The following is a 72,089-nucleotide window of genomic DNA, read 5'->3' on the forward strand; positions in this document are numbered from 1 at the left end:
TTACAGCTATAAACTTATATTTAAAAAAGAAATATCTTATAGGAAGTGGCTGTGGCTCAATCAGATGAGCTCCCATCTACCATATGGGAGGCCCTTCGTTTGCGTCCTGAGGCCTCCTTGTGAAGGCAGGCTCACCCACAGGCGCCGCAGAGCGCCACTCGGCCTGCAGAGAGCTGACGCAGCAAGGTGACACAACCAAAAAAAAAAAAAAAAAGAAGACAGTGAGAACACAGAAGAGCCCACAACGAATGGACACAGAGAGCAGACAGCAAACAAGCCGCAAGGAGGGGAGGGGAAATAAATAAATAGAGACACAGAAGAACATACAGTGAATGGACACAGAGAGCAGACAGCACACACACACACACAAAGGCAGCAAAGGGGGGAGATAATTTTTTTTAAAATATCTTAAATCAACAATCTAACTTTCCATTTTAAGAAACTATAAAAAAGGAGCAAGAAAAACCTAAAGCAACCAGAGCTAAGGATATAATAAAGAGAAAGAAAAAAAAAACAGGAAAAAATATTAATAGAAAACAATAGCAAGAATAAATGAAACCAAAAGTTGGTTCTTTGGAAAGATCAAGAGAATTGATCAACTGTTAGGAAGACTGATCAAAATTTAAAAAGAAAGTGAGAAAAAACTCTAATAAATAAGGAATGAAGAGGGGGAACATCATTACAGACTTTACAAAAATAAAAAGGATATAAGGGAATACTGTGAGCACCCGTCAAAAATCAGATACATTAGATGTACGGTACGTCAAAAATCGGATACATTAGATGAAATGGACAAATTCCTAGGGGGAAAAATCCACTAAACCTAATTCCAGAAGAAACAGAAAATCTGAATAAACCTATAACAAGTAAAGAGATTGAAACAGTAATTTTAAAACTTCCTACAAATAAAAGGCTTTTCTGGTGAATACTGCCAAACATTTGAAGAATAATTAAGAGTAATCTTTCACAAATTCTTCTAAAAATGCAAGAGGAGGGAACATTTCCCAACTGATTTAGAGGTAAGTATTATTCTGATGTTAAACCAAGACAAAACTGTACACACAAAAAAAGAAACTATAAACCAATATCTCTGATGAACTGGGACACAAAAATTACCAAGAAAATACTAGCAAACTGAATAAATCAACATGTTAAAAAATCATAAACATGACTCAGATTTTTCCCAGGAATGAAAGGTTTAACATCCAAAAATTAATCGGTGTAATATACAATATTAATTGAAAAAAGGATAAAATCACAATCATCTCAGTAGACACTGAAAAAGGAGGGAAAAGTACCCTTTCATGATTAAAAACACCCAATAAACTAGGAAAAGAAGAGAACTTCTTTAACCCAATATAGAGAATCTACAAAAAACCCACTGCTATCATCATAAATAATGGTGAAAGACTGAAATGTTTTCCCCCTAAATAAGGAACAAGACAAAGATGCCCACTTTCACCATTTCAGCATTGTACTGGAGGTTCCAGCCAGAGCAATTAGATGAGAAAAATAAGAGGCATTCAGGTTGGACAGGAAGAAGTTAAAACTACTTTATTTTCAGAGAAAGTGATTTTGTATATAGAAAATTCTAAGGAATCCACTAAGCAATTATAACTAATAAATGAGTTTAGAAAAGTTGCAGGTTATAAAACCATTATAAAAATTAATTTTATTTCTACACACCAGCAATGAATAATCCAAAAATTAAATTTAAAAAAATTCATTTATGATAGCATTGAAAGAAAATGGGAAGAAATTTAAAAAGTACAAAACTACTACACTGAAAACTATAAAACACTGTCAAAAGAAATTAAAAATCTGAATTAATAGAAAGACGTATCATTTTGGATTAGAATACCCAATATTGTTGAGACAGCAAAGCTCCCCAAACTGATCTAGATAGTCAATGCAATCCTTTCAAAATCCTAGTCAGCTTTAGTGGGAAAACTGACAGGCTGATTCATATGGAAATGCAAGAAACTCAAAACAGACCAAAAAAAAAAAAAAAAATTCTTGGAAAAGAAGACCAAACGTGAAAAGGACTCATGTATTAGTCAGTCAAGAGGGTGCTGATGCAAAGTACCAGAAATCTGCTGGGGTTTTAGAAAGGTTATGTATTTGGGGTAGACGCTTACAGTCACAAGACCATAAAGCGTAAGTTACCTTCCTCACCAGTCTGTTGCCACATGTTGGAGCAAGATGGCTGTGAGTCTCTGTGAGGGTTCAGCCTTCCTCTTCCTCCTAAGGCTCCATGGTCCCAACTCCTTCTTTTCTCAGCTGTGGGTTAGCATTAGGCTGTCTCTCTCCCTGGGGTTAATTTCTTTCCAGGCTCAGCTACTCTGCTCTCTTCACAAGCATACTATGAGGCTCATTCTCTTCCTAGGGCCTCTGCCATGCCCAATATAGTCTTCTCTTTCCTCATGTATCTGCTTCTTTGTGTATTTACTTCCAGGGGCTCCAGCCTCAAAATTCAAACTCTCTCTTCTGCCATGTCCATTTCTCTTGGGTGGGGACTCAACGTCCTACTGATGTGGCCAAATGAAAACCCCAACCTTAATTTAATCAAGTAAAAGTGAAACCTCTGAATTTAATATAATCTAATAAACCCAGAGGAACAGACCAGTTTACAAACATAATCAATATCTATTTTTAGAATTCATAAACAATATCATCAAACTGCTACAACTCACATTTCCAAATTTCAATAATTACTACAAAACTACAGTAATCAAGGCAGTGTGGTACGGCACATAAGCCATAAATTAAGGAATGTGGGCAGCCACTAGAATCTGGAGAAGGCAAGGAAAAGGAATCTCCCATAGAGCCTCAAGAAAGGACTGTAGCCCTGCCAACACCTTCATTTTAGCCAGTAAGATTCTTCTCAGACTCTTGACTTATAGAGCTAGGAGATAATAAATGTGTCATTTTAAGCCACAACATTTGTGGCAATTTGTTATCATGGCAATAGAAAACTATCCAATCCCTATCAAAATCCCAGTGGTCATTTTTACAGAAATCGACAGCCAATCCTGAAATTTATATGGAAATGCAAGATATCTCAAATAGAACATCTTGTAAAAGACCAAACCTAGAAGACTCACACTTTCTAATTTCAATAATTACTACAAAGATACAATTATCAAGAGAGTGTGGTAATGGCATATAGACTACTAAGCAATGGAATAGAATTGAGAGTCCAGAAATGAATTCTTACATTCGTGATCAACTGATTTATACGAAGGGTGCTAAGACAATTTAATGTGAAAAGAATTATTTTTTCAACAAGTGGTGTTGGGAACAACTGGATTTACAGATGCAAAAGAATGAAATTGGACCTCACGCCTTACACACAAAAAAATTCAAAATGGATCATAGACCAAACCAGAAAAGTAAACTATTAAACTCTCAGCAGGAAACATAGTGGCAAATATTTGTGACCTTGCATTTAAAAAGTACGACACCAAAAATATGAATATAAGAAAAAACTGGACTTTATCAAAATTAAAAACTTTTGTGCTATAAATGATGCCATTAAGAAAATGAAAGGATAATCCACAGAATTGGAAAAAATTTTTGCAAATCACATATCTAATAAGGGAATCATAACCTAAATACATTAAGAATGCTTATAATACAATAATAAACAATTCAATTTTAAGTGTAAAAATGATTTTAATAGACTTTTCTCCAAAGTAGATAAGTAGCCAAAAAGCATATGAAAAGATGCTCAACATCATTAGTCATCTGGGAAATGCAAATCAAAATCACAAGATACCATTTTATACCCAATAAAATGACTATAATGAAAATGACAGACAGTAGATGTGTTGGTAAGAATGTGGAGAAACTGGAACCCTCATACATGGCTGGTGGGAATGTCAAATGGTGTAGCCACTTTGGGGAATAGTGTGTCAGTTCCCCAAAAGGTTGAATATATATATAACTACTATGATTCAGCAATACCATTCCTAGGTATACAAACTAAGAGAAATGAAAACATACATCCACACGAAAACTTGTACACAAATGTTCAAAGCAGCCTTATAGCCTCAAAAAGTACAAACAACCCAAATGTCCATTAACTGATGGACTAATATGGTGTATTGATATAACAATATTATTCAGTCATTAAAAGGAATAAAATAATGATACATGCTACATGAACGAATCTTAAAAACACTGCCCTAAGTGAAAGAAGCCAGTTACAAAAGACCAACTATTTTATTTATATGAAATATACAGAATAGGTAAATCTATAGAGACAGAAATTAGATTAATGATTGATTAGGACTGGGTTAGGGGTGGGAGTGATTGCTAATGGTATGGAGTTTATCTTTGAGATTAAAAAATGTTCTAAAATTGGATTGTGGAGATAGCTTCACAACTCTGTGCATATACTAAAAATCACTTATTTGGACAATTTAAACAGGTGAATTTTATGGCATGTGAATTTATACATCAAGTTTTTTTTTTTAAATAAAAAGAAACCAGATAGATGACTTGGGAAATTCTCAGATGGCAAAAAATGTTAAAATTAAGAGGCTGCAGTGGAAAGCAAGGTATAGAAAATAATCCAAGGATGTGGCTATAGCTTTTACAAAAACTTCAGAAAACTTCAGATTATTCAGTCACTAGTGATTAAGGTTATACCTCAAAGATCTTCTCAATTAAATTTAGGGATCCTAGGAAGGTTAGAGTATTGTCCCCCAGCCATCTCAGCAGGAGGCCAAGACAGAAGAGAGATTATCTCAAAAAAGATCTGTGCATATGGCTTTTGTCTAATGAGGTGAGGTGAACCCCTATGAAGTCCACACTAGGCCCACAAGGTTCTTGAGCAAATTATATCAGCAAAAACACTGCCAATACCCCAGTTTGAATTCAAAGAGAAAAGGGGATTAAAAAATGAAAGGAGGTTGTTAGACACCCAAAAATTCCACTAGCAGCAAGCAGGCTGATAAAACTACTCAGCTGCAACACACACTACCTTTCACGAAAAAGGAAGAATGCCTCAGAGGGTGGAACCAAGAACCAAGAGGGCAAAAACTGACTGCTAGAAAGGATCATTCCCAAATCCTGAAACCTAATTAAGGAATTAGTTGGGGTTTGCCATGCAGGATTTCAAAACTGTATTAAACCAGTAACTCCTATTTACATTCAATCCCCACCAGTATCTCTTGAACCAAAATGTTTGTAACTGTTATTCTATGCTTGCCTTATCATACGTAAGGATGTTGGGGCCAGATAATTTGTCTCCACTTTCACAGACGAGATGAATTATGCCTAGGAGCTTATTTTAATGGATTATAGCTGGCTCCTCAACCACACATTGAGGTACCTGAAATGAGATATTGGATTCGAACTGATTCTGTAAAGGGACAAGAGCCACAGAAACCTTGGGAGGGGTGAATGTATTTATGCATTTGAGAAGGACATGAATCTTTAGGGAACAAAATGTGGTCTGTAGTAGGAATAATTCTAAGAGGGCATCTCAAGATTAAATTTCTACTGTACACACACCTTCTTCTAGTTATTCAATCAAATATTTACCTAGTATTCCTACTGTTGAAGGAATTTTGCATATGTAACTAAAGCTTGAAATCAGCTAACTCTAAGATAGGGAGATTTTCCAGTTAGGCATTGCCTGATCACAAAAGTCCTTTAAATTCAGAAAGGTAGTCAGAGATGTGAAACACAAGAAAGGTATAATGTACTACTGCTGACTTGGAGATGGAAAGGAGGCATGTGAGAAGGGATGTGGGTGGCCTGTAGGAGCTGAGAAAAACAGTGAACAGTCAGCAAGAAAACAGGACCTTCAATGGTAATGAACTGAATTTGGCTAACATGAATGAACTTGAAAGCAGATTCTTCCCCAGCGCCTCCAGGCAACAATTCAGTCTAGTCAACAACTTGATTTCAGCCTTGGAGACCGTGAGCAGAGAATCTAGTCATGCCTTGCCTGGACTTCTGGCCCATGGAAACAGGAAGATAAATTTATGCAGTGATAGGAAACTAATACAACATCCTACTCTCCACTTGGCTTTTTTGTTTAATAAAGACCATTGCAATTATAACATATTCTCATTATTTCCATAGGGAACAGTCCCTATTGTGTACAATGCTTTATTCAAATTGCCTAACAATGACCATTTCAGTTGTCAGACTATATACAGCCAAACCTGCTCCAAAGGAACTGAGTCATCTTTTTGAAAGACAAAAGTTTTCAATTGTAACATAGACCAGTTATCAATCTTTTCCTTTATAAATGATTTACCTCACTCCTTATCCTATGGTCTTGAAAATATTCTATATAGTCTTCTAAATTTTTTGTTTTGTCTTTCACATTTAAATCTACAATCTGGAATTGATTTTTTGTATGGTGTGTGAAAAAGTCAAGTTTTCATTTTTTGTTCTACCCATATGAATAATTAACTGAACCAGAAACTTTAATCAAAAAGACCACTTTTCTCTCACTGCTCTGCAGTGCCACCATTGTCATAAATCAAATGCCTACAGTTAATTGTATATTTTGGGATTATCTTGTACCACTGGTCTATATGATTACTCATGTGCAATACCACATTCTCTTAATTACTATAGCTTTATAGAAAGTCTTAGACTGGTAAATTCCCCAAATTTGTTCTTCAAAGTTTCTTGGTTAATTCTTTCCCATTAGCACTTCTATATATATATTTAGAATCAAATTGTAAGATTTCAAGTTTATTGGGCTCTTTATATGGAATACACTGAAAACTGTGAGGAACTGAACTTAATTTTATTGAGAAATGTTGAAGGATATGACTATCATATATGCTAAATACCCTTTCAGAAACAACCATATGATATACAGGTAAAGAGAACAGAGCATCAAAGTAAGTTGATAAAGAATTATAGGGGAAAAAAGGACATCAGAGTAAGCTCAATGAAATTATCAATGTAAATTGAATGACTGTTTACTTAAAGTGGGATGATGAATAACAACTATAGCTTTAATTCCATATAAATAGAACTGAAACTCCATTACAACTTTGTGACCAGATGTTAGCTACACTCATGCAACAGGGTAATTTTTTCCCTCAGTAATAAAATCAGCTAAATGTATTTATGAATTGGCTTCTTTTGGATTTCATACCATGTTGCTGGTATGTAGAACTTTTAATATTAAAATAGTAAAAAGTAACTGAACTCCTTTATTTCTACATACTCTCTATATTTCTTTCTTTATACACAACTGTATTATTTGAAAATGTTTTAATTTTTCCTTTCTAATTCTTAGTCTTGCTTTTAAAATTTTTTGCCTCAATGCTCTACTTCCTCTAGTAAAACGTTGAATGTAAGTAATGAACTGTTAAACCAGCAAGTACAACATTTAAAGCAGATTTTCATCTACGTTTCTACACATTATATCGAGTTTCCCTGGGAGCCTTGACGTGGAAGGCAGAATGGGAGGGTGATGAAAAGGGAAAAACTATGAATCTTTGCTAGACTTACAAAATTTCCATGCTGTGGCTACACAGGACTCCCTCTTCACAAAATTTCTGTATTCTTTACATGATCCCTTATCCTTCTCATGCCCTCCCAAGAGCCATTGTGGCCTTTTCGTTAGGAACCCTCAGAGTAGCTAGACCCATAAGATGTGCTTTTAGGCCTTCTTTCCTAGGTCTGAAAGGCCAATTATATTTGTCAGTGTTCCCAGCCCACTGTTCCCAATGACACCAAGAATTTGCCCATGCTGGTTGCCCCAGCAAACCTTCCTTGCAGAACTTCCCTTCACACAGAGGTGCCCTGACTTTTCAAAGTAGATAGTCATGGAGGAAGGGGATGAGGAGAGCAGGAATCAAGCAGGAACTATGTAGAGATACCATGTTTACCCACACAGACTTCCCCAACCTTGCCAAGCATGCTCTCCTGCAAGGCATCTCCAGCAGAGGTGCTCACCTGAAGCTGTTAATGGAGGAAGAGGGAGACCCACAGGTAGAAGAGCAAGAGATATTTTAGGGACATCAGGTTCTCAAATCTATGGCAGGCATAAATTCTAACCCCAAGATTTTCCTCTCCAAGCATCCTTGGTTCTCAGGAAAAACAGTTGGGGCGGTAGGGCAGATGGCAGAGGGCAGGCAGGAGGTAAAAAGATATGAAACATGGTCTTTATGTGTAATTACCACATGTTGTATAAGTATGTAAAATAAAATAAACAAAATCTACAGTAACAGAAAAGAATAAGGCCACCAGGATCAAAGACAGTAAAATGGATCAGTCGTAGTGATAGGCAATCAAAAGCAGCGTATCTGGAGTGCTAAGCAAGTTCAGATGTGACTTTTCCATATTAGTCTTAGCATGCTGTTGCAGGATAGAAAGGAACGATAAAAAGGACTGTTATCAAAAACGTGTTCTATATTGTATTTTTATTTACAGATAAGAAAAAAACGGGTGAAGTAAGCTGCTGAAATCACACAACCTGTGTAGATGAACAGATTAAAACCCAAGACGATATGGCTTCAGTACCAAAGTCTTCCCACCATAACAAGTTCCCAGAGAGACACGGTAAAGGGGAGACCTGGTCAATTTCAATATCTGGGGTCCTTATAGAGAACTTACATACTTGAGATGGGAAAATAAATGAAGATTCTTTATTAAACCTGATCAATCCATTTTTCCATCTTTTTATAAGATTTTTATATATATCTTTAGGGGCAATGCTCAAGTCCCCTTCACAGAATGCCAGTTCTAAGAACTGACTTTTATTCAAAATTTCTTCATATCCTTTATAGTGAATTATTGTATGGCCATAATTTTGCTAGGCTTAATTAAGCAATTTCACCATATCTGATTTCTGCTATGTGGTATAATAAGGAATATGTAAGTTGACAATATTATATATATATATAATTTGTTCTACTGGAGTACTGACATTTAGTTCATAATTATTAAAGCTTGACATACCATGAAAAAATGTCCTGTTTATACAATTAAGTATATTGTATCACCTTTGCTGAAAAAGTTCATTATCACATTAGAAACATGACTTGATTTATAAAATTTTATCAACTCATTTTCCCCCAAACTTGTCAAATTCATCCAGTTTCTAATATTTATTAAGGCTTGAGCTAATACTGAAGGCGTTTCTAGGTCCAGTTTATTCCTACAGTTTCTGTACTGAATGAATTCTCTGGTGTACAGTGAATTGTGACTTCTGGATGAAGGCTTTCCCACATACACCACATCGATAGGGCTTTTCCCCAGTATGAATTCTCCGATGAACAACAAGGTCTGACTTCTGGGAAAAGGCCTTTCCACATTCACCACATATGTAAGGTTTCTCGCCTGTATGAATTCGCAGATGTCCTGGGAGATGGGACTTCTGAGAAAAGGCTTTCCCACATTCAGTACATATAAAAGGCTTTTCTCCTGTGTGAATTCTCTGATGTCCAATGAGATGTGACTTCTGACAGAAGGCTTTTCCACATTCACTGCATTTATAAGGTTTCTCTCCAGTATGTGTTCTCCGATGTATTCTGACCTGTGATTTCCGGAAGAAGGTCTTACCACATTCAGTACATTCATAGGGTTTCTCCCCAGTATGAACTAACTGATGTGTAATGAGTTCTGTCTTCCTGCTGAAGGCTTGCTCACATTGAGCACATTTGTAGGGCTTCTCCCCAGTGTGAATTCTTTTATGTATAACAAGGTGGGACTTCTCACAGAAGGCTCTCCCACATTCAGTACACTCAAATGGCTTCTCTCCAGTATGAGCTCTATGATGTATAATAAGCTGTGACTTCTGGGAGAAGGCCTTCCCACATTCTCTACATTCATAAGGCTTCTCTCCAGTGTGAATTCTTCGATGGATAATGAGGGGTGATCTCTGGGAAAAAGCTTTCCCACATTCACTACATTCATATGGTTTTTCCCCAGTATGAACTCTCTGGTGTATAATAAGGGATGATTTCTGAGAGAAGGCTTTCCCACATTCAGAACATTCATAAGGTTTCTCCCCAGTATGAATTCTCTGATGTACAATGAGGTGAAACTTTTCACTGAAGGCTTTTCCACATGCACCACAATCATAGGGTTTCTCTCCAGTATGAATTCTTTGATGTACAATGAGCTTTGAATTCTTAGCAAAGGCTTTTCCACATGTAATACATACACAGGTTTTCTTCCTAGTTCCAACATTCTCATACTGAGTAAGAGAGTGTTTATTGCTGAGAATGCTTCCACACTGATTTTCTTCACAGGGCATTACTTCACTGTGAATTTTTTGAAGTATGGAATTGGACACACTGTAGCTAGAAGATTTTCTACACCCAAAACTCTCATTAGAATTTTTTCTTGAATTGCTTTTATTACAACTAGGTAGATCCATTTTAGGTTTCAAGTTCTTTTCAAATGCACCACATTTATGGAATTTTTCTTTTGAAGTATCTGGGTCTATGCATTCTTGAAATGTTTTTCCAAATACATTGTATTTATGGCCTGACTCCGTAGTGACTGCTTTGTTGTTGATGACAGTGACTTGCCTGGAAAGTCTGTCCTGGTTTTCTTGATATCTCTGCAGCTGGCCATCACTTTGACAGACTTTTAAAATGGAATACAATGAACCATCCTTTGTGACTCCTTTCAGTATCTTATTTTGGAAGGAGAGAGTCCCCAAGACACATGATAGGGGGTTGTCAAGGTTACTCTTCCTGTCTAAAAGAAGGAAAGATAAAATCAAACAGTCATAAAGATCAGTTAACAGAGCAATGAACAAGTGGAATCAATGGATGATCCAAAGTCGTCAATGAATTCAGAAAACAGCAATGAAGACAGGCCATCTCAGAAGATAGTATCGCTTACAGGATGATCAAGTAAATAGACAAGGATGTTAAAGAGAAATAGTCATGTAAAAACTAGACCTGAAGGAGACAGAAAAGTGATGGTGTTCTTATCACTCTAATATTGGATTATTCTTCTAGGATCTTCTCATTTCCCCTATGTTTGAATAGAAACTGTTCTCACCTTCAGAATTCATTTATCTTATAAATTATTTGCTATACATACCTAAGTACAATTATCCTGCCACCACTATCCAAAGAAACAAGGTCACTTCTGTACTCAAAATACTTTTAACTCTCCTCAGTGTACTTTCCTAATTAACAACCCACAAAATAACAGAAAAATCCAAGGTCTTGCTGAATAACACAAAAGTGTTCATATACTCTCTCCCTAACACAGCTTGCCTACACTCTCCTCTTTGGACTAATCAATACTTAATATAATCTTTCAGAGCAGCTTTGCCACATCTCTTTAGATTCTTGTTTTCTCTGAACTTATAAAACAGTAATTGTATTTGATGTTTAATTTTGTAACCCTTGTATCTAGGTATATTATCTTCTAAAATACATTATTTTAAGAGGGCATTCGTCCTCTTATACCTTTAAGTCCCTTTCATAAAAGACATTAAAGATAAGATGTTGAGAAGAAATATCTTTCTCTGAAAGGCTCGAATTATTTAATTAATTACTTATTGACCGTCTACCAAATGCTCAGCACAAGAGCAAAGAAGAGTAAGAGATTTCAGTATGGGCAGAAACATAAGCCTCAGGCACCAAACAATCAAAAACAAAACAAACAGAATATTTCACTTCTCTTGTCTCCCACCTGTCTTGTTTTCACCTGGGTAGATCCAATTTGATATGTCTTTCTTTATGACCCAGGGATCTTCTCCTTGTTCCAACTTGGAGATGACATCTGGTTTGGAAACTGGATACCCTATTAAATAGAAATCACAAAGGAATTGGAAGTGACTGCATTGAAGGAAAAAGAGCAGGTGCAGTTTCACGAGGTCCACATGAAGGAGTCCAGTTGCCCCTCAGAAAAGTAATGATCTCCATTTGGGAAGGGAGGGAGGGCACAAACGTCATTTTATATATACATATGTATGTATATGTATATATCTCAGGAAACTACCTAACCACAGCAACTAATAAGGGAAAGGTGTTTGACTGGATGACTTTGAGTTAGACAGGGTGACAGTTTGAATTTGGTGACTCCAAAAGAAGATTATGTTTTTAACTATTCCATTCCTGTATGAGACTCTTTGATTACATTAGATTGAGTTAAGGGACCTTAATTAGATCCCTTGATTAGATTTTGAATGGACTATATCAGTGAGTCATGAAGTCAGGTTGGGACTCTGCCCTCTTACTATTGCCTTATATAAATGGAGACACAGAGAGAAAGAAGACAGAAAAAAGGGAGTTCTGCCATTTTGACCCAGACATGTCAATAAGAGGACTCAAGGATGGCTAGCAACAAACCTAAGGCACAAAGCCCCTAAGAGGCTGGGTCCATGGAGTAGCTGAAGGCTGAAGAGCAGAACCATATACTTGATTGCTCACAGCTGGGCTCAGGGAGAAAGCAAAGCAGCCAAGGCTGAGAGAGGGGGCCTCGAAAGAGACAAGCCATATGTCTGATTGCCCACAGCTGAGTTCCTGGAGACAGTAAGCCTTGAGGGGAAGGCAGAGATCTTGGCAGAGATGGCTGCCATCTCCCCTCACCATGTGGCAGGACACCATGATCATTAGTAGCTGACTTCAGTGAGAAAGCATTTCTGATGGTTCAATAATATGAACCAAGACATTCAATAATTTGGTCTGATTTGAACATGTTTGCAGACTTGAAACTGTAAGCTTTTACCCCTAATAAATATCCAATTATAAAAGCCAACCCATTTCTGGTATTTTGAATCAGCAGCCTTTGGCAAACTACGATGGGGAAATCATCCTTACCCACTGACACCAGGTGGCTGTAGTTTTCCAACATCACATCCCTATACAAGGTCCTCTGAGCATGATTCAGTTGCTGCCACTCCTCCCGGGTGAAATCCACAGCCACATCCTTGAACGACACTAACCCCTGTAACGGTACATTCCCATTCAATCTAAACCAATCACTCTTACCATTTCTATTACAGTATGCAAAACTATAATACCTAATTTTGCCTCATAATTTGGGGGAGAAACAATAAAAAAAAATCCTATCTTTAGCAAGAAGATCCAGATAGATGAGGGCAATATAAGAGGTAAACCATAAAGAGCCTACCTAAATACAAATGGGAATTCATAACTGATAAAAGCAGCATTCAAATAATTGAAATGAAGATAGATTATTCAACATATAATGTTGAAACAACCGGATAATCAATAAGGAAAGAATAATGTTGAAGGCATTCTTACTCCTTGGAAAACAGAATAAATTCTGACAGAGCAAAAATTTAAACTCTGAAAAAATATCCAAAACCATAAAAGTAATAAAACAAAACATGGGAAGATTTTTACTTATAATTAGCATGAAAAAGGCCTTTTGTAAAGCATAACATTTTAAAAAAAGAGAGAAGCCACATTTAGAGAATCAAAGAATACCAGTCTTCGGGACGACTAGTCTAATCCCCTCATTATATAGGAAAAAAATTAAGCTTCCCCCATATCTAATAGCTCTTCTATATGCTAGCAATATCTAGTTATAAAATATAATAAAATAATCAAAATAATAACATAAATAAAAATACCAAGGGATAAACTTAACAAGAAATGTTCAGGAAACATTCATAAAGAAAATGACAACAAATTACTGAGGAAGCTTTAAAATAAAGGACTTAGGTAAGTGTAGAGCCATAAAATATATCTTGGGGGGGAATTAACTATTTTAATTATGTCACTATTATGTGCATTATAGTTGTGCTATAATAGTGGAATTTGAGTGATTTGCAGTATTTTAAATAATGTTTCTGGTTTCCCCCCTAAATATCCCATTATTATCAAATACTGATTTCAGAATTAATACAAATTAAATACTGTTTCAAATATCAACATCCCTCTGCTTAAAAACCTCCTTTGGTTCCCTTATTGCATTCAAATTCAGCCTTCTTTTAGTCATCTCAATCTCAAACTTTCTCTCATCCCACACCAAGTTCCATATTCACTCACACCAATCAAGCTGCCAAGCACGCTGTGCTCATAACAACCCTATTAATATTCCCATATTACTTATGAAAAAACTGAGAATGACAGTGGTTGAGTAAACACAGTTACTTCATATATGGTAACAATATGTGGTTAATTCTCAAATTTAAAAGCAAGTATTCTGACTTTATAGCCTGGATTCTTCACCACACTCCAAACTGCCTCCTTGATATTTTATCTTCAATATGACTCCTAGTCAAAGTTTCCATGAAATAGTTTCCACTTAATTTTCCTCAGTTCTCATCCTTCCTAACATCACTCTGTCCATTCTACTTTTGAAAATGTTTTTTCCTCTCCACACCTTACTCCCTCACCGTTCAATAATCTTTTAAGCCTATTCCTGACTTCCTTGTAAAGACGGCTGCTCCCTCTGCTCTAACAGTACTCTGTGCTCCCATCTATTATACATCCTATCTGTGTCAATGTTGGTTTTCACAACTATTTAAGCCCATTTTACTCTGCAGTTCTTGCAGAAAAGAACCGTGCCTAAATTTTCCTGAGATGTTCAATAGCTAGCCAGTGCATATGATATATATTGGGAATTGAAGAATTGTTTGCTCAGTTGGGGCTCCTCCCCAGCATTAGGAAAGGGGAGGAAAGGCCTTAAAAAGGCCTACTGCAGGACCCCACATGCGTCTCTTACCCTGTAGCATGCCTGTACCTGTGTGTGGGTGTGTGTTATCTCTTTTCTTGTTCCTTAATAAACTCTTTACTCCCTTCCAAAAAAAAAAGAATATGCTGAAAATGAAAAACATAAGAAAAAGGAAAAGTAAAATTCATGCTTAGTTAAAAATAGTTCTGTGCATTCATCAATTCTGTTCTTTTGATTGGAAGATAACAAGTATGGTAACAAGTGTGGAATATAGAAGAAATTCATTTTGATAGGTAAATTAATAGATGTAATTCTGATATTCTACTTTGCTTTAATTACTGCCACTCAAATGCTCCAATATAATCAATATGCATAAATTTTGTTAATTCTGAGAAAAATACAATGCACCATCAGTGGGAAATTATACTTTTGTCATATAAAAACAGTTTTACAGCTTGGGTGACTAGAGGTGAATGGAAGGGGAGTAGGTGTTGGAAGGAAGAGGGAAGAAGAGTGTATATAAGGAATTCATTTTTAGATGTATGTTCCTGAAGGAACAGGCCTTAATTAGTTAATTAATCATGGTAGTTGGATGTACTGGGCTAATAAGTCTTCAATCAGCCTGCAGGTACTTTTTCACTCTCTAAAGTAGCACTGTCAAATAAAGCTAGCCAGGTACATAATTTAAAAATTTTAAAAGTTACATTCGAAAAGATATTTTTAACAATAGATATTTATCTCAATACATCCAAAATAATATCACTTCAACATGTAATCAATCTTTAAAAAATTTAATGAGATTTTTGTTATCAAATCATCAAATTCTTATATGTACTTTACACCTACAACACATCTCAATTCAGACTAGCCAATTTTAAGTACTGTCATATCTGTCTTTGCAAAGGAACAAAACTGTTATACTCTTTATGTATATTAAATCTACATAACGACTCTTAACATAAAAGTTGATTTCAAGATTTGACAATGATAATGGTGAAGATGTACTGACATTAACTAACAGTTAATGCTTAAATATAGTACAAACCATGACCTAATTGGGTTCTAAATGTGGTTTTTTGGTTTTGTTTTTTTAATTTATTATTTCATTTTTTTTTTAAAGATACATAGATCACACAAAATGTTACATTAAAAAATATAAAAGGTTCCCAAATACCCCACTCCCCAAACCCTCCACTTCTCCCACATAGACAACTTCTTTCATTAGTGTGGTACACTGACTGCATTTGATGAGTACATTTTAACTCATTTAATTTTCACAACAACCTACAAGGATTATAATCTCCAATTTATAGATGAAGAAACAATCCCAAGTAACTGATCCCAAAGAAGTATTATGTATCTGTTAAGCTAATAAAGGAGAACTCTATCAACTAATATGGGAAGATATTCAACTTGTATCCAAAAATATTTATGTTGGCCAATTTCTAGTGAAGTAAAAATTTAAGTTGTAGAAAAAAATGTTCACCACATTATTATTTTACCAAAAGAAAAGCACCTGAAATTATGAGACACGCACACATTTGAACTTTCACATATACGCAGTTTATTGGAGTTATGCTCATATCAAAAAAGATGTGGAAGTTTGAAACAAATGATTAACACTGATTATCCCAGGAGGAGGGGGGTTTAAGTTAAAAGGCCTTTTGGTTTATCTTTTCACATTGTGTTAAATGTTTATACCATATATAGAAAAAAAAATAACAGACTTTTAAAAATGGAAGAGCAGAGAAGGAACAGGTCTTGAGTGGCAGTGATCCTACAAACTCTGAAAGCACAGGCAAGGACATGGAGCATGAGGACTCCTCTTCAAAGCTTTGCCAGAGAATAATAACTTAACAGTTGTTGAGTAAAGGGTTAATTCAGCAGGTATAGAGTGCTCACACCATGTACTTTCCAAAGGACTGTCTTCAGTAGGGCTGACCCTTGACTGGCACCTGGGAGATAATCTCTGAGCACTTAGAATATCTTGTTTTTTGTAAACCTTGGGCCTTGCGCCACACCAGATCCTTTATGCCAACTATGTGATTTATAGTGAACACCTGTTTTTGTTCACCTGGGACCTAGGTCAATGCTCTATCATTTTGATTTCTAGTGGCTGGAGAGAGAGTAGATAAGGTCAATTATGTAGGCACTACATACCTAAGTGACTTTATTCCCAACACACACTCTGGACATCAAGGTTCAGGTAAACCTCCCTGGTTGGCAGCACTGTGTGTGTGTTACTGCACATCATTCCCGGAGAATGAAATGCTATCCACAAGACTCTACTAGCAAAGGACAACAGGAAGCTTGTTCCTGGTTTCTCCTACACTCTGCTCTACGTGGCAGGGATTTGAAGCTATATGTACCCCAGAAAAACAGGTTCTTAAACATAATCCATTCCTGTGGGTGTAAACCCATTGTAGGTAGGACCTACTGATGAGGCTATTTCAGTTAAGGTGTGACCCACCTCATTCAGGATGGGTCTTAATCTTATTACTGGAGTTCTTAATGGAATGAATACAGAGAAAGAGAAAGCAATAAGCTAAAATTGAACCCAGAACAGAAGGGAGAGACCAGGAGATGCCACTCTGCGCCCTGCCATGTTGCAGAGGAACCAAGGATCACTAGCAGCCAGTCTCTGGGAAGAAATCATTGCCTTGACAGTACCTTGATTTGGAAATTTTCACATCCTCACAACTGTAAGCTAGTAAATTCCCATTGCTTAAGCCAAGCCACTTAATGGTATTTGCTGGAGCAGTCTAAGAAACTGAAATAGGTCATATAGTTTGCCAGCTCCTGATCTAAAAGATAATGTTCAAAGAGTTTGACCCTGACACTGTGATAGCTTCTTTCTAAAAGAGATATTTTAAGACAAAACTACAACAAATCTGTTGCATTTACCACAGGAGTATTGATGAGAATACTATACACTCTATTACCTATAGAACCCCCCCGAAAAGGCAATTTCTCTTAGGTCCTACATAGCAAGAAATATTTCCTTCTAATGGGAAATTCATCTGCTTTATCTTGGTGGAGAATCTAATCATGTAACTGATGATGTCTTCTAGGAAAGTAAGAAAAAGAAAAATGTGTACATCAATTTAATAACTTGGTTTCAGACCAGATTATCCACATATTACCTAGCAACTCTTTCCAGGGTTTGATCTTTATTCTCCTTACATTTTTTCCCTAATCTTAATTTCTATCTATCTGTATTATTCCATTTGATTGTATGAAAAAGCAAGGGGGTAGGGGAATAAAAAAATAAGTAACTCACCTGAAACTTGGTCATTTTTGGCTTCTCTTGTAAAATGGCAGATGCCTGAAAAAGCAACACTGGTGATGAGAATGAAGTTTTCACAAACAGACGGAGATCACAGCTTCCACATTCACCACGCTAGAAAAAACCACCACCAGAAGTCAGGTGGATAAAGGGCTACCCTGTGGGAGAAGGTCATTTTGGCCTTACAAAAGGGTCAGCAAATACCATGTGAAGAAGACATCAACCTTTAGCCCTTTAGCGACTATTAATAAGATCATATGGAGGGTTTTTAATTGGATATAAAGATATGTTACCTATTGATTACTGTATTACTATATTGTTCCCCTTTGAACCAGTAATCCTATTTATACAACTTTATCATAAGGCAATAATCATGGAGATTTATATATATATAAAATACTCAACTGCAAATGGAATAGTTCCCTGGCAACAAGAATGGGAATGACCAACTGGAAAACAGGAAGGCATTCCCATATTCCCCAGAAAGAATGAATTCCAATAATCACCCAAGAGCTCTCGTATTTTTCCCTAAGTAAATTCTCCTGCCAAATCAGTATTCATAGAGTAAAATGTTGATTTTAAGATGCTTTTTGTTTAAAATTTTATTGCCGATTTTCAATAGTTCAGTTGTCTGAATATAAAAATAGTGATAGGTTGGAACCACTGATAAAAGAGAATAGACCAAAACGTAGGAAGGTACTTACCTAGTATATTCTTCTTAGTCCCAGAATGGGTTATGCAGATAGGGCGGAACTGGTTCAAAGTAAGTGGGGACTCCCATGACAGGGAGACTGTTTCATATGGGGTGACTCAGGTTTTATCAAAGCATCCCTGGAAGGAAACAATCAAGAGAAATAGTCAAGTTCATCTCTGGACATTCAGCAAGTGCTCAATAAGTGTTTCTTTAATAAAATACAAAATCATTTCAATAAACTTAGAAGGCAGCAAGACCAAAATCATACTGTTCAAAAGTATTCTATGGTTTTATTTGGTCCCGTTTTAAAATGATGTACATTTCTGGGGAGACATGAGATTAAGGAGGTGATTGATGTGGGGGCAATGGTGGATTGAGAAAAGACCCGATAAGGGGCTTGATCTTTAAGAACTCAACGGCTACCTTTCATTTGTGGAAATGTTAAGGTATTTAAGGCCTTGTAAATTAGGGCTGACCATCATCAGGCGCTGGCCCCATTCTGACCCCTCCAAATCTCTGAATCCCCATGCCCAGCAATCTCACAACCCAGAGAACTTCCCATCAAATCATGAGCACACAACACCCCCATTATTTCCGCAATAGCCTTCCCTAGTCAATGATTTTCAAAGAACCCCTAAATCACTGAACCATCATGCCCACCCCTCAGTCCACATACACGCCATTTCTGACCCCAAAGACACCACTATTGATTCGTTATTCCCCAATTACTAATTACATAGCTAACCCCATCTCTTATCTCCAAATAAACCCAGCATTAATCCCAAAGACCTCCCTTACCAAGTGACTTCCTAAGCCTCTCATCACTGACCCTAAGGTTCCCCAACCCCCAATACCAATCCCAGACTCACCCGTCACTCACCACACACATCCTCCTTCTGTCTCCGCGGCTTCGTTACCAGATTCCGAAACGTCCATCGTCAGATTAAACTGAAAAGGGAATCACTCCACTTTAGTGAATTCATCCGCTTCCTGTTGGTGACCAAAGCGCGCTGCTCCCGAGCCTGCGCTGTTTCGTACCCGGCCGTTTTGCCCATTCCGCATCCGTCAGCGGCTTTGTTCAGGGGGCAATATGGCTGCTCCTACCTACTGTTTCTTATGGGAGCCGCCATTTTGAGAGTCCGGTCAATTCCGTACAAGCGGAGGAATTGGATTTATTCCGAGATTCATTAGAGGAAAAGGAAGAGGAAGATGTGCTAAAGGTATATTAGCACACAAGCAAGTAAATTGCAGATATTTACAGACAGCTTTTGCGGGAATGTGGGGGAAGAAGTTCGAGTAATACCGTTCTCTACTGAAAAACAGCAGTTGGTGATAGAGGAAGAATTTGGAATGGTACAGTCTCATAAGCAATTCTGCTCGTTAAGAGGTAAGCGTATTTGTAATGGTACAGTCCCGGGTTGGGAGATTCCCGGGCTGAGGGGTGAAAACGTGGAATGGTACAGTCCTCTCCCGGGCGATTACCCCTTGGGATACAGAGGTAAATGAAGTGAAAGAGTTGGGGTAGCGGGGAAAGGGAATAAATAATACGTATTAATTATGCTAATAATGATTATAAGGAACCCTCCTAAAGGAGATTGCATTTGCACCAATAAATTGCAAACATAATAAAATGAAAAAAACCTTAGCAAACTAGGAAGGGGAATTTCCTCTATTTAATAAAAACCATCCGAAAAAACGTATAGCAAACATACTTAAGGGTGAAAGTGAATGTTTTCCTTCTCAGATTGGGAACAAGGCAAGGATGGTCACTCTCACTCTTCTAATTCAATTTACTATTGGAAATTCAATCTAATTATTAACAAAAGAAAACAAAATAAGAATAGAAATGAGAAAGGAAAAAATAAAACTCCCTATTTAAAAACGACATGATTGTCTATAGAAAAGCCAAAGGAACTTACCAAACCCCCAAACAAAACAAAACAAAAAATCCCTCCTAGAACTAATAAGTGGGTTTAGCAAGGTCACAAGTACAAAACCAACCACACACAAAAAAATTTATCACATTTCTATATACTAATAATAAACATGTCGTAGCTTAAAAAAAAAACTGCCATTTACAGTTACTTCAAAGAAAATGAAAAACTTAGTTATAAACTCAACAAAACGTACAGGATCTTTAGGAAGAAAATTACAAAATGCTGCTGAAAGAACTCAAAGACCTGAACAAGTGGAAAGACATCCAAATTTTTTTATTGTTTTAAGGTCACTTGACCACTGCCAACTCTGTACATGTTCAGTTTTGCTTCATTTTGCTAAAATTTTAGGGATTACTTATTTTAATTGCTTTGTTACTATGTAAAATATTTAGTTCCAAAGGCAATTATACAAAACAAAGGTACATTCAGAGCCCTAATTTAAATTCCTGTCCTTTTCAGTTTGTTCCATCACCTCACAGAAAAAAAACAAATTTATTAATATTTTGGGATTTTTCATTTGTAAATAAAATATGTACTTTTTTTCCACAGAGCCCTCCTTTCTTAGATAGAAGATAGCATATCATACCCCTCTTCTGCATCTTGCTTGTTTTTTTTTTTTTAAACAGTCCTGGAGATTAATGCATAGGAGTATATAGGGTAATTCCTTATTCCTTTTTATAGTTGCATGGTCCCCACTGTGCAGATGTACAATTGTATTCAATAAGTTCCCTCTCAAAGATTACTTGGTTTTTTCCTGCTTTTTTTGCTGTTATAGTGAACAGATGCATACATCTCAATATTTTTCCCACCATATCTATAGAGTCCTTAAAAATATAGAAATTGCATATATAATTTTGCCAAATATAGCCAAATCCACTCCAGATAAATAAGTTAATCACATTTTTTATAAATAGATTTTAATCTTTATATAACCCAATTTCTTACTCCTTTCCCTGTGATTAATACTCAACATTTTCCCATAACCCAAAGGTCATGAAGTCTCCTTTATATTTATGTAGAAACTATGCCCTTTTGCCTTTAACACTTATATCTACATTCAACTTGGAATTCATTCTGAGTATGGTGTATAATAAGGTAGTTTTTACTTTTTCCTCATAGTGATAATCAGTTGAACTAGCACTACTTATTGAAAAGGCCATCTTTCACTACTGCTTTGCAGTATCACTTTTTTTGTCATAAATTAAATGTCCATAAATAATGGTTAGTTCTGAAACTCTGTTTTCATTGGTCTATTTTATTAATTCTTGTATCAATACCACATTGCTAAATCACCATAACTTCATAGGAATTCTTATTTGAGATATTTCTAACATTGTTCAAGTGTCTTAACTATTCTTGCCTTTTAGCACCTTCAAATATATTTTAGGATCAACTTTTTAGTTTAAAAGAAACATGGACTGCATTAAAAATATAGAGTAATTTTAGGAAAATTGGCATCTTTACCATAATCTTCCAATCTGTGAACATTATATATCCCTCTATTTATCTTTAATTTTTAATAATGTTTTCTATTTTTCCATATAGAGGGCTTTCATAATTGTGATTGGATATATTTCTAGGTACTTGGTATTTTTCAAGCCATGGTAATTGCTATCTTTAAGATTTTAATTTTGTGTCTGTTGCTAGTGTATAGGAACTTTTGTTTTTTTTTAAATACTGAACTTATATACAGCAATCTTGTTAAACCCTGTAGCAATTGGATAAAATTACAAATTTCAGAAATAGGTATTGGATTGTGTTTGTAAACTGGTCTGTACCTGGGCATGATTAAATCATGATTAGGGCTTTGTTTGGACCACAGCAGTAGGGTATTGAGTCCCCGCCCCTTGGTGGACTCACAGATAAAAGACATGGCAAAGGACAGAGTTGGAAATTTTGATTTTGGAGTTTTGATTTGGCGTTTGATGCTGGAGTCTTGAGCTGGAGCCCTGGGAAGTAAGCACAGAGAGGAAAAAGAAGCCCTGGGGAGAAAGGACCTGAGCCAGGAGAAAAACACAGAGGAACAGAGACAGCTTGTTAGACACAGCAGAAGCCCCAAGGAGAGAGACAGAGCTGTTAGCCTGATAGTCCACAGCTGACCTTGTGAAGAGAGGCAAAGCCTAGAGAGCCTTATAGTCTACAGCTGACCTTGTGGAGAAAACAGAGGACCTGAGCCCAGAGAGAAGCAGACCTGGGAAGAGAGGAACCCTGGAAGCCTGAACCCTGGCAGATGTCGGCAGCCATCTTGCTCTACCACATGGAAATACTTTGGTAAGGGAAGTAACTTATGCTTCGTGGCCTGGTATCTGTAAACTCCTACCCCAAATAAACACTCTTAATAAAAACCAACCAATTTCTGGTACTTTGCGTCAGTACCCTTTGGCTGACTAATACAGAACCCTCTTATTTCTAATAATCAGTACATTTTTATTTTAAATTCAGACGATTTTATCTGCAAATAATGTCCATTTTGAATGTTTTCCAAGCACTGTACAAATTACTTTTTCTTCCTGATTTCTCTGACTAGATCCTCTAATACAATGTTGAATAAAAAATGACAAAGGCAGACATTGCCTTTATTCCAGATGTCAAAGGGAAAGCTTTCTATACTTTACCAGTAAGTGTTTAAGTTTTGCTGTAGAATATAGCAATATAGCATGTATATATATACATGTGTGTATGCATGATCAGACTAACGAGGTTCCCTAGAGACCATAAAAGAGCAAAACAGAAGCAGATGGATGTGAGAAGATAGAAACTCTAAGTCAGTTATCCTTCCATAACTCCCATAACTGTCACTGTGTATAAAATTCCTTTCTAAAAATTTCTATTATGTCCCCAGTAAAGCCCTTGACCTTCTAATCCTTCAATGTGGGTTAGGTGGGCTGTTTTCCATCAAAGCATATAATTCCACAGGCATGCCTGCAGGTTTTATTTACCGAGTCTAAATGGCCAATTATATCTGATAGGACATCAGTGCCTTTAGCTCACTGTTCTTGATGATACAAAGAATTTGCCCACACATTCTTTAGAAGTGTGCACTCTCCTATGCAGACATTTTTATGCAGAGGGACTCTCACTTCTCAGAGTAGACAGACAGTGGGCTCTACAGGAGGAAGGTCAAGTGGGCAGGAAATGTGGAGGAATCAGAAACTTTATGCCCAAACACCATATTTAGCCACACAAATCACTACATCCCTGCCAGGTGTGACCCCTGCCCATCAGGGGTAATCTGAAGATTCTCATGGAAACAGAGTTGGGCTCACAGCAAAGACAAGAGTAATATTTCAGAGACAGAAGGTGAGATTTTTATACCTAGATATCATACTTGCTCATGCAGGTTATCCCATGTATGACTTCCCTTATCTCTTAGCATTTTTCTCTGAGGGCCAGTCATTTCTCAGGGGAAACAGTTGAAGCTGCAGCAAGGGGTAAAACAGGAGCTGGGAAGGCATTATAGAGGGTCTTTATTTGTAAACAAAATTTATAAAATAAATAAATAGTAATTGAAGCCACCCTCACAAAGAATGAATTAGGTGGCCAGATATACGGAAATGAAATGGACAGGGGAGGATAGGAAAGCCTCTGGGCAATCAAAAACAGAGTGTCGAACATAAATCAAGTTAAAATGTGGATTTTACATATTGGTATTAACAGCCTGTTATAGGAGAATAGAAAGTAAAGGGGACAAATACCAGTAAGAATATGTTCTATGCCAGTGTTTCAGATACAAGTGAGGAAACAGACACCAAGGGCTGAAATGGACTTGTCTGAAGCCACACAACCTGTGAGGAGTGGATCAGGATTAAAACCCAAGACCATCTGGCCTAGAAATGAAGTCTTTCCACCACACCAAGCCCTTAGTGGGGCAAGGTTAAGAGGGAGAAATGAGCAAGAACTGTCAATCCTAGGATCCTGAGTCTATCCAGAGAAACAGGTCAATTTATATGCCTGAAATGGAAAAACACATGAAAATCACTTTATTAAATCTGACTAACTCATCTTTCCATCTTTCTATAAGAATTTTACCTATATCCTTAGAGGTGAAGGTAAAGTCTCTTCCCCAGAGTATAGTTTCTTGATCATAGCAATTTTGACTCAAGCTTTCATCATGTCCTCCATAGGAAAGTATTGCATGGCCATAATTATGGTCCTAACATTATTTTACCATGTCTGATTTTTATTGTGTGGTATAATCAGGACCATGTAACTTCAAAGGAGATTATATATATAATTTGTGCCACTGTTATGCAAACCATTCAGTTCATAATTTAAAGTTTTACATGCTATAGTAAAAATGCCCATCAATTATATAATTAAGACTTTTCTATTATTTGTGATAAAAAGTTAAGTACTATACTAGGAACATATGACTTGCAAAATTTTATTAATATAGATGTAGCCCAAAACTCATCAGAAATGGGGTTTGTGCTATTCATTAAAGCTTGAGCTAATACTGAAGGCTTTTATATGTTCAGTTCATTCTTTCAGTTTCACCACTGTATGAATTCTCTGGTGTACAGTAAGTTGTGACTTCTGGATGAAGGCTTTCCCACATACACCACATCGATAGGGCTTTTCCCCAGTATGAATTCTCTGATGAACTACAAGGTCTGACTTCTGGGAAAAGGCCTTTCCACATTCACCACATATGTAAGGTTTCTCGCCTGTATGAATTCGCAGATGTCCTGGGAGATGGGACTTCTGAGAAAAGGCTTTCCCACATTCGGTACATATAAAAGGCTTTTCTCCTGTGTGAATTCTCTGATGTCCAATGAGATGTGACTGCTGACAGAAGGCTTTTCCACATTCACTGCATTTGTAAGGTTTCTCTCCAGTATGTGTTCTCTGATGTATAATGAGCTGTGACTTCCGGAAGAAGGTCTTACCACATTCAGTACATTCATAGGGTTTCTCCCCAGTATGAATCATTTGATGTATAATGAGTTCTGACTTCCTGCTGAAGGCTTCTCCACATTGAGCACATTTGTAGGGTTTCTCCCCAGTGTGAATTCTTTTATGTATAATGAGATGAGACTTCTCACAAAAGGCTTTCCCACATTCGGTGCACTCAAATGGCTTCTCTCCAGTATGAGCTCTATGATGTATAATAAGCTGTGACTTCTGGGAGAAGGCCTTCCCACATTCTCTACATTCATATGGTTTTTCCCCAGTGTGAATTCTTTGATGGATAATAAGGGGTGATTTCTGGGAAAAAGCTTTCCCACATTTACTACATTCATATGGTTTTTCCCCAGTATGAACTCTCTGGTGTATAATAAGGGATGATTTCTGAGAGAAGGCTTTCCCACATTCAGAACATTCATAAGGTTTCTCCCCAGTATGAATTCTCTGGTGTACTATTAGATGTGACTTTTCACCGAAGGTTCTTCCACACGCACCACAATCATAGGGTTTCTCTCCAGTATGAATTCTTTGATGTATAATGAATTGTGACTTCTTAGGAAAGCATTTTCCACATTCAACACACATGCAGGTCTTCTCTCCAATTTCAATATTCATGTATTGAATAAGAGATTGTTTACTGCTGAGAATGTTTCCACAATGATGACCTTCAGAGTGTTTCACTCCATTATGAATCTTCACATGCTTAGGATGGGAAGAACTGCAGCCAGATGTTCTCCCACATCCAAGATTTTCATCCGTATTTTTTGTTGTATAATTCCTATTACAACTAAATAGGCTTATATTAGGTTTCAAGCTGTTTTCAAGTGAATCATAATTATACAGTCTTTGTCTTGAAGTATCTGTGCCTGGGCACTCATGAAATATTTTTCCAAATGCATTATATGTATGGCCTGACTCCTCAGTAAATGTTTTGTTCTTGATGGCTGTGACTTGCCTGAAATGTCTATTTTGGATTTCCTGATCTCTCTCCAGCTGGTCATCACCTTGCCAGACTTTTAAAATGGAGTGCAATGAGTGATCCATTGAGACACTTTCCAGTATTTCCTTATGGAAGAAACCATATTCAAAAATACCCAGCTGATGGGTGTCAAGTCTACTTTCTCTGTCTGAAAGAATAAACAGATAAAATCAAAATGATATAAAGAAGATTAGTATAAGACAGAAGAGGTAGAACAAATGGATGATCCAAAGTGATCTATGAGTAGACAATTGAAAATAGGTCCGGTCATTTAGAAGCGCATGAAAACATGCAAGTTTATCAGTGAATAAATATATAAAGATGGACTTTACTTGCAATAATGGTTGCATCAGGTAGTCATGGAATTCCCCTCAGAAAACAAGTATAAAATAGAATAAAAGTGTTAAAAACAGTAAATTTGGGGCACTGGAAAATGACTAAAGGCAGGCCATGTGTTGAAAAGTGTTTATTCATCAAAAACTGCTGCTTTGTGGGATAAATATGGGGAGTTTGTAGGCTTTTCCTGGCCTTTCCCACCCAGCCATGTGGCATTAACATTCAGAGATGGTAAACTTGGTTTGAGTCTGGTGGTAGAGCAACTAGAAATTTAACAGGGAGAATTTGGAAGCAAGAGAGTCCTCAATGAGTTGACATAATAAACTTGCCACACATCCCCACCTGCCTGTTAAAATATATGAACAAGTAGACCCCAGAGAGCCCAGCAATGATCAAAAGCTTGGGGAGACTTGTGAATTTGCTATAATTTTGAAGCATTCCAATCCACACACAAGTTAGGCAGGAAAGTGTGGAAGACTTACTGGCTTTTAGATACCTAGTATAACCTCTGTGCAAATCACTAGCTCACCTGTAAATTTTTCATTTACAGGAGATGCCTTTAGGGAGCCAGACTTAAAAAACAAAGCAAAAACAAGTTAAACAAAACAAAAAACACTGAACATAGACATTAGACATGGCATACTCCAGGGAGTACAAATGCCATAATGTGAGTCCATGCAAATTTATTGCCCCTAAAACAAACATTCAGCACTCTGGAATCCAGAGATGCTATATCATATTGTCTAAAATGTTCTGTTTTCAATAATTATTTGACATGCAAGGAACAGAAAAACATGACCAATACTTAGGAGCAACATCAGTTAATAGAAACTGACTCCAAGTGGTTTCGGATATTGGATTTAGCAAAGATTTTTAAGAAGCTATTATAAACTGATTAAAATAAAGGAAAATATGCTAAGGAATATGTGAGCAGATAGACAATTTTAACAGAGAAGGACATTATATAAATTAATTAATTTGACCTATAAAAAGGTAGGTAGAACAACAAGAGTACAGTGTGAACATGGGGAAGCAAAAGAAAGCAAGGAAGTATACAACAATGAAGCAAATGCTTAGTCTCAGAGAGGAGAGGCTTCAAGAAAAGGATAGATTAAAATCTAAAAATAAAGAAAAGAAAAATCCCAGCTCACTCAAGAAAAGTGCCCCCAAACCCCTCCTGTTTATTCTTCCAATGTATTACACAGCTGGGCCCACCTTACCACATCCTGGTTAATACTGACTTTATCAACTTTTCCACTAAAGCCAAACTGGATTTAGTGCAGTCAATGATGAACTGTTTGTATGCCAAGTATATCCCTTGTATAATTGACTGTGTCATGGCTGAAATGGGACAGAAGTACTGAGCGGCTCTAAGGATTGCCAAGGATCCAAAATTTTAATAATTACAATGCACACAGAAAGGAACCTATGCAGATGACTGCTTAGTACAGAGAATAACTCAGCACAAATGTAAAATTGTGGCTATGGCTGTTTGGGACCCTAAGTGAAGAATCTGAAAGTTCTCTGGAGTTCCTATCATGTACATTTCTAACCATAGGTACAATATCAAGCAGATGCCAGATGATTATGGAGCCCCTCGGTTCTAGTCCTTGCAAGACAGAGATTCTCTGCCTTCCTTCTACTGACTTTCTCTATTACTAGTTCATTAAATATGCTCTATTTTGAGCTGATTGAATGTCATTAAATGGACTCACTTTTTGATACTGTTTTGAAAATGATATTTTGCATCACTTAAAAATTTGTTGCATTTTTTTTATAAATCAGAAGCTTGAATGATTGCTCAGATCATTAGATGATCTTTGTTTTATATTTGTTTATTCAACAAATATTTATTAAACTCATACAAAGTGCTTAATAAGATATGGTCCTGCCTTCAAGACTCAGTATTATGGTGGGGAAGAGGAACATATAAATGAATAAATACAGTAAAATAGTGTACTCAGGTAAAAGTATGGAAAGGTAGGATCCATGGATACATAAAAATGGAAGGAATGAGTTCTTTCTACTTTGGATGGGAGAAAAGAAAGACTAGAGGTGGTGGTTTTTTACTTAATCTTTAAAATAATGAGTTGGTACTATGTTGAAGTGTTCTGTATGGGGCTGGTATTATTTTTACAACTGTTCTGTAAGTTTAAAATTATTTCAAAATAATATTTTTTTAAAAAGGCAGATAGAGGGAATTTGGGATGTAATAGAGCTATTCTGATTGTGGTGGTGGTTACATTAGTCTCAATTTGTCTAAATTTATAGAAAGAGTGAACTTTATTTTATGTAAATTTAAAAATAAATTTAAAAAATAATAACCAAATGGAAATTCTAAAGCTGAAATAAAAAATTGGCCAGATGGGCTCATAAGCAGCTTTGAGAAGGCCTAGGACAAAAATCAGTGACCATGAATATTTATGATAAGAAAGTATCCAATTCAAAGGACAAAGAGAAAAAAGATTTAAGAAAAATAAACAGAATTTCAGAGATCTGTGGAATAATATTAAGCATTGCAGCACGTATAATTGGAGTGCCAGAAGAGGGAGAAAAAGGGGCAGAAAAAATATTTGAAGAAATAATGTCTGAACAATTACCAAATTTGGAGAAAAACATTAATTTATAGATGCAGGAACTAAATGAACCACAAATAGGATACATAGACACCTAAACACATCATACCCAAACTGCTGAAAAATAAAGACAGAGAAAATTGTGAAAGTAGCAAGCAAAATAACCATCATGAATGGAAAACTAATAGGAGTGTTACTTGACTTCTTGACAAAGAAAAAGAAAGCCATGAAACACTGGAATGACATATTCAAAGTGCTAAAATAAAGCAATCTGTGAACCAAGAATTCCATATTCAATGAAACTTTCCTATTAAAATGACAAAATAAAGACATTTCCAGATAAACAAAAATATGTTGCTTGCAATGTGTTCCATAAGAAATACTACAGAAACTCTTTCTGACTGAAAAACAATGACACCAAATGATAACTCAAATCCATAGGACACCAGAAATAAATATATGTGGGTTAATACAAAGCATTTTGTGTATGTGCTTTTTTCTTTTCTAATTTTTTAAAAAGACTTTTTAAAGCAAAATTACAACATTATTATCAAATTTATGACAAAAGTGTAACATTTCCAACCTCAAAAGAGCAAAACAACACAGGATGAGTGTTGGTGGAAGGGAGACAAAGCTATGTTGGTGAAAAGTTTCTATATTTTTCCAGAAAAAAAAAACACTATTAACTTCAAGTATGTGTGAAAATTAAAGATCATACTGCAATCCCTAGAGCAACTCCCCCACTCACACACATACAAAGAACTACAGCTAAAAATTCAATAGAAGAATTAACATGGCATACTAAAAATATTCTTTAAATATAAAAGAAGGCAGTAAAAGAAGAACAAAGACAAAAAAAAGAGATTAGAGAAATAGAAAACAAATACCACAATAGCAAACCTAATCAAAACAATTCAATAATTAGATTGAAAGAAAATCACTTTATATTACAAGACACAAATAGTTTGAAAGTATACATATGCCATGCAAATAGTAAGCATAAGAAAGCTGGAACAGGGAGGAAGCAGGTGAACACTGGGGATTGGTGGATACATAGTTGAAGCTACAATGTTTGGAAAGCTCTTTTGGCAATATGACAGGTGAGGGTTGCTTGTTTGGAGTGTTGGATGGTGGGTGGGGATTTGGAACAGGGCGCACCTGGGGCAGGCTTCTAGGGAGTGCGTGAGTGTTCATCTTGCCATTGTGTGTTATTTCAGTGGGTGGAGACCCACATAATGAGCAGCAAGGTGGATCCTGGACTCCCATTCTGGGAGGCCCACTATGTTTTCAAGTAGAGGGGCAGGAGTCTCTCAAGAGCATGGGTAGTGCGTGTGTCAAATCCTCAGTGTTGTTGCAAGTAACTATGAATTTTTTTCCTTCAAGGAGTGAAGCCTGGTGGTCACCATGGGTCCCAAGGGGAGGGGGAGGGAGGAATAGAACAGAAAGAACAGGAAGCATTTTGGGGGAGATGAAAGTGTTCTACATGATCTTGCTATGATGGATACAGGCCATGCTGAAAAGCATCAAAGTTTGTAAGTGTATGGTCCAGAATGTTAACCATAATGTAAACCATTGACCATGGTTGGTAGCAATGTTTCAATATTTGTACAGCATTTGTAACAAATGTACCATCCACATATACAATGTTATTAATAGGGGAAGGGGAGAAAAGGGGGAGTATGTTGGATATATGGGGGTCCCCCCTATTCAGTATGTGACTTTTCTGTAACCTAAAACTCCTTTGAGGACAAAATGAAGATAAAAAAAGACACTGGGGGAATAAATGGAAGACAATGTCACTGTACATGTAGGACAACAGATCTTATAGTGATGAAAGCAAAAAAGTCAAAAAATTTTAAATATTTTTTTCATTTTTATATTTTTGTATTTTATTTCTTATTTCTAAAACTATCATTATTATTCATTTTCTTATTAATCTTATTTGGCCATTTTGTTGGCTTCATTTTAAATACGTTTTGGATCACAGAAGGTTACAACTGTGGCAAGTGCCAGTGATGGGGGGATACATGGGCGGAAGCTTACCTGGGCATGTATTTAGGGCATATAAATGTGTTCAGATGTTCATGGGGCAATGCCACAGTGGGTGGAGATTCACACAATAACCAAAGGAATATGAAATTTCCATCCTGAGGAGCTCTGCCACATTCTCTAATAGATCAGCAAGAATCCCCCGAGTATAGGGGTAATGATTAGTGAAGGAGAATGATCCACTGATGGGCCTATGATATTGAAGACTGTACTTATGAACCTTTACTTTCGAAATTGAAAGTTAGCCTAGTACTTTAGGGTGCCTAAGAGCTGCCTCCTGGGACCCTCCTTGTTGCTCAAATGTGGACTCTCTCTAAGCCAAACTCAGCATATAAATACACTGCCTTCCCCTCTGCATGGGACATGACTCCTGTGACAAGCCTCCCTGGTTCCAAGGGATTACTACCAAGCACCAACTAGCAATCCAACTGGAAAAAGACCTTAGCTAAAAGGGGGGAAAGGTAAAGACAAATGAGTTTATATAGCTAAGAAACTTCAAAGTGAGTCAGGAGGTTCCAGAGGTTACACACTTATGCACATCTTAGAAAGATCTCTTTGACTGCCAAAGTAAATACTACCCCAAATAGTAGCGGGGCTCCTGAGGGCTTTGAAGACATCCAGGCACTATTGTCAGGGCAGATAGCTCAGGAGTTTGGTTCCTTGCCAGTGGGCCCTACTTCGGAATTTATGCTTACCAGAGTGACAGAGCTAGACTCAGTTATGGTTTCCCTACACATGGCTCTTTTGTCCTTCTATTTGAACTTATAATTAGTACTAGAGTTGGTAGGTGTACGTCCAAGAGACTTAAATCTTTGGGCTGTCCATGTGCCAGCTGGACCCTGAATCTCATTGGAGTTGTAACACCTACTCTCCAACTCATTGATCTCACCCAGGACCACTAACATGGAGGTGATGATGCACAACTGCCATACCAAGGAACCGAGAAGAGTCTACAACTGCAAGCAAGAGGGTCCCATTGATTGGCCCTATCAGATCACAGCCCCTTGTCAATTAGAGGTGGAGAGGACATTACCATCCAAGAATCCTCAGGATTGGGGAATGAACTGTGGACTAAAGTAGACTTACTGGTATCCTACTATAGACTTATTGTGATTCTAGCAATGGGAAGAAATTATATCAATGATGTAGAAGCAGTGGCCATTGGAGGTTCTGAGGGCAGGGACAGGGAAAAATGGGTGTAATATGGGCACATTTCTGAGACTTGGGAATTGTCCTGAATGACAGTGCAATGACAGATACAGGCCATTATAAATCTTGCCATAACCTACAGAATTGTGTGAGAGAGAGTGTAAACTACAATGTAAACTTTAATCCACACTTAGTGGCAGTGCTCCAAAATGTGTTCATCAATTAAAATGAATGTACCTCACTAATGAAGGATGTTGTTAATGTGGGACTATGAGGAAGGTATGGATAGTGGGGCATATGGGACTCCCCTATATTTTTTTGTGTGACTTTCGTATAATCTAAGTATCTTTAGGGGAAAAAAAAGTCAATTGAAAGAAAGCTAGAGAGTATGCTAGGGACTGAATGACACAGGGAACCTGGGAGTGGATGAGGATTGTGGTTAGTAGTACAAATACAAGATTGTTCTTCTACGAACTAGAACAAATGTATATCACTATTACAAGGTGGTAGAGTATGGAGATGCAAGGGAAAATACAATTAATGTGATTTATGGACTATACTTAATAGCAATGTTGTAATTTTTTTGCATCAATATCAAAGAAGGTACTGTGTTAATAGTGGGGGTATGGAAAAAATATACCAACCGTATGGTCTATAGACCATACGGTTGTTATATTTTCAGTGGTAATGGCCTGATGATGTTCTATCATAATCTGTAACAAATGTTGCACAACAATGTAATGTGTTGATGTTGTATGGGAATTCTGCACATTGTGCAAGACTGATATATAAGTTCACAACTTCTCTAATAAATATATGTATTTTTTAAAAAGCTGGAATGCCTAGATTAATATCAGACAAAATAGACTTCAAGACAACAAAGATTATTAGAAACAAAGAGGGAGGGGTTGCCCTTATGCACACCTCAGCAGAGTCCCAGAGACAGATAAAGTAGATACAACCCCGGGTATTGGTTCTTCTGAGGGCTACAGAGACCCACAGGTTTTATGGTCATGGCAGATGGAGTTCAGTGCCATGTCAGTTGGCCCTTCTTTGGAATTTGTGTTTCTGTGTGATGGAGCTGGACTCAGATGTGATCTTTTTTTCACAAGCCTTTCCTGTTACTTTACCAGAATTGTAGTTGGTGCTAGAGTTTAATATATACCCAGGGGATCTGAATCTCTGGACTGACCATATGATAGCCAGGCCCTGAGCCTCAACAATCTTCAGCTCCTACACTCTGGTTTATTGGACTTACTCCACTCAGCTAACATGGAGTTGAAGAAGGTCAATCACCACACCATGGAACCTAGAGTGCCTACAACTGAAAGCAGGAGGATTGCAGTCAGCATCCATGTGGAATCTAAGCCCCCTCTTGATATAGAAGTGGAGTGGACACAACCAATCCAAGGTCCACAGGATGGAGGAATAGAATATGGATTAGAGTGGACTTAACTGATATTCTATTCATGAAAAATTGTGATTAGTAATCGAAGAAAATGTGGCATTGGTGTGGAGAAAGTAGCCATGGTGGCTGCTGGGTGTGGGGAATGGGAGGAAGAGATGAGATGTGGAGATGTTTTCGGGACTTGGAGTTGTCCTGGATGGTGCTGCAGGGACAATTACCGGACATTGTATGTCCTCCCATGGCCCACTGGATGGAACGTGGGAGAGCATGGGCTATGATGTGGACCATTGACCATGAGGTGCAGCGATGCTCAGAGATGTGTTCACCAAGTGCAATGAATGTCTCATGATGATGGAGAATTTTGCTATGGGGGGAGGAGTGGGATGGGGGGGTGGGGGGTATATGGGGACCTCATATTTTTTTAATGTAATATTAAAAAAATAAATAAAGACAAAAAAAAACAGAAAATTTTCCAAACTGCAAAGGATCAAAAAAGCAAGAACATATAACAATTATAAGTGTATATGCACCTAATGAGCTCCACATCACATGAAATCAAGACTGACAAAAATAGAGGGAGCGGGTGTAGCTCAGTGGTTGAGTACCTGCTTCCCATGTACAAGGTCCTGAGTTCAATCCCCTGTACCGCCTTAAAAAAAAACTGACAAAATAGGAGGAAAAATAGACAAATTAACAAATGTAACTGTAGATTTCAACACTCCTCTCACAATAACTGACACAACAAGTGAACAAAAAAATCAGTATCAACCAACCTGACATAATTAACATCTACAGATAATCCACCCAACAGTGACAGAATGCATATTCCTTTCAAGGACATAAGGAAGTGGGCCTCAGAGCAAGTCTTAATAATTTTATAAGGATGGAGATCATAAAGAGTACATTCTCCAGCCATAATGGAATTAACTTAGAAATAAATAACAGAAAAAATCTGGGAATTCCCCCAAATATTGGAAACTTAAATAATACACTTACAAATAATGCATGTCAAAGAGAAAGTTAAAAGAAAAGTTAGAAAATAATTTGAATTTAATGAAAATGAAAACAAAATATCAAAATTTGTGGAATGCAGCTTAAGCAGTGCTTGGGAAAAAATTATATACAGTTAGTCCTTACTTTGCACAATTTTGGTAAGCACAAATTTCTGTTACTACAGCTTGGTTGAAAAATACCAGTCCCCAACAACACAGTTCAAACCTCAGTTACCACAGTATATTATCTGTGAGTAATGGTATAAAGTACAGGCTTTACTGCTAACTCTTTAGTCCACAAATCACTCTTTAGTCCACAAATCACAGGTACACATTACAATCAGTGACCAATCATTTCACTTCTTTCAAATCTGTCAGTGATTGTTAACCACATGTTATTCACTATACTCACAAAAACCAAAGTGTGTAGTTGTAGTGCCTCTTAATCTCCCAGTGACAAAGCCACATGACATTTTACAAAATGGATAGTCAAAAGAGGTAACTGGCCAAGAAAGATGAAAATGAAGCAAAGAAATTAGAAGATATAAAACTGGAAGTGAAATTGGATATGATTAGAAGGCAGCTGTTCAAAAGAACTTAGATAAGCAGCCAGAGGAAATTAGTGAAGACAAACTTACTGACTTAATGAGGAAATTTGTTGTGATGAAAGGATGAAGATGCCCCAGAAAAAGTGAAGCCAACATACAAACTTCTTAAAAATTCTGGGAGATGTTTCACAACCTTGAAAAGATAAAATTTTGGAAGCGGATCCAAACTTAGGAGTATGACAGTTCACCATGGCATAGAAAACATGCACACTCCATATCATAGGTTATACAGTGATAAGAAGGCAAACACCATTCAAACCACTCTTGATATATTTTTGTAAAAAAAAACATTGTCAATGTTTCTAATATTTTAAACTTAAGGGTACTAAATAAATATTAGTTTTACTGTACTTTCATTTCCCTATGTGTTTATAACCAACAGTAAGGACTATTCAATGTTTAGACAAAAGTTTTATAAAAGTCATAAAACTAATTTTTCCGCTGATAATATTAAGATCACTTCATATAGCTTCAGCTTATGTATTCATTTTTTACTCTCATGCACAACCATAAAACGTGAAGACTGCCTGTATTTAAATGCTTTTGTACTAGAGTACAAAAAAGTCTCCAATCAATGATCTAAGCTTCCACCCAAAATAAGTAGAAAAAAATAAAGACCAGAGTGGAAATGAATGAAATATAAAGTAGACAAGGAATAGAGAAAAATCAGTGAAATCAAAACCTGGTACTTTGAAAAGATTAATAAAATTGATAAATTTTAGCTAGAGGTAAAGAAAAAAAAGAAATCAGCGATATCAGGAATAAAGGACAAAACATTAAACAATAAGGAAATAAAATGAAAAAGTTTATGCTAACAAATTTTACAATTTAGACAAAATAGATTAATTCCTTGAAAGACACAAATTACAAAACTGACTCAAGAAAACATAGACAATCTGAATAGATCCATAGCAAGGAAAGAAACTTGTAAATAAAAACCCTCCCACAAATTATAGTCCAGTCCCAGCCTGATGAATTATAGTAAACCCTTAAGGAAGAAACAAGGTCAATCCTACATAAACTCTATCAGAAAAGAGAAAAGGAAGGAAACCTTCCCAACTTATTTTATGAAGCCAGTATGATTACACTTGTACATAAACCAAAGAAGATATCATAAGAAACCTACAGACCCACATCCCTCATGTATATAGACAGGAAAACCATTATCAAAATATTAGCAAACTCAATCCAGCAATATATAAAAAGGATAATATATATTGATATACCATTGACTAAATGGTATTTATCCCACAAATTAAAGGTTGATAATTAATTAATGTAACATATCATATACAGAAAAGACAAAAATTATATGGCCATCTCAATAAAAAAAGACAAAATTCAATACCCATTAATGATAAAAAAAACTCTCAGCAAAATAGAAATAAAGGGGACTTCCTCAGCCCAATAAAAAGCATCCACAAAAAACATGCAGATAGCATCATTCATAGTGGTGGAGGAATAAAAGCTTTCCACTTAAGATCAGGAACAAGGCTAGGATGTTTGCTGTTATCAATACTATTAAAAATTGTACTGAAAATCCCACCCTATATAAAATGGCAAAATTTTTAAAAATAATAAATAAATAGCATATATATTGGAAAGAAACAAGTAAAAGTATCATATACGTAGAAAAACCCTAAGGAACCTATAAAAATATTACTAGAACTAATAAGTAAATATAGCAAGGACACAAACTCAATATATATAAAATCATTTGTATTTCTATGTGAACACTGTAAAAATGAAATTTAAAAAGCATCTCTGTTCACAATAGCATAAAAAGACCCTTCAGTATACATTTAGCAAAATAAATGCAAGACCTAGACATTGTAAAAAAATAAATAAAACAATGCTTAAAGAAACTAAAGAACACCTAAATAAATACAGAGTCATACTATATCACACATTGGAAGACTCAATAATGTAAAGATGGAAATTCTTCCCAAACTGATCTATAGATTGAAGACAATTCCAATCTGAATCCCAGCTGGCTTTTTTTTTTTTTTAATTCAACAAGCTGATTCTAAAATTTAAATGGAAATTCAAAAGATACAGAACAGCCAAAACAATGTTTAAAAAGAACAAAGTTAGAGGAGACACACTAGCTGATTTCAAGACCTACTATAAAGCTACAGTAATCAAAGCAGTATGGTATTGGTGTAAGAGTAGAACTATAAGGAAGCGGATGTGGCTTAAGTGATTGGGCTTCCATTTACCATATGGGAGGATCCAGATTTGATCCCTGGGGCCTCCAGGTAAAGGTGTGCCCATGTGGCGAGCCAATGCCCATGCAGCGAGCCACACAGCAAGATGATGCAACAAAAAGAGAGACGAAGGGGAGAGTCAAGATGAGATGCCACAGAAACGAGGAACTGAGGTGGTGCAATTGATAGGGAACTCTCTCCACATCAGGGGTCCCCAACATTGAATCTCTGTGAATCCTAAAGGAGAAATGAGAAGAGAAGACAAAAAGAGAAATAGATACAGATCACACAGTGAATGAACAGAGACAGCAAAAACAGCAGGGTGGGGGTGGGCGTGGGGGAGAGGGAGAACAAAAAAAAGAGTAGAGCAATGGAATAAAATTGAGGATCCAGAAATAGACCCACATTAATATGATTAATTAACTTGCAAAAATGGTGCCTAGGTAATTCAATGAGAACAGGATAGTCTCTTCAATAGGTGGCTGGAATAACTGGATAACTATATGGAAGAAAAGTAACCTTGGCCTTTTTCTTAAATAATATACAAAAATTAAATCAAAATTTGAATCAGAAACCTACAAGTAAGAACTAAAACCATTAACTTCAAGAAGATAAAATAGGAGAAAATCTTTCTGACCTTGAGTTAGACAAAGATTTCTTTGATAAGTAAATCATTGATCAGAAAATAAATGGATAAATAGCACTTCATCAAAATCTAAAACTTTTGCTCCTTACGAAAATGAAAAAGCAAGCCACAGGTTGGGAGAAAATACTTGCAAAACATATATCTAACAAAAAACTATATATACAAAAACTCTTACAACTCAGTATTAAGACAACTCAATAAAAATATGGGCAAAAAAGACAAAATATAAATGGCCAGTAAGCAGTAAAAGGATGTTCAATATCCATAGTCTTTAGAGAAATGCAAATTAAAACCACAATGGACACCACTACACAGTCACTAGATATCTAACTTAAAAAAAAAAATAAAAAGATAATACAAAATGCTGATGAAGATATATTGCTGGTGGGAATGCAAAACAGTACAAACTTGGAAAATAGCTTGGCAGTTTCATAAAAAATTAAACATACTCTTCCCATATAACCCAGTCATTTCACTCCAATGTATGTATCCACAAGCAATGAAATCATATGTCTGCACAAAGAATTGTTCATGAATGCTCAGAATAGCTTTATTCTTAGCCAAAAAATGAGAACAACTCTGAATGTCCATCATATGGGGAATGGATAAATAAAATATGATGCATCCATACAATAGAATACTACTCAACAAAAGAGGTTACTGACACAGGCAACATGATTAAATCTAAAAAAGAATCATGCTTAGTGAAAGAAGCTAGCCAAAAAAAAGACCCCACAGTGTTTGAATCTGTCTACATGAAATTTTAAAAAAGGCAAAACAGAAATTAGATCAATGGTTTTCTCTGGCTGGGAATGGGGTGGCGATTGACTATAAAGCCAGCACACGGGAATGTTCTGGGGTGACAGAAATGACAGATACCCATTTACCAAAACTTACAAAACTCTATATTTATCAAACCTTACCAAACTGTACAAACTGATGGATTAAAAAAAATTTTTTTTTTGAGGTACCGGGGGCTGGGGATTGAACCTAGGACCTTGAAGTACTGACACATGTTACAACATGGATGAACCTTGAAACCAGTATGCTAAATGAAAGAAGGTAATCACAAAAGGCCATCTTATCATCTTTCTTTACTTTAGAATTATTAGGTAAAAATTGCATGCACATTTTAAATTTTGAAATTGTCAAATTACCTTTAAAGAAGTGCTGCTGATTTACATTCCTACCAACTGTGTGCTGATGACCTGTTTCCCCACCCTCTTGCCCAGCAAGTATAATATCACACTTGAAGATCTTTGCCAATCTCAAAGGCCAAAAAATGGGATTCATAAAAGTAAAAGAAGCCAGACACAAAATACCACATATTGTATGATTCCATTTATATGAAATGTCCAGAATAGGCAAATCCACTGAGACAAACGTAGGTTAGTGGTTGTGTAGAGCCAAGGGGGTCAGGATTGGGGGGATATAGCGATTATGGCTAAAAGGTCAGGGTTGCTTTCTGAAGTGATGAAAATGTTTTAAAACTGATTATGGTGGTGGTTGTACACATTTGTGAATATATTAAAACCCACTAAATTGTACACTTTAAGTGGGTGAATTGTTTGCTATGTGAATTATATCTCAAAGCTGTTTAAAATAATAATAACAGAAAAATTCAGCATATGGCTACTGAAAAGTTAACTATATTCATCCTGTGTGCCCAAGCTTAAATACCACTATCCCTCAATAAATGTTTATTGAAGTCAAGTAATACTAGTAAATTTCTGCCAGAAAAGTCAGATTTATTTTTAACTTAAAATTTCATACATGTCCTCTTTCCCAGAGCCTGCCTTGATCCCTCTTCTCCCTAATTCACACTTAAGATACGATTCAGAGCAGGTGCCTGGAAATGTGCCTTCTTAAATTCTGCCACATCTCTTTAGATTATAATTTTTACTGACTTCTAAAACAGTAACTGTATTAGACATGTAATTTTACACAGCTGTGAATCTAGATGCCTTACCTTTCTAAGTACAACTTACGTTCCTGAAAGTTATTTGCCTTATATTATCTTTTTTTTTTAAAGATTTATTTATTTATTTAATTCCCCCCCTCCCCTGGTTGTCTGTTCTTGGTGTCTTTTTGCTGCGTCTTGTTTCTTTGTCCGCCTCTGTTGTCGTCAGCGGCACAGGAAGTGTGGGCGGCGCCATTCCTGGGCAGGCTGCCCCCTCCCCTCACGCTGGGTGGCTCTCCTCACGGGCGCACTCCCTGCGCGTGGGGCTCCCTCACACAGGGGACACCCTTGCGTGGCACGGCACTCCTTGCGTGCATCAGCACTGCGCATGGCCAGCTCCACACGGGTCAAGGAGGCCCGGGGTTTGAACCGCCGACCTCCCATATGGTAGACGGACGCCCTAACCACTGGGCCAAAGTCCGCTTCCCTATATTATCTTTTAATCTCTTTTAGAAAGGCACTAAAAATGCAACTGTTGACTGGATCAGTAAGAAATATCTCTTCTGTATATGGCTCACGATGAATTAGTGCTGACCAAATGGCCAGCTCAGGAGCCAGAGGAATAGGAGATATCAATCTGGGTGGAAACATAAGCCTTAGCCACCAACCAACTGTAAACAAAAACAACCTAACTGAGATTTCATGTCCCTTGTCTCCCATCTGCCAAATTTTCACCTGGATAGATCCAATTTGACAGGTGTCTCTTTTTGATCCATGGCTCTTCTCCTTGTTCCAACTTGGAGATGACATCTGGTTTGGAAACTGGATACCCTATTATTGGGAAATCAGAGGAATTGGGTAAACTGCACTAAAGAGAGAAGGTGCAGTTCTAGTAGCCCCATAATAAAGCTGTCCAGCTGACCCTCAGAAAAGTAATGACATTCTTGATTGTGGAGGTAACGGGTACTCTGTAGATGTAAATGTCAATTGAAAGGGAGCTAGAAAATAATCTAGGGATTGTATAACAGTGATTTTTGTGGTGGATAAAGATTGTGGTTAATAGTATAAGAATGTTCTTCTTTCACAAAGTGTTAAGAATATGGTGATACACAGGAAAATTAAAACTAAAGTAACTTAGGGGACAATGGTTAACAGTAATACTGTAATAAGTGTGCATCAATGGCAAAGAAGATATATCAGTTCTAAGGGAGAATGGGGGAGTATAAAGGGGTATATGATTTCCCACTTTGAGTAAAGAAAACGTTTTAAAATTGACTGAAGTGATGACAGCACAACTCTGTGATGAGAATGGGAGCCACTGAGTGTACACTTTGAATGGACTGTACAAAGTATGGGACTGTATCATACAGGGAATCCTGTGGGTAGAAGATGGATTTTGGTTAATAGAACAAATATGAGAACATTCTCTCATGAACAATAACAAATAAATATACTAATATAGGGTGTTAATAATCAGGTGGGTTTGGGGGGAAATACACCAAATGTAAGATACGGGCTATAGTTAGTAATATTTTGATGATGCTCTGTCATAGTTTATAACATATGTTTAACAACAATGCAAATGTTTTATATTGGAGTGATATATGGAAGCCCTGTCTGATGATATGCATGTTTGTTTTATAAATTCACAACTTTTACTATACACTTATTGTTTATGTATGTTCATGTATGAATGATATTCTTCAATAAAATTTTAAAAAAAGAAATGACCTTTTACTGGGTAAGACACAAAACTCACTACAAATGTCGGGAACCCCCCTGACCCAAACGAAAGAGAAGGGAGTGACAATGGAATAGACAACTCTGAGTTAAGACAGGGAAGCCATTCTTACCCATTGACGCCAGGTGGCTGTAGTTCTCCAGCATCACATCCCTGTACAAGGTCCTCTGTGCAGGGTTCAGATGCTGCCACTCCTCCTGGGTGAAATCCACAGCCACATCCTCAAATGACACTGCACCCTGTAACAGTATATTCCTGTCCAATCTGAAATGATCACTCTCATCATTTTTACTATATAGCATGCAAAACTACCCAGTTCTACATCAGAACTTTCAAGAAAAATGATGTAAAACTCTTTAGCAAAAAGAGCTAGACAGATCAGAAGAACAGAAGAGCAGAAAAAGGACTAATTACAAACTGGAATTTTAATAAATAATAAAAGCAGCATTTCAAAAGAGTGGCTTATTCAGAAAATGGTACTGGGAGAACTGACTAATCAATCAGGAAAAGAATAAAGCTGAGACTTTACATTTTTAAAACAATAGTGTGAATAATTTCAGAATGAAGCAAAACTTTAAACCTCACAAATTATGTATACTCTATTCTGCAGGCACTAAATTAAAGGGCCTTTCACTTTATAATTTTTACTTTTGTTTAAAATGTTTACACTATGTATAGATCATTTTGGCCAGGAAAAAAACATTAAAAAAACTTTATAAATGGCAGTGCAGAGAAAGAACAGGCCTTAAGTTGGGGTGTGGCACCACATACCCTGAGACTACAGTAAAGGCTATAAAGATTCAGAGACCCCATTCTCCAAGTCTTTGCCAAAGAATTATGACTAAAGAAGTTCATATTTGAGAGAAATTTTTACTTTTACATTTATTATGCCATCTGAACTAGGTCTTATGCCTGGATAAAGTGTACCATGGAGGCCTTTGTACTCAATTTGGTTCCCTGAAGAATACTGCTTATGGAGTTTGGCTCTGATATTATGATAGCTGCCCTCTAAAGAAATATTTTAAGACACAACTACAATAAATCTATTGCATTTACCACAGGAGGTTGGTGAGAACATTGTACACTCTATTAATTATAGGAAGACCCCAAATAGGAAATTTCTTTTAGTCCTACATAGCAAGAAATATTTTCTTCCAATGGGAAATTCATCTGCTTTATTTTTGTGGAGAATCCAGTCATGTAACAGATGACATCTGCTAGGAAAATCAGAAAGAGAAAAATGTATACATCAATTTGAAAAAATGGTTTCAGGCCAGACTGTCCACATATTATCTAGCAACTCTTTTCAGGTTCTGCTCTTTATTCTTCTTACATTTTTTCCCTAATCCCAATTTTTATATCTGTACTATTCTATTTGGTTGTATGAAATACCAAGTGGGAAATAAAAAATAAACAAAGCAACTCACCTGAGACTTGGTCATTTTTGGTTTCTCTTGCAAAATGGCAGATGCCTGAAAAAGCAACACTGGTTACCAGAAGGAAGTTTTTACAAACATACCCAGACCACAGCGTCCACATTCACCACTCTACAAAAAAATCACCACCAGAAGTCAGGTGGATAAACGGCCACCTTTTGGGAAGAGGTTATTTTGGCCTTAAAGATGGGTCAGCAAGTACCATGTAAAGGAATTATCAACCTTTAGCCGTCTGGTGACTATAATATGATCACATGGAACTTGCACAGGTTTTTAATTGGATAGATGTAAAGATATGTTTCCTATTGGTTATTAACAACATGTTGTTCCCCCTTTAAAACCAGCAATTCTATTCCTAGAACTTTTTCATAAGGCAATAATCATGGAAATATATATATATAATATTTAACTGAAGATGGAATAGTTCCCTGGCAATAAGAATGGGAATGACCAACTGGAAAACAGGAAAGTATTTCCCATATTCCCCAGAGAGAACCAACAGCTGAATTCCAGTAATCACCCAAGAGCGCTCATATTTTCCCCCAACTCAGCAAATCAATACTCATGGACTAAAATGCTGATTTTAAGGTATGTCGTCTTCATACAAAAATGGTGATAAAAGAATACACCAAATTGCAGTAAGGTACTTACCTAGTAAAATCTTCTCAGTCCCAGGACAGGTCATGCAGACAGGGCTGAACTTGTTCAGAGGAAGTGGGGGCTCCCATGACTGGGAGCCTGTTTCATATGAGATGACTGAGGCTTTATCAAAACACCCATGGAAGGAAATAACCAAGAAAAATAGTCATGCTTCTCTGTCTCTGGACACCCAAACCTGCATTGAATAAACAGCGGGTGTTCAATAAATGTTTGCTGAATAGAATGATTTCAATGAATTTAGGAAGTGGCAGGACTGAAATCACATCTTTCATAATTGAAAAAGAGAAAAGCAGCCCCTGATATCTGAGAGCTTGCTTGGCACTCAAAATTCTATTTAACATAAATAATTTCACAGAATATCAAAATCAGATAAGTCCATTCTGTGACCATTATAGTGCAAGACAAAAATTAAGACCACTCTGAAATCATGTCTGAACACAGACAAAATATGAACATTGTCCAAACCACAAAATCCAAACATCCCTCTCTCTCAGGTAACTTGAGGAATGTTACTTCTTTAAGTACTACAGTTTTCTCTGCGGTCCAGTATTTAGTCATTCTACATAGATTTACTAAAATTCCTGGTCACTGACTTAACCCCACTTCCTGACAATATCCCATTCAGAGCAAGGCCCGCTTCCTTAAATCCCTGTCCACATCTTTAAGTGCTCTCTAACCGTCTCACTGAGACAGCCCCATGGCTCCTTCTGGTGGGAGTTCTTCCTCAACGCCTGAACAATTAACCCAGCTAGTTCAAAGACAGGATATTCTTGGTGGTCTTTGGCTAGAGATAACAATAATAATCCTATGCCTTTAAATATGGTCCAGTTTTCGAAGGATGTTCACCTCTGTGAGGGCACGATCGATGAGGCACATATGATTTGAGAAAACATCTGAAGAGGGACTTGAACTTGAGGGACTAGCCAGGTGGTCTGTGACCTGCAAAGAATATAACGTGCAGTCTTTCCTGGTAGACTGGGGCTAACCTTCATCAGCGACTGGACCCATTTTTGATTCTACAAATCTCTGAATCTCAACGCCAAGAAATCAGATGCCACAGAGCAAATCGCCGCCCCTTAAAGAAACGACAAGTCCACAAATCCCGGGCCACGCGGTTACCCCCAAAACTCAGCGCACAGACCCACCATCCCCGACCAGCACATCAAACAGCTCACCCTATAACGGATCCCCTTAAGACCCGCAACATTCATCTCAGAAGCTTCCATCACTGACCTCACAGACTCTCACGACCTTCATTCCTTTACCTATCCCAGACTTGACCATGATTCAACCCATAACCCCCCTTTCTGGCCCCCATTAAGGTTATCGAGTCCCGAGATGCTTATCACGGCTTAAACCCGGAGGGCTGTAACACCCATATTTGATGAACTCGCCCGCTTCCTGTCGGCGACCAAAGGGCGAAGCCCATTCAATATCCGTTAGAGGCGTTGTTCAGGAGGCAATATGGCTGCTCTTTCTGTCTTTCCATGGGAGCCGCCATCTTGAGGATCCAGTCAATTCCGTACAAGCAGAGGAATTTGATTTGTTCCAGACCCGGAGGTGGGGCTGTATCACCCCAGCAGCGAAGCAAGGGAGGGGAGGAGGATGACGGAAAGGAGCTTTAAGGTACAAACCACTAAGGTGCAAACACGTTTACAGAGAGATTTTACAGAGAAGAGAGAAGGAAGTTGAAGAGCTACTATCCTCCCCTTGAAAACAGCAAATGGTAAAAGAAGAATATGGAATGGTAAAATCTTTCTACTTTAGTAGAGAGGAAAGTGTTTGTAAATGGTTCTCCTTCCTAGGGTGAAAATATGGAATGGTACAGTCCTCTCCTGGGAGATTCCATTGTGGGACAGAGGGTTAATGTGATAAAAGAGTTCCCTGGGGGGACTGAGGAAGGGGATAAACAATAATAATAAATGCTATGTTAATAATAATGGTTTTAAAAAACCCTCCTAGGGGAAATTGCAACTCCAGTTATAAATTGCAAGGGCCTGCTGGAGAAGAAAGGAATGTGGTGGTTTTGGAACCCCAGGAAAACATGTTCTTAACTTAATCCATTCCTGTGGGTATAAATCCTTGTAAATAGAAGGATTTAAGTAGCCGTTTGAAAAGGCTACTTCAGTTAAGTTGAGGCCTAGCTGAATCAGGATAGGTCTTAATCCTATTTTTGAAGGCCTCATAGGGAAGGTCACAAAGAGAAAGCTGGAGGGAGCAGCCAGAAGCTGAAAATCATTGGAGCCTGGAAGAGAAAGGGTAAACTACGAGAGGATGCCATGTGCATGGCATGTGACAGATAAGCCAGAAGAGGGCGCCATGTGCATTGCCTTGTGACAGAATAGCCAAAGACCGAGGGTCCCTGGCACCAGCAGTCAGTCCAGAATCCTACAGAGTTCTGCAGGAAAGCATCACCTCAATGGCACCTTGATTTTGGTCTTCACCTAAACTTGAAACCTTGCGCCACTAAGTTTCCATTTTTTAAGCCAACAAATTGCATGATATTTGCTTTAGCAATGAGAAAACTGAAACAGGAAAATTGGAAGAGAGGAAAAGAGGAGATTGAAGCAGATAAAATGGAAACTGAGAAACAGAGAAAGGGAGACTGAGGAGCACAGAAAGTGGAGAGGCATAAGAACAGAGTGGTAGACAAAAGAATAGAGGAGAGGAAACTGAAGGACTGAGGACAGAGATGGGGAGAAAAAGGAGGACACTGAATAAATACAAGGAGAGACTAAATTAGGGTTTTCCTTAAACTGTCCTGGTAAATCCTGCCTGGGACTTCAAAATTCCCAGTTTTCAGAAACAGGCGTGAAAAGGGAGAAAGTCCATATGGCAGCCCAGAAAGTAGAGCTGAAAGCAACACTGATTTTACTGTCGAATATGGCATTCATTATCTGTCTTTCATAATAGCTATTGCTGTCATTGTTTTTTTTCTTTCCCTTGACTGATGTTGTTGGCAACTATTATTTGCAGGTCACAATAACAGATCATCCATTGCTGCATAATTTCAGAATGATGTAACTTAAGTGTGTAATTTAACTTCATTGTAATAGTTTTTTACTTTTCCTGTGCACTGTTGTGCTTGTATCAAGACAGGGCTAGTTTAATTTGTAATTATGAGTATTGAGACTATGCTTCCTAAGAATTCAGGTAATGAAAAAGAACAATTATAATACCAACACCAACATGACTCAGATATCATTGACAATGACTCTTGTTTTAATATCAGGTGTAAAGATATATACAGCTGAATTAGGGCGGTAAATAACCAAAAGACAGCATGTTGCAAATATGCGGAAAAGAATTTGTGATTGGGAGGGTGGACAAGGGGATGTGAAAGCACATATGAAGACTGAATCTTACAAGTCCAGAATAAGACAGGTGGGTACTTCTAAATAAATCAAAAGACTTTCCTGCCTCTCCCAAAAGACTCCAATATTCAGTTGAAAAGAGCATCCACTCAACTAACTTGTGTAGATCATACAAAGGAACATGTTTTATCATATAATTCCTTTCATTGCTATATGAAAGGGAATAAAGTTACGTTTCCTAATTCAAGGCTGCAACTAAAAGTTATATAGGTAAACAAAGGGGAAATTTTAATAATAGATATATTAGACCCTTACAGCATAGAGGTGCTTCTGCTTTCTACAGCATATCAAATAATGCACCAAATCATGGCAGCAACAACAAAAATAGTTTCCCCTAGCTTAAGTACTTTTATTTGAAAAACGAAATTTCACATCATCTTTTTTATTTATATTAAGATTTTAATGAAGACACAACATAAAATAAACAATTGTTCATATCTTGTCCAAATGCAAATTAGAATTTGCTTATCTAATATACGTGAAAAGTGGCAATTCTAGCACAGTCTGCTACCTTTCTCTGGGACCCACTTATATATCCTGTGCTCAGGACAGATGTGTCAGCCTGGTGGGATAAAACCCAATACCCTAGAGCTGGGGTTCTTAACTTTTTTTGTTCCTTGAACCCCTTTGCCAGTCAGGTGAAAACCACAGACCCCTTCTCAAAATGTAGTGGCCGATGGTTTTATGACATTCAACATCAGAGGTCAGAGAAAATAAAGGTAAGTTTTTTTATTTGTTTTTATTCAAGCTCACTGACCCCTGAAATATTTCCGCAAACCCTGTGGGGGTCCGTAGACCCCTGGTTAAGAACCCCTTCCCTGCAAGATAAGGGAATTGCTGCTACATGCCTTCCCCTGTTATCCCAAGCATAGGTAAATAGTCCCTGGAGACAGTCTGACTCTGATGGGCTCGTTTTATGGCATCCAGCTCATATCCTGGTGGTGTATCTGTCCCTGGCAGGAAAGGAGCAGGGTACCTCCACTGTGGCAACACACAAATGCAAGAAACAGGTGCTGTGCGTAGGACATGTCCCTGCATCAGCCACAGATTGAGACTTGCTGGCTGTGGTGAACCAATACCCACTAGTGAAGCTAACCTGACTCTCTCTCTTCTCTATATAAGTAAAACATCTTTGCATCAGAGCCTGTAAGAGTTGTGCTTTTGCTGGAGACCCCAACACCTGTATTGGAGTAGGCTGACATTTCTTTAGGTCTCTCTTGACCAACAATATAAATATTTGGCACACATTGCAAATGTAATGATAGGCAAATCCTATTCAGTGCATAAATTTCTTACAAAGGAAATTAAAGTATCTTACCTACGAAATGTCCTGCACACCTTGTACACAATACTGTTAAAAGGGGATGTTATTGCTTACTGGTGATATTGAGGCTTTCACAATTAAAGTGTTTTGTTATTTTTCCATATCCTCAAAGTATGACTTAGTAAGATTTTTAGCTCTATAGGAATGCAAAGACATTACCTCCTTAGGCATGCGCTTACTTCCAGATGACTAACATTGTTGCCAGCCATTGAACAAATGTTAAAATACTGGCCTGTGTATAGTGAAGAATTAACTTTACACAAAGAGATGGTTGGCCTTTCCCCTCAGCTACTGGGAGGTGATCTGTAGACCCCGCAATGCCTTGCCTGATAGGAGTGTCTTTATCTTTGAGGTGATTTGTGACGGGGGCTTTGGAACACACTATATAAGTTCTGACCTCCAGAGGAACTGCAGACTAAAAGAAGTAGCCCAAACCGCCAGGAGGGCAGGAGACTAAAGGTCAGTCACACAAGGAGTATATGATCAACTCCAGTAAGTCTCTGGACACAAAGCTCATGTGGGCTTCTCTAGTTGGCAGTCCTCCTTGAGTATTGACATACATTGATGTGTGATCGGTGATGCGCCCTTGAGGACAAGGAAGCTTTGCAGTCGGGACCCCCCCCCCCCCCACACACACACCTCTCCCTGTGCATCTCTTCATTGGACTGGCTCTAATTTGTATCCTTTTGTATTTTTTATTATATATATATTTTACAATAAAACAGTAATCATAATTATAGCATTTCTGTGGGTTCTGTGAATCATTCTTGTAAATTGTGGAATGTGATGGAGTCCATGGGGACCCCCAGATTAGTAGCCAACTGGTCAAATGTGAGAGTACTCCTGGGGACCCCAGAATGTGTGACTGGTATCTGAAATGAGGGCAGTCTTGTGGAAGACAATGCCTTCTGACCTTGTAGTTGAACTCTAGCTCCTTGCATCCTACCATAAAATCGTATTTTTAAAGAGTGGGTCAAGAAGAATGTCCTTCTCTAATTTGGAAATACATTGAGGATGATAATTGAGAAAAAGATTACAGTGAAAAAGAAATTTATATGCTGTTTTCGCTGGCCTTTGAAGAAGCTGTAAGAAACCTAGAAAAGGATGAATTGATTGCACTTGAGTTGTTTTATATTATTAGTAGGTTGTGACAAGAGTGTATAGCTCAAAATGTCACTCATTTTTTGGAACTAAGACTGCTTCCAACCTCAAAACATGTCATCAAAAGGTCAGCCAAGTTAAACAGGGATTTATTAATTTACTGCTATAAATGTAGCTTCTTTGGAATCCAACTTCAATTTCACAAGTTCAGTTTATCTCTGTACTGTAAAATCATTTTCCCTCAAAAAGAGAGTTTTAATTTATGATGGCACCCATATATTTCAGAGTGTTTAATAATATTGCGCATCTTAGACAGGGGTCACATGTATGGTAAATTTATAGATAGAAGTCCATAATTGACAAACAGCCATTTGACCAAAACAAGCCTGTAGTTACAAAGTGGTTCAACATTTTTTGGAGAGCTGGAAATTCCTACAAGTTTAAAAAGATGCTGTTTGCTTGCAAGTAGAATCCTTAGCATTCTGTGCACAAACGCTTGTGTTGATGGGATACTTAGCTTTCATGTCATGACATTTGACTGACACCAAAAATTGGTGTCATGTAGTCTTAATAAGAGCAAAGTTGCAAATCAAAGTGAATTTTGTGTTTGACTGTATTGTTTTACTACTACATAAAAGAAAAAAGTGTGTCCAGGGAAGCGGATTTGGCCCAATGCATAGGGCATCCTCTTACCATATGGGAGGTTCAAGGTTCAAACCCAGGGCCTCCTTGACCCGTGTGATGAGCTGGCCCAGAGTGCCGTGCCACGCAGGGGTGTCCCCCATGTAGGGGAGTCCCATGCGCAAGGAGTGTGCCCCATAAGGAGAGCTGCCTAGTGAGAAAAATATGCAGCCTGCCCAGGAATGACGCCGCACACACGGAGAGCTGACACAGCAAGATGACACAACAAAAAGAAACACAGATCCTAGTGCTGCTGAGAAGAGTACAAGCAGCCACAAGAACACACAATGAATGGACACAGAGAGCAGACAACTGGGGGTGGGGTGGGGAAAGGGAGAGAAATAAATAAATCTAAAGAAAAAAAGGTGTGTCCTAAAGGTTCCAGGCAGTTCAGAAATAGAAATATTTAATTTGGATAAAAAACAAAAAGACTACTTTATCATGGGACAGAAAAAAACAATCATTGTTATTTTTCTATGAAATATAGGTAAGATCTTTTTTTAACTTTTAATAATTGAAGTTTATCATTCATATATGAACATCATAAACAATAAGTGTATATATAAAAGTTGTGAACTTAAGAAACAAACATGCATATCATCATGCAGAGCTCTTCTACATTACCCCACCACCTACACCTTGCATTGTTGTGAAACAATTGTTATAAACTATGAAAGAGCATCATCAAAACATTACTACTAACTATAACCAATATCTTACATTTGGGATATTTTCCCCCCAACCCACCTGGTTATTGACAACTGTATTAGTATTATGTAATTGTTATAGTTCATGAGAGAGTGTGGCAATATCTTTTTCTTTTTTTTTTAAGGTACTGGGGCAGTGACTAAACCACCCAGGACCTCGTGTGTGGGAAGCCAGGACTCAACCACTGAGCCACACTGGCTTTCCTACGTTGGTTTTTTTCTTTTGTTTTGCTTGTTATTTGGTCTTGGTTTTTCAGGAGGCACCAGGAACCAAACCTGTTACCTCCCATGTGGGAAGCAGGCACTCAACCGCTTGAGCCATATCTGCTCCTGGTAATATCTTTTTCATTAGTATTTTTTTTTTTGAGTCTTTATACACAATAATATAGCCTACAAAATTTAAATATACAATGAAGTGTTTAAGAAAGTGTTAAAAGAAATTGTATCAGAGAACAGCATTATAAAATATTTTATTTCACTCATGTTTGTTTAATAAGTCTTATTAGTAGTTATTGCCACTACTATTAATATTACAAAAGGACAAATATTGTATGATTGTGCTATTATTAACCAAATATATGGTGTAAACTCATGGAGTTAATAATTAAAATACTGGTGTTGGGTCCGAGCCCCTCAGCCAGAGTAGGAAAGTCAGGGTCGTTAGCAAAGAAAAAGGCATGTGGAACTGCAGGGAGTTTATACGTATTGAGTTTAGTCCCTGCTCTTTCCCTTGCTCTGCTCTCTCTCTACTGTTCCTTTAAGCTTCCTTTGTTCTCCCCACTCATCTGTTTACATGGGAGCTGCTTTTCTTTAACTACTATCAGAATATAGGATTGGCTCTTACAGTGGCATACCTGTCACGTTACATATACTGACTAGCTAGCGTATGGGTCAATCGGGATCAAGTTCATCCCCCTGAAGCTGAGGGCAGTTATGCTTTGTCACTGTTTCCTGGATGTGGCCAAGAAGTATCCAGGGCACTTAGGCTGTTTAATTATCGGGCTCTAGCTCCCCCTACACTCCACCTCTTAAACGGCCAGTGTCTTAGAACTCACTGCCCTGGGGCCACATCCTGGGCCCAAAGGCCTCTGTCACTCCACACTTCAAGGGGTTGTCATTTCTGCACAGTTGTGTTCAGAAGTTCCTCTTTTGGGCAGCAGGAAATTGGCAGGATTTAGGAAAAGAAGTGGGGGAGTTTTTTGAAGCTCTGCGGGAACTGAGTCCAAGTTAATTGAGTCCTTTTTTTTTGAGTTTTGGGATTCTCCCATTTAAAAGCAAATAGTGACTGACTCTGGGGGGCTACCCACAGGCAGAAAAAAACCATCCTTTAAATCCAGACTCGTAAACCAGGCAGCCCCAGGCAGTACTGGCAGCAGCAGGGAGTTTCTGGGTGAAGTATTCCCTCCTATTTAGGGTGGCCTTTCTTGATTGGGTCTGGATTTTTAAGGCTGCTGCTGATAGGGAGACCTGCTATTTTATTTACTTGTTTTGCTTCCCCCTCAGCAGTTTTGTTCCAATTGACAAATACTTTGTGACTTTGAGGAGCTGGGAGATGTTTATCTCTGTGAACCCGTTTAGCTTCTGAAGTTTTTGTTTGATGTCCAGTGCCGCCTGGATGATGAAAGCTGTGTTGACCATTTTCTGGCTTTTTGGGGTTTCTGGGTTGAAGGGGGTGTAAATCTTGAAGGCTTTGCAAAGTTGCTTATAAAATTTTCCTGGATGTTTTTCAGGCTTTTGAGTGACGGAGGCCATTTTGGACACGTTTGTGGGCCACCTTGCTCCTTCCTGTACCCCTCTAAGGAGGGCTTCTTGGTACTGCTGAAGGGCATCCCATCCCTGATCCGTGTTAAAGCCTCAGGCCAGTTGAGCTTCCGGTGCTGCTTTTCAGGCCCATTCCTCTGACTCTGAGACACCTGTGGGGGCCTGTTCTGGCAATCTCTTTTTGGCTTCCGTGAGGATTCGGTGCCTCTCCTCCATATTGAACAGGCTTAGGAGGAGTTGGCGGTAACCATCCCAAGCAGAGTGATGGGTTTGGAAAATGAACTCCATGAGGTTGATAAGAGCCTGAGGCTTTTCTGAATATGAAGAGGTGTGGTGCTTTCAGTTTAAGAGATCTGCAGTTGTGAAAGGCTGGTAGAACAGGATTGACCTCCCGGGTTGGGCTGTTCTGCCTGCACTGATCTGGACTGAACCCCGTGTTTCACAGAGGGGCATCTGAAGCGCAGGTTGTGCTGGCCAGAGTCTTTTTGCAAAGGGGTTTCAGGATCCCCCTGGGGGGTGGCGGGGCTGACGGGCCCAGGGAGACAGAAGGTAGAGGAGTTTCTGGAGATCTGCTTATGGAGGCTCCAGGGCAGGGAGATGTTCTGGAATGGCTGGAACAAATAGCGGGGGTAATGGGTTTTCTTCCAGAGATTTTTGTAGAATAATAGGATTTCAAGGTTCATTTGAGTTACTAGGACCCTATTCTGACCCTTCCTTACAACACAGACTCAAACCTAAGGGGGCAGGGTTTGGGCAATTTTTAACCAGGAATTGGTGTAGGGAAACTGACCAGGGTGGCTGGGGGTCTCAGTGACTGCCTGCCAAACTGCACAAACTTTGGCTACCTCTAGGATTCTCTCTGAGGGCTAATTAACACTAGACTTAGGCCACTCTACTTTGCACTGAGTCCGAAGAGTTCTGGGGGACATATGGACGCTATAATCCCTGGAAAAGCCTTTCTTGAAGCTTTTTTAACATACAGTCTAAGACTGTGAGTTTGGACTGTGATGATCCCATCCCTGAACCAGTGTCACAGGACAAAGGAGGGAGCCTCTCACGAGGCCATTCAGATACGTGCCTTCTCTGTCTCTCTTGAGAACTTAGGCTCATCTTAGCTAAGGTGTCCAGATTAGCTGTTAAACCATATGACGTAGCCGTGGAATGCAGGTTGGGGCCCACTCGGACTCCGTAGCACAGGCTGTGGAGCCACAGACTGGATCAGCAGAGGCAAGCCTCTGCAGTCCCCATTCATTCAATCACTCAGAGGTTACACAGTCCCACCCAAGGGACTGCCCTATCCTGGAATCTCAAATCTTGAGATTTTGGGGAAGTGATCAATCTTGCCTTCTGTCCAGAGATGGGCCTGACTGGGACTCAGAACCCCAGGCTTTACTTTTCCATCATCTCCTGATGTTGTTCAATCCACCTCTCCACTGAGTCAGGCCAGGGTGGAGGGCGTGGCCCACAGGGATCCTTTCCCCAAAGAAGGTCCCGTCAAAGGGACAGGTGGCACCGCCTTGTTCATGTGGAGATCTTCGCCAGCCGTGCCCACCAGTCCCAAACCGGAGGCTCAAAGGGCCAGCATGGTTGGGTTGCAGCAAATGTTGCAGCAAAGCCAGGAGTTCTGACCCACAGAAAAACCCAAAACTGGCTCTCAGGAGACATGGAGGAACAGATTTATTATGTGTGGGCCCAGAGGAGAGTCAATCTCCAAATTCTGAGCCCTGTTTTTCAGTTTTTCATAGGTTTATATAGGACTTTATGTGGAATCAGCATCACTTTTGCTCATTGGCTAACGTGTTGCTAGGCGAAATTTTGCAAGCAGGCTTACAGAAGCAGAATGCAGGTGCAAGGTTGCAGGCTGATTTACAGAAACGGGTATGGGGAGTCACTCATTTGATATCATCCTGATAGGCCATGTTTTCACAGGCTGATTTACAGAAACAGGGGGCAGGAGTTATTCATTTGATATTCTCCTTCAAGGCCATGCCCTCACAGGCCGATCCATGGAAGCGGGCGCAGGAGTGACTTGTTAGATATTTTTGCAAGGTTATGCTTTTTATTTCTCAACACTAGATAGGGATGGCAGTCTTCAGAGTGACCAGACACTATGGGGTTAAGCCCTTCACTTTCAACACAGCTTTGTATGCTGCTGACAATTGCTTTTCTAAGGGGCAGTATTATACTTTTGGCCCCTTCCCACAGCTGTGACTAAAACAAATCGAATGTTGGTTTAGAATGTTGCCTCTGCCACAAACCCCACCCAAAGCCAATATTGGTGCTGGCCACATCCAATTCACAGGCTAAGTCAAGGTCCACCTTCTCCCTCCCTTTTCTTTATTTTTTAAATCAACCTGCTGGAGGTCCTCCTACTCCCATGAAGGGCCTTTCCCATTAACACATACAATGGTTTTAGTATCTGAGCTAAGTGAGGGATGAAAGATTTTTAGTATTCCAACAATATTACAAACTCCATTAACATGAGAAAACATTGTACTTTATTAATTACAGCAGAGGGTATAGTTTTGTTTTATCCAACCAAACATTTAAGATTTTGATAAGCAGCAGGGACCTTGTAGCCTGTCCCAATTGTTTGCCTATTTTAGGCTCTTAAGATACCATTTTCTCTGATGTTTGCTTTTTTTTTTAATTCTGAAAAAAGAATTACTGATTAACATAATATCATCAATAGGGTTATAGCCACAGGTTTCTTCCATGCAGTCAAATTCTTTGCCACTAGGCCAGGACAGATGGTTGGGTTATGCACACAGCCTTGGGGTAGCACTGCAAAAGTCCATTGTTGGCATTTCTACAGGCAAGAGAATGTGGGCTGGCTTGATTTGCCTAAGGAGATACTAAAGAAAGTCTTAGCAAGTTTTAAAACAAAGTGATAGTGACACAGTTGGATATTAATTTCTTGCAACAAACTAACAATATAGTTGGGACTGCTGCATACAGCAGTGGTGTTACTTTAATTTACAATAACAGGTAGTTTTTGTGACACATATTATTTAAAAATATTTAATAATTATAATCATAATTAACAACATTATACTTTTATCTAATATTATGGTGAAACATTATTAATTTCCAGGAATTTATATACTCTTTAAGTACTCATATGAACATTTTACTCATACAACTTTAATTAACAGAGGGTTAAAGAATCCTTTTAATTTTATAATACTTTTAAACACTTTCCATTCAACTTATAACATATTAAAGGAACTTAACTATTTTATTACTTCAATTTTTTCGAGGTAAAATAGCAAATCTTTTGCAATAGTTTGAAATAAAAAGATACTTTTCAGGATTTGACTTTGAGAAAGCAGGTTTGAATATTATGTTCCTTTAAAAGTGATAAGACTTGTTTCTTCTTAAAAAAACAAGGAAGTGATAAGGTTAAAATACAGGAAGCTATTTCGATAAAACAGACTTTTTCTTTGTATACTGATTATTCAGGAGAAAAACTCTTTATAAACTTTAACTAAAACAGACTAATGACTTGAGAAACTTTGAGAAATAACAAAATTTAACTTTGTATTAGTATACTATTTGCTATTAAAGTTTTTAAATCTTAATAGATAGACCCATCAAATTTTACTCAACTTTAACTATAAAAATTTCTTTTCTGTGAACCTTCTGCACTTTCTCTATTCATTCAGGTTTTGTCCCACATTTTACTCTTTCTTAATGAATCATTTTATCTTAGGACAAAATTATTTTCTGTTCCTTAATAATAAAAACACATTCTATTCACTATACATACATAAGTTACCAAAATGGTTTTGGAAACTGTCTCTGAGCAAACCTGTTACAATGTACGATTACCAATGTACCATCAACACTAAACTTAAAATAATAATTGAGTTTGGTTATATGCAAATATAACTTTTCTTTATTTCAAATACCTAGTAGCATGCAATACTAGAAACAGTTTTTTAGAAACAAGTTGGCAGGGGAGGCTGGCTGCCAACAAGTTTTCCTGTCATAAAATTACTTTTTGTTATTATTATCAATTCAGTTTTTGTTTAATAATGACTTCTTGGAATTATCCACTTAAACACTTAAATTCAAACAATGCTTCCACAAACTTATTATAATTATTTATAACCATATAGACTATAATTATTTTATTTTAAAACAAATTTCACCTCCACAGAGCATTTTCCCTAACAATGTTACCACAATACCTTCTACAACTTGCCATATGCATTCAAGTTTGTCCTCCATATTTTCATTTTGATTTTATGAAAACTAGCCCTCTTATTTTAGAACAAAACACACTTTTTTAAACAAACTTATTAAATTTCAGTCAACACTCCCACAAACTTTTTACCTTTTTAAATATTCATTTAAGTTTTACATTCTTCATTTTATCCTGTGAAGAAAAATAAACTATTCATTTCAATTTAGGCAAGAACTATTTTTTATGAAGAGACTTATAGTAATTTCATTAATCAAGACTTACAATTTTTATCATTGTAGAGATCTCATTAACATTTAAACATATAAGCACTTATTTCATTTGTGGCCATTTGAATAGAGTACTGTTAGAAATTTTTATTTATCAATTTATATTACCATCCAGAGGTATCAAAATATACACTGACATTTGACAAACAGTCAAGCACAAAAACAATTACAACACACCAACAGAAACATAAAGCTTACTAATTTGACCCATAATTCTTACTCTTTTGGTATAGCTGTTTCCCAAGCCCTCCATCATTTCACATCTTTGATGTTACTGCTTTTAAGATTTCTTCTGGACTCCATGTTGCCTGTAACATGCAAGCTTGTTCTTGGAAACACTTTTATTAGTAATCAGCAACTAGTTAGGATAACCTGAACAGCATAAATGCAGTTAAGCTCTTATTTAGCAGTTTAGAAAGACAGCACACATTTTTTGGATTACTATTCTGTAAGACTATACCGAGACTTGAAGTTCAGGAGTAAGCTATTGATTCAAAACCGAAAATTCCTTTTAACACTATGATAAAAATTTTGCGCTAATTTTATTAATTTGACTAAATAGGCCAAATCAGAATCAGCATGGGAACAAAAGAGAGCACCAATGTTGCCATGTTTTCCTCCTCTTCCCGAGGCTTTAATTCTATCAGCTCCCACTAGCCCACAGCCACTTTATCATGTAGGCAGCAGGAGGTTTGCACAGTTGCTGCCACAATATTTTCCTTATCTTAGTCAAAACTTTAACACAGAGTTTTCTTACAAGCATGACTTCACTAACAAGGGCCTTAATTAGCACTTTTGCCTGTGCAGAATGATGTATTTGTGAGTTAATCTTTCCTTGCACAAGCGGCTCAACATGATTTCCCTCCATTCTAGCCTGCAAGATTCCCTTTTGTAAAGAGCTTAATTTAGGCCAGGTTTTTCCCAGCACAGGTGTAAGGGGTGGAAGAAGAGAAGGTATATCAGCTTCCTCAAAATTAATTAATGGAGGGGCCATAGGCAAAGATAGCTAAGAATTAAAACCTTTAGAAATTTTTATAGGGGAAGGGTCATCATGGACCTTTTCTACATCTTCTTCTTCATCCTCTGTTTGTAAAGGTTCTAAGATGGACCTTATAATAGTCCACGTAGAACAGATAGTAACAGGGATGGGAGCCCCTTGAACATGTAATATTTTAATTTCCTGACCAACTCATTCCCAATCAGTTAATTCTACACTGCCTAATGTTGGGAAGTATGAACAGTGAATCTCAACAACCTGTAAACATTCCATAATATGGTACTCACTAGATTTAGCTCCCCCTGCTTTGAGGAACTGTTTCAGGAGACAGGCATAAGGACAATACTTGGTTGTGCTATCTGCATTTCCCATTGTAACCCTGTTTCAAATACCCAAGAGTGTCCCTACCAATTGAAGGCTTCAGGCAGGACCATTGCAACCACTTGGGGCTCTGCGACATTACACCAATTTCAGTTTCACTGTGGCGATCCTTCTCCTATTCAAGCCCCATGTTGGGTGCCATATGTTGAGCCAGCTCAAAATAGGAACAACTCAAATGGGAGGCATTGCAGAACTTAAGAAAGAGACACAAGAAGTAAGAAAAGATGGGAACATGGGAAGTGGACTTGGCCCAATGGATAGGGCATCTGCCTACCACATGGGAGGTCTGCGGTTCAAATCCTGGGCCTCCTTGACCCGTGTGGAGCTGGCCCACGTGCAGTGCTGATGCGCGCAAGGAGTGCCTTGCCATGCAGGGATGTCCCCCATGTAGGGGAGCTCCACGCGCAAGGAGTACGCCCTGTAAGGAAAGCCGCCCAGTGTGAAAGAAAGTGCAGCCTGCCCAAGAATAGTGCCACACACATGGAGAGCTGACACAACAAGATGATGCAACAAAAAGAGACACAGATTCCTGGTGCCACTGATAAGGATAGAAGTGGTCACAGAAGAACACACAGTGAATGGACACAGAGAGCAGACAACTGGGGGGGAGGAAGGGAAGACAAATATATATATATTTTTTAATCTAAAAGAAAAGGAAAGATGGGAACAGGGGACTTAAAGTCTCAAGGGTTAAGAGCCTCGACCCAAGCTTCCACATCGTATTTATTGAATATCTCGGGGATGGGAGTAGAGTTACTTTTTTATTCTTGAGATAGCATTTTGCCAGAGTAATCATGTCCACATTTTTCCCATGTTGTGCAGGACTCAAATGTTTCTTTCTGCAAACAATTACAGGTTGTTAAGGACAATGTTCCATCTTGAAAGGACCTAAGGTCCTTACCCTCATTTGCTTCATGGAAACATTTTAACCTCTGACCTATCATGGAAACATTTTAGCCTCTAGTCATTACTCCACAAAAATGTTTATCCTTTGTCCATTTGTGTATTGGAAACAGATACATTTTTTTGTAAGTTTCAGAGGTCTATAGCAGATAGGATTTTGCCCCAAGACAAACTGTATTTCTTAAAATTGATTGTGATATGGTTTAGTGTGGGAAGCTGCCTCTGGCACAGGTGCTGTATTGGCCATCTTGTTGCTAAGGGCTGTTTTTAGATACTAACCAGGTTAAGTTTCAATTAAGTTTCTATTCTTACGCCACTTCCCGGGGCTGCAATTAGGCATTCCCTAAAGAGCAGGAAAGTCTTTCCGCGGACATTGCCAAATAACTATCTGCAGGTGCATGTGGCACGAGAATCAAAATCTAGTTAACCAATCATTTACTGACACATGTGTTGTCAGTATGTACCACCTCATTCATCCCTGGCTATAAGAACCCCTGATTGACCCTCAATAAACGAGGCTTGGGGAAACGGACTTTGGCCCAGTGGTTAGGGCGTCCGTCTACCAGCGGTTCAAACCCCGGGCCTCCTTGACCCGTGTGGAGCTGGCCATGCGCAGCGCTGATGCGCGCAAGGAGTGCCGTGCCACGCAAGGGTGTCCCCCGCGTGGGGCCCCACGCGCAAGGAGTGCGCCCGTGAGGAGAGCTGCCCAGCGTGAAAAGAAAGAGCAGCCTGCCCAGGAATGGCGCCGCCCACACTTCCCGTGCCGCTGACGACAACAGAAGCGGACAAAGAAACAAGACGCAGCAAATAGACACCAAGAACAGACAACCAGGGGAGGGGGGGGAAATTAAATAAATAAATAAATCTTTAAAAAAAATAAAATAAAAAAATAAACGAGGCTTGATCAGAATCCTGTCTTGCCTCCATTCTTTGTGTCTCTTGTCCCCTTTTCATTCCCACTCCCTCCCTCAGGTCTCGGTTCGACTGATCCGCGGGTCGGGTTAGTTTAGTACTTGCATTGTTACTGACTTAAGGTTTTTTCAAATATTGTAATGTCTTTTCAGAATTCAGAGGGTGGAGTATAGCAGTTTGATATGGTTATGAATTCCAAAAATAGATATTGGATTGTGTTTGTAATCTGGTCTGTATCTGGGCATGATTGAGTTATGATTAGGGCTTTGATTGGGCCCACCTTGGTGGGTAAGGACTCACAGATAAAAGGCATGGCAAAGGACAGCGTTGAGGGGTTTTTGACGTTGGAGTTTTGATGTTATAGAGTTTGATGCTGAAGCCTTAAGCTAGAGACCTGGGAAGTAAGCTCACAGGGGAAAGAGAAGCAAGCCCCAGGAAGAGAGGAACCCTGAGTTCAGGAAGAAGCAAGCCCTGGGAAGGGGGAAGCCTGAGGAAAGGAAGAACCAGGAATTCCTCACAGGCATTGGCAGCCATCTTTCTCCAACACGTGAAAATAGACTTTGGTAAGGGAAATTCCTTCTGCATTATGGCCTGGTATCTGTAAGTTCCTATCTCATATGAATACCCCTTAAAAAACCAACCAATTTCTGGTATTTTGCATCAGTACCCCTTTGGCTAATACACCAGCATCATGACAAGTGACATGAAATTGGAAAGGCAGGGAATGATCAATAACTTGTAAGGCCTGAGCCTGACCACCTGCCTACTTGGCAGCTTGAAAAGCATGTTCATGGGTATCAGTCTAACCCCAAGCACTTCCCTTCTTCTGGAGCGCAGACAAGGGGTGGAGTGTCTGTGCCAAATGAGGAATAAACGCCCTCCAATATCCTAATAGGAAGTAAATGCCTATAGCTGTTTTACAGTAGTAGGTCAGGGGTACACTTTTACCTTATCTATCACTGCCTTATCTATTACTTACCCAACCAAACAATTCCCAAGAATTTGACAGATACTCCAGGTCCTTGGACCTCTGCTTCATTGACTGCCCAACCCCATGTTGTCAGCCTATCTCGTAGGTCCTTGGCTGCTTCTTCTAAATCTGAAAGAGAATCAGAGGTTAGCACAACGTAACAGAGGATTTATGCATCTAAGTAGAGAGATCCTGCACAGTCAAACCATGACAGATGGTTGGGCTATGAATATACCCCTGAGGAAACACCAAGAAAGTCCACTGGCATCCTTCCCACATAAAGGCAAATTGTTCTTGACTCTCTGGTGCAATATCTACAGAGAAAAAGGCATTAAGCCAAATCCATCACATAATGATATTGTCCTAACACACATGATAGATGATCCATGATCTCAGTCACTGACGGGACTGCTGCATGTAAAGGTGGAGTCACTTTATTCAGTTCACAGTAATCTGCCATCATGTGCCACATTCTGTCAGGCTTTTGGACAGGCCACCAGGGGACTATGTGTGGCCTCCAGTCCTCCGACCTCCCTAATTGGGTACCTTGGCCCATTTGTCAATTTTCATAGACATTGTCCTCTGGTTCTGCCTGTAAAACATCTTGTAAGTGAAGAGGATGTCCCTTTAGTGGGGGCTTTTCCTCTGCAACTTTGTCTACTGCTACTCCAGCATCAGCTCTTTCCAGAGAGCTAGAGCACTTCATTATGTTGCTGGTCTATCTTATCCAGATTCACACCAGCAGCAATGAGATCTGCCCACATTTGCAGTTGAGACACTTTCAATGGCCTCAGGGACTTGCTACCTTGGGCCTACATTGGACTGGTCCCTTGCTCCCCCATATGGCCCCCTCCTCATGCTGCACCAGAAGGGGGGAGGGACCTTTTGGACTCCATAGTCTCACTTTATCCACATATGGGCTAAGAAGGCTGCTAAGGAACCAAAAGTACCTAGTGGAGGTATAGCCAGAATCACATCCTTCACACAGGTAGAAAAGAATTCACCATCCAGGCCGGTGTAATTTGCCTGGAACATCATCTGGCTCATTCCCATCTCACACACAGTCTGAACCAGGTCCATATAAGGGTCCATTTACTAACAGTCTCAGGGAGCTCCCCAGCATTGTGCCATGTCATTCGACAGAGCTCTGGGGTGGTATGGGGACCCAGCGGGGGGCTCATCGCGAGTACTCACGGTACCATGAGCCTCTCCGATGCCTTTCTCTTCCTCCAGTGCACTCAGGTGGCCTCCAGTCACTCCTGCCACCCTGTAAGTCTCTGAACGCAGGCTTGCACAGCCAAAATCTCCTTGTGCCATTCCTGCAGCATAGTCAGGAACAACAAGGGCACTTTCCCAGCCCAACACATCTGGGAAAGGGTTAACGCAGCTCCCAAAGATTCTAGTGCCTTCACAATAAACTCCGGAGGGGGATGAACCATATCCCAGTCCCTAGAGGGGCCATTACAGGAGAATCACTGCTACTGGATACCAAAGACCAAAAGGGGGCCACATCCCGCCCCCATCATGCACTGCCGGGTCTCCCGGGGTTGAAGATCCACTCACCATGCTCAGAATATCCTGCTGACTACGCCAAATGTCAGTTCTGAGCTCCTCAGTCAGAGTGGGGGAGTCAGGGCTGTTAGCAAAGAAAAAGGCATGTGGAGCCGCAGGGAGTCTGTGCATATTGAGTTTAGTCTGTGCTCTGTCCCTTCCTCTGCTCTCTCCTGCTCCTGCTCCTTTAAGCTTTCTTTGTTCTCTCTGCTCTTCTGTTTACATGGGAGCTGCTTTTATGTTACTACTATCAGAATATATGATTGGCTTTTACAGTGGCATACCGATCAAGTTACATATATTGATTAGCTTGTGCATGGGTCGGTCGGATCAAGTTCATCCCCTGGAAGCTGAGTGCAGTTAGGCTATGTCACTGTTCCTGGATGTGGCCAGAAGTATCCAGGATGATTAGGCTGCTTAAGTGTTGGGCTCTAGCCCCACCCCTACAACAGGTCACCAGAAAAAAGAATAAGGGTAAGAATGGAAGGCTGATGGTTAATCTGTGCAGAACTGGTAAAAAAGGTTGTTTGTAAATCTTTGGAAATGAATAGAAATGGTAAAAGCACATCATAGTGTTTGTAACTAGTAGAGCTAGTATAGGGGTATGACAGTGGTTGAAAAGGAAAATCTGAGGACATAACATTTTACTAGAAGGAAAGCTAGTAACTAACATGGGACTGTATAAAAATGTAACATGGGGCAGCGGACTTGGCCCAGTGGTTAGGGCGTCCTTCTACCACATGGGAGGTCCGCGGTTCAAACCCCGGGCCTCCTTGACCCATGTGGAGCCCATGTGCAGTGCTGATGTGCGCAGGGAGTGCCCGTGCCACCCAGAGGTTTCCCCCGTGTAGGGGAGCCCCACGTGCAAGGAGTGCACCCTGTAAGGAGAGCCGCCCAGCACGAAAGAAAGTGCAGCCTGCCCAGGAATGGCGCCGCACACCCGGAGAGCTGACACAACAAGATGACACAACAAAAAGAAACACAGATTCCCATGCCGCTGACAACAGAAGTGGACAAAAGAAAGAATATGCAGCAAATAGACACAGAGAACAGACAACCGGGGGGGGGGGGGGGGGAGGGGAGATAAATAAATAAATAAATCTAAAAAAAGTAACATGGGACTGTATACATAGTGAAACCTCATGTGAAATACAAATATGGGTAATATTGCACATATAAGACTGTTTATACAAAATATAAATACAAAAAAACTAGAGAGATGGAAACAGAATAACAGGTATGTTCAGCAAGGGAAACAGACTGAGGGGTAATGAGTTTTTTGTTTGTCTGTTTCTTGTTTTTTATTATTTTTATTGGAATAAGAAAATGCTCTAATAATGATTGAAGTGATGAATGCACAACTATTTGATTATACCAAATACACTTTGGATGGATTTATGTTTTATTAATAAATATCGATAAAATTGACTTGTTAAAAAATAATAAATAATATATATTGTTATTTTTATTTCACACATGTATTTATTTAATGAGTCCTTTTTATTACTATTAATTGCCACTACTCCTATTATTGTTTCATTTAAATAATAGCATTAATGTAACAGAAAAGTAAATAATACAAATAATGTATGACTTTTTAAAATTAATTTATTGAAGTATATAACTCACACATAAACATACATAAACAATAAGTGTATAATAATAGTTGTGAACTTACAAAACAAACATATATAACATCATACAGGACTCTCATAACTCACCCTACCTATTTTTTGTAAACATCTATTGTCATAAATGTGTTACAGTAATCACACATATGTATATACATATTACATTACATTACATTACATTACATTATATCATATTATATTATATTATATTATGAGGTGTGTATGTATATGTCCGGTATGGCTGTCTAAAATGTTGATCACCCTACTGAAGGGGGTTAGGTTTCAGGGGAAATAAATCCAAATGAAATTTTAAAAAACAAACAAAACACTGTTGTTGTAGGAAGAAAATAGTAAATCCGTTACATTAACCAAGCTTGATTTGTTATTGCAATTTAACAAGCTGATGCTTTATGTATACAAATGGATAAAATTTTGAATCATCATTAATTTTTACACCAGCCATCATTTTTAGTTTATGCAGTTACATAACCAGTGCTTTCACATTTGGCAGCTTACCTCACTTGGTAGTGATTCCTCACTACCATTACAATACTTATTATATGCCTAATAATTTAAAAAATGTAAGCCTCATTGTTACGCTCTAGGGGTTGTGAAATGATTAATTTAAAGTCCTCAGACTCAAGAGGTGATGCAGGTGATGTCTGAAGAGTAGAGCCAGGGCCAGATCGAGAGCCTTGCCAGAACTCTTGAGGGTTTAGCTCTTTTTCCTAAGATTAATAGGAGACATCCCTATGTTGTACTCCGTTTATAAAAAAGACAGAAAAGAAATACTTCTTAGTAAGGAGAAAGGCAACTTAACATTACATTTATCACCTATTAAATGGTTAGAAATCCAGAAATTTGACAACATATGTCAATATTATGTTTATATCATTTTAATGTGGTAAAAAGGATGTATATATGGTACTAGAATAAACTTTTTTAAAAAATCCATGGGAACTGCAGAACACAAACAGTATACACTAACATAAACCATGGAATATATTTAGTAGTATAACTATAAAAATGTACTTTCATCAGTCGTAATAAATGTACCATATTAATGCAAGGTAATAATAATACAGTATATGGGAAGCCTGTATTTTATGCATGAATTTTCTGTAAACCCACAGCTTCTCTAATTAAAAAAAAGATTAATTGATCAATCCCAATGTTTTGTTTTTTTTGGTATTTATTTATTTATTTATTTATTTATTTATTTATTTATCTCCTCCCTGCCCCCAGTTGTCTGCTCTCTGTGTCTGCTGTTGGCTCTAGGAACCCATCTGGGACCTCTCTAGTTTGCTGTGTCTTGTATTGTCTCTTCTCGGTGTCTCTCTTTCATTGCATCATCTTGCTTTTTCAGGTTCTCCGTGTGGGCTGCACCACTCCTGGGTGGTCTGCCCTCCTGTGCTGGGCTGCACTTCATGCACAGGGGCCACTCCTTGCACGGGGGACACCCCTGTGCACAGCAGCACTCCACGTGGGTCAGCTTGCCACATGGCCCAAGAGGGCCTGGATATCAAAACCTGGACCTCCTATATGGTAGGCGGAAGCTCCTTCCCTTGAGCCATATCCACTTCCCAATCCCAATGTATTTTATTACTGAATCATGATTCAAAGAAAGAAGGTTTTAAAAATGGCATTTTCAAGACAACTGGAAATTTAAATATTAATTGGAAATTTAAAATTGATATAAGGGATTATTGGTAATTATTTCCATGTATGATCTTATTTTTCTGATTATGTTAGAGTCCTCATGTTTCTGATTATGTTAGAGTTCTCATACTGAAATATTTATAGATTAAATGGTATGATGTATAGAAATTGCCTCATAATAAATGGGAAGAGAGAATTTGGTAGAGGTAGGGATGGCAGAACTTGCCACATGTTGATTATTCTGAATGCTTAGTGTGTCAACACTCAGGCTCATTGTACTATTCTTTTTTATATGTCCTGAATTCTCATAATAAAAAAAAATTAAGGAAGAATTTAAGGAGACATTCTATTTATGATGTTCAATAAATTATGCAAACCTACTTTGCCATGTAGAGAACATTGGCTAATAAAGTCCACACTTCTTTATCTCGGTCTTGTCTTGATAATATATGTTCCTTATTTTCTCATGTGTCATCCAAATTTTAAAAGCTAAGTTCTTCTACAAAGATATAGAGACAAAACTGTATAAAAGACAAGTATTCGTTGTGAATACTGGGATAAAGAACAAATAACAAACAAGTTGACTTATTTCTTTTTCTTGTTTTATTTCTGTGGTTAGAATTGCAAGTGAATGCTGAATTGTAGCAATAATATGGGAATTCTTGTCTTATGCCTGACTTTAAAAAATCATTGGGGGAAGAAGATTTGGCACAACTGGGAGAGCATCTGCCTACCAGATAGGAGGTCCAGGGTTTGATACCCAGGGCCTCCTGGCCCATGTGGTGAGCTGGCCCATGCACAGTGCTACTGTGCACAAGGAGTGCCATGCCACGCAGGAGTGCCCCCGCGTAAGGGTGGCCCCCGTGCAAGGAGTGCACCCTGCAAGGAGAGAGGCCCTGCAAGGAGAGCCACCTTGTGCAAAAAAAGCATAGCCTGCCCAGAAGTGATGCTGCACACACGGAGAGCTGACACAGCAAGATGATGCAACAAAAAGAGACACAGATTCCCGGTGCTGCCTAACAAGAATGCAAGCAGACACAGAAGAACACAAGGCGAATGAACACAGAGCAGACAACGGGGGGATGGGGGAGGGGTTAGGGGGAAGACAAATAAATAAAAATAAATATTTTGAAAAAAAGATCATTGGATATGGTTCTAATGACTCCTTGACAAGTATGCTTGGGCTAGGTCTTTAAGAGGATATTGCTTTTCAAATTTAAGGAGTCTTCCTTCTATTCCTAGTCTTCTCATAGTTTGTTACTAGTGTAGTGGTGGTGGTCACAAATGGATTTCAAGAATTTTAACAGTTTCTATTTTTTATATTGGTTGATAAGCATATGATTTTTCCAATTTAGCCTATTAATGTAAGAAATTCATTGATTTTCTATTATTGATCCATCCTTGCAATGTATATGTGTGTGTATAAAAAATGTGTATATATGTATATGTATCAAAATATACATTAAAATAAACATAACTTTTGAAAAATACCAAATGTAATTTTCAGTGTTTCCCTATCCTCTGTAATTCCTATAAATTGTTAGTTGGAATAAGAAGCATGATCAGATTCAGGTTTGACTGGAGGAGGGGTACAACTACTTCACAGGTGAAATTGTGTTCTGCCGTCAAACGGCACATAACCGCTTATCTTTCTTTTTGTGGTGTTAGCAGCCGTTAATGGTCATTGCCTTGATCTATTAGTTCATTAGGGTTGCAAATAGTGGCATTGTAATTCATTTATTCCTCCTTCAATTATTAACTGGAATAGAACTATAAAGAAAAACTTCCACTCTACTATTATTTGTTACCCACTGCTATTGTTTATCCAGAGGTTGGATAAATGTTTGTTCTTTTCCCTTTATTTTCCCACTTTCAAAATAATGAATTGGTTCCCTAGCATTTCCAGCAATAATCAACCAGTGCTTTTTTTCATTTGTTTGCTCTTATCTTCACACTGAACTCATGGATTCAAACATATTTGTTGTGCTTCAACCCACTGCAGTTATTATTACTGTTGATCAAAATTTCTCATCTTTAGCCCATGAAAGCCTCTTCAAGTTGTCTCTTAAGTCCTTTAACATGACTCTGATCATCCTGCAGTTTTCTTGTTTTCTGGTATGACAATAAGTTCTAAGCTCATCTTGTTCATTTGTTGCTCCAGGTCTGGAATCAGCCATTTCTCCAAAGAGTCCTAATACCTCTTGGCAGGCAATAGTATTTAAATACCACAATCTTGGCTGCAGCAGTCCTTTTAAATGAAATGATGTTTTTGACTATTTTAATCATCTTCCAAAGAGGCTTTAGGTTTTTATTATAATGTTCAACATTTTATTATAAAAACAAGCCATGTAGCCCTTATATAATAGAAAACAGAGGGGGAAATGTTGCTGTTTTTCAGGTGAATGAATGGTTCAAATCTCCCCAGAGATTCCTAATAGTAGTTCTTGTCTCCATTTTAGAGATAAGGAAAAATCAAATTCAGAGATGTGAGGGTCCTTACTGCATTTCCCACAGCAAGTCTGTCAGAGGTGGGATCAAGACTCAGCCCTACATAGCTTCAAACATCAGATCTGCTCCCTTCCATTAAACTCCTGGGTGGTTTCCATGTGGAGAAGGTCTTGTTTTGAGCAGTGCTGAGTCTGAAAGCAAAGACCTTTGGGGGTTGCATGAACACCTCTTGTCACAATCACTTCTTTGGGCTGTGGCTCAGCAAAATCCCACTTCCTCATGGAGTTTGGACATGGTCATTCAAATCCCTTTTCTGGCCCTTTGGGAGTAGGTATCTCCCCCTGAAGATTCTATAACCCATCCTCTCACCACAAATTTGTGGTCTAAATAATATTTACCCCTCCCCAGTTTTGTCTTTGTCACAAGTCATTCAGCCAACATCCCCTGGGTCCCCATTCCTACTAGTCTACTCTCTGTGCTGGGAGGGCTAGGTACACAGAATTGGATTATGGCCAGGAAGCATAACTTTCTTGCTCTTTTTTGCCAAATCTGTGCTCTTGGGATTAATTCCCAGGCTGTTCTCTCACCTCAGGATACTACAATATTGGATTCTCCTGGGAGCCTCCTCCTTGTAATGCTTTCTTCTCACCTGCAGCTGAGACTTTGGATCCCTCACCCATTCAAGGATCATAGTCCACCAATATCTCTCCTCCGGACCACTGAAGTAACTTATTAATTGGACTTCCTGAAGTCTGTACCATAGGCCCCCTACAGTCTATTTGTGACATCGTTGCCAGAATGATCCTGTTAAAATGTAAGGCAGACCTCTATTTTGCTCAGAGCCCTCCAGTAGCTCCTTCCATCACAGTAGAAGGCAGAGTTACCACAGTGACTGCTGCAATCAGTTCACAATAGGTTGGCTCGAAGGGAAGGCAACACAGAAATTTCAGAATAAAGGACAGAGAGAGAGAGACATGAGAGAGGAGATAAAGGTGGGACCAGGGGACTCACAGCTTCTGGAACTGAGAGACTCGACCCTAGTTTCTGCCTCGTATTTATTGGAAACCACCAAGCAGCTGTTTGCTATTGGAACTGCAATATCATCCACAATAATAGGGAACAACAGCAACATCTAACAACTGCAACATATACAATAGAATAGGTGTAACATTTACAATAAGGAACAGGTAAGCCAGTTTCCCACAACAAGTGACCAACAAGGCTGTAAACAATCTGCCCCCACGCCCTTCTCTGACCTCATCTCCTGCTGTGCTCCCTCTGCCCACTCCAATGTGGTCAAAGGCCTTGCTGGTCCTCAAACGTGTCAGGTACTCTCACGCCTCAGAGACTTTGAACTGGTTGTCCCCTCAGCCCAGAATGCTCTTCCCCTAAGATAGCTTTATGGTTCCTCTGTGCAGATCCACTACTCTTTATGTACATGTAGTGGGATTTATATGTAAGTATGTCCATCAGAGGATTATTTATAGCAACAAAACTTTCGGAAGTATCTCTCTGGTCCAGAAATTGAGATTTGATTGAAGATACTATTTTAATTTACACAATGAAATTTTAAAATAATATGCAGAAGCATACATAGAAGAGTATGAAAATATGACTGAAAATATTGTCTGCCCTATGCTAATACGATTGTGATTTTATTTTGTTTCAAAGATTAATTTTTAAATTTATTTCTCTCCCCTTACTCCCCCGCCAGTTGTCTGCTCTCTGTGTCCATTCGCTGTGTGTTCTTCTGTGACCACTTCTGTCCTTATCAGTGGCACCGGGAATCTGTGTCTCTTTTTGTTGTGTCATCTTGTTGTGTCAGCTCTCTGTGTGTGCAGTGTCATTCCTGGGCAGGCTGCACTTTCTTTCACGCTGGGCTTCTCTCCTTATGGGGCGCACTCCTTGCGCGCGGGGCTCCCCTACACGGGGGACACCGCTGCATGGCACAGCACTCCTTGCGCGCATCAGCACTGCACATGGGCCAGCTCCACATGGGTCAAGCAGGCCCAGGGTTTGAACCGTGGACCTCCCATGTGGTAGATGGACACTTTAACCACTGGGCCAAGTCTGCTTCCCAAGAAACACTTTTGAGGCACATTGCATTCATTGACAGGTAACTGTGACTGAGAAAAAGGGTTACAACCATAATACACTTGGAAAAATATTTTATCTGAGTACAGACTTTGTTCCTTCAAAACAAGGACTCCAAAAATGTGACCCTTATATAAGTAGTTTGAAGTATTTCCCTTATTCAGTGGTAATAGAAGATATGCAAGAAAGAATGAATGTAGTGAATGTGGGAAACTCTTCTTCCAGATGACAGACCTCATTATACATCAGAGAGCTCATACAGGAGAAAAATCTTTTGTATGTACTGAATGCAGGAAAGCTTTCAGCAAGAAATCAAACCTTCTTATACTTCTGAGAATCCATACTCGAGAGAAACCCTATGACTGTACCAAATGTAGAAGAGCTTTCTCCTGTAAGTCATACCTCATTGAACATCAAGGAAGTCACACAGGGGAGAAACCCTATAAATGTAATGAGTGTAGAAAAGCTTTTTTCCAAAAACCACACCTCAATATTCTCCAGAGAACTCATACTCGAGAGAAACCCTATGTGTGTGATGAGTGTTCATCATGAAGTCTTACCTCTTTGTACATCACAGAATACACACAGGAAAGAAACCTCATGTATGCACCATGTGTGGAAGAGGTTTCAGTGACATATCATGCCTTATTAGACACCAGAAAATCCATATTGGGGAGAAACCTTATGAATGCAATGAGTGTAAAAAAGTCTTTTCTGAGAAGTCAGACCTCAATATACATCACAGAACTCACACGGGGGAAAACCCTATGAATGCAAGCAGTGTGGGAAAACCTTCAGACATAGCTTAGCCCTCTGTCAACATAAGAGGACTCATAAAGAAAAGGTTCTCTGAAAAATAAATTAATATGGGGGGAAACAGACTTGGCCCAGTGGTTAGGGCGTCCGTCTACCACATGGGAGGTCCGCGGTTCAAACCCCGGGCCTCCTTGACCCGTGTGGAGCTGGCCCATGCGCAGTGCTGATGCGCGTAAGGAGTGCCGTGCCACGC

General features: G+C 38.4%; 2 protein-coding genes and 1 pseudogene across 2 annotated transcripts; 1 reads left to right on the forward strand and 2 right to left on the reverse strand.

Moving 5' to 3' along the window:
* Window positions 1–8,388: 8,388 nt before the first annotated feature.
* ZNF300 (zinc finger protein 300) lies at window positions 8,389–45,576 on the reverse strand. The gene is made up of 9 exons (XM_071210788.1): window positions 45,286–45,576; window positions 44,102–44,285; window positions 43,442–43,486; window positions 43,149–43,228; window positions 42,127–42,253; window positions 41,009–41,104; window positions 25,016–26,550; window positions 23,728–23,729; window positions 8,389–10,163 (listed from the first exon to the last, which is right to left on the reverse strand). The coding sequence occupies exons 2-9, from the start codon at window positions 44,133–44,135 to the stop codon at window positions 9,143–9,145; spliced, it is 2,940 nt and encodes a 979-aa protein (XP_071066889.1). The 5' UTR covers window positions 44,136–44,285; window positions 45,286–45,576; the 3' UTR covers window positions 8,389–9,142.
* LOC131274481 (zinc finger protein 300) lies at window positions 10,480–19,933 on the reverse strand. The gene is made up of 6 exons (XM_071210784.1): window positions 19,448–19,933; window positions 18,589–18,715; window positions 17,879–17,923; window positions 12,774–12,900; window positions 11,644–11,754; window positions 10,480–10,688 (listed from the first exon to the last, which is right to left on the reverse strand). Exons 3-6 carry the CDS (start codon window positions 17,891–17,893, stop codon window positions 10,621–10,623), a joined length of 321 nt encoding a protein of 106 aa, XP_071066885.1. The 5' UTR covers window positions 17,894–17,923; window positions 18,589–18,715; window positions 19,448–19,933; the 3' UTR covers window positions 10,480–10,620.
* LOC101414185 (rRNA-processing protein FCF1 homolog pseudogene) lies at window positions 27,638–28,379 on the forward strand (annotated as a pseudogene).
* Window positions 45,577–72,089: the final 26,513 nt, after the last annotated feature.

This window comes from Dasypus novemcinctus, chromosome 2, assembly GCF_030445035.2.
Source record: "Dasypus novemcinctus isolate mDasNov1 chromosome 2, mDasNov1.1.hap2, whole genome shotgun sequence".
Lineage (NCBI taxonomy): Eukaryota > Metazoa > Chordata > Mammalia > Cingulata > Dasypodidae > Dasypus > Dasypus novemcinctus.

Coding starts and splice junctions, on each gene's coding strand:
- LOC131274481 (XM_071210784.1), bottom strand. Junction 11,755..12,773: donor CAGCCACCTGGTGTCAGTGG/GTAAGGATGATT, acceptor TCTATTTAATAG/GGTATCCAGTTTCCAAACCA. Junction 10,689..11,643: donor CCCAGGTGAAAACAAGACAG/GTGGGAGACAAG, acceptor TCTTTTAGACAG/GAAGAGTAACCTTGACAACC.
- ZNF300 (XM_071210788.1), bottom strand. CDS start 44,135: ATGACCTGTCCTGGGACTGAGAAGATTTTACTAG. Junction 43,229..43,441: donor CAAAAATGACCAAGTCTCAG/GTGAGTTGCTTT, acceptor TTTTCCTAGCAG/ATGTCATCTGTTACATGACT. Junction 42,254..43,148: donor AAGAAAATATTTCTTGCTAT/GTAGGACTAAAA, acceptor ATACTGTTACAG/GGTGCAGTGTCATTTGAGGA.